At 37.0% G+C, this 72,089-nt stretch overlaps 1 protein-coding gene across 1 annotated transcript; it reads right to left on the reverse strand.

The window, feature by feature from the left end:
* Window positions 1-9,781: 9,781 nt before the first annotated feature.
* On the reverse strand, window positions 9,782-34,271 carry LOC149212885 (putative aldo-keto reductase 4). The gene is made up of 8 exons (XM_089391918.1): window positions 33,966-34,271; window positions 33,588-33,785; window positions 33,020-33,192; window positions 32,826-32,928; window positions 32,201-32,536; window positions 10,892-11,049; window positions 10,699-10,801; window positions 9,782-10,409 (listed from the first exon to the last, which is right to left on the reverse strand). The coding sequence occupies exons 1-8, from the start codon at window positions 34,185-34,187 to the stop codon at window positions 10,062-10,064; spliced, it is 1,641 nt and encodes a 546-aa protein (XP_089248044.1). The 5' UTR covers window positions 34,188-34,271; the 3' UTR covers window positions 9,782-10,061.
* Window positions 34,272-72,089: the final 37,818 nt, after the last annotated feature.

Here is a 72,089-nt window from a genome sequence, read left to right on the forward strand (position 1 = left end):
ATTTAGTTAGCAATTCTACAACGAATTTCGAATGAATAGATTTCAAACATAATTTCTTGAAGGCCAAAAAAATTATGATATAGTGACTCTTAAAAGATAAATTGTAGAGAAAATTATTTAGTCTGTAACAACACTTTTTTATAATAACATACTACTCCCTAGTAAAGAGGAAGTATGATTTAAACTAAAATTATATACAATGAATACCTACCCACTTGATATTGCATTCACATGAAATTCTAATTATAGTTATAATAAAAAATACGAATTAAATTACCATGTGTCCAAGTCTTGCCATCTAAAATAATGTGTAACCTAAAATATTTCTAAAAAGTGATGTAAGATTTTGTAATTTGATGCAGGAGCATCCGACACTCTTAATTGAACAAAGAATCCAAAGCAGAGCAAAGAGAGGACGTGGACCATCGAGCTGAATAAGGGGACTTTTTTGTTTAAAACAGAGGGAATGGTGGAATGGATAAATCTCTCGAAGACTTGTTATTAAATGTAATTTGCCATGTATGCGTTATGGAGTGGTTTGTTAGAGGATTGATCGGATCCTTTCAGTGATCCGATCCAATGTTTCTTAGAGATTGATGAACCTGCGTGTTATATATATATATATATATATATATATATATATATATATATATATATATATATATATATATCGTGAGACACACAGGGGCGGAATAGAGTGATAGGTAAAGCTTTGTAAACCTAGGTGTTAAAAATGTAGCTGAGAGGAGAACTTGTATCTAAGGCTTAAATGCCTTAACCTATATTCAATATTTTATAATGTATAGATTATGTGTTCTGTGAGTTCCGTGTGCCTTTGCTTATGCCTTTGTTCAGTTATGTTGTATATATGTGCAAAAGACATAAATTTTGTTTGTAGGTAATGTTGATCGACCATCGACCACTTAAGGATCGATGGCGATCCATTGATAAATGAGTTAACTTTGTGTCGTGTGTCTAAAGCGGAGTATGGCAGAAACTGTGGATTTAACGCATAAATCTATCAATTGAAAGATATTAAGTCTAAGAGGAGGTTGGAGGAATGATACACAGGAGTCATTGGATCAATATGATCAATGGTCCAAATGATGTTGATGAGGAACAAAGCTTTATCGCATCAGCGGAACCATTATAATGATATCGGAATCGGCCTTTTCAATATAGTGATAGTGATATGCAATTTAAATTGCAACCGTCGGATCGATGGTCCAGATCGACGATTTATATGAAATCGACGATCACATATCGGGGAGGTCAAGGGATGGTGGTTTGTGGAACAGCGATATGCTGATAGCCTATATTGCAACATCGCCAATAAGCTGATCGGGGTTCAGAGACTGAGCCGATCGAAGGTCGGAGGATTAGTGCAGCGAAAAGAGATAAGGAACGAACCCGACGACAATTTTGAGTGCGGGTTTATAATATTTGAGATCCGCTTATATGTTCGGGAGCGGAATTTTCCCGTGTTTCTATGTATTGCGATTAATTTTTGATGCTTCGGGCTTTAAAGGAAATCCTGATAATTAATGGCCTACGAAAGTTATATGGTCTCAGTTTCATGTAAAAGCACCATTTAAAGACTTAGGGTTAAAGGTATGCTTCTGATAAGGTTTTTGGGCCCATAACCCACAAGCCTCATGATCAAATTATTGTGAAGAAAAGGGGTTTTGGCCTTACCCCAAAATCTCTTTTCATCAAGTGGTATCAGAGTAGGGAAAGTTTTCCTATAAGAAGGAAGAAGAGTGCAATCATAAGGGAAAAGAGGTACAGTTGTGTTAAAGCTGGAGAGTTTGTGGTCTTACTGTCATGCAGAGAATGGCAACAGAAGGTGAGAAGATTTGTAGCAACCTAGAGCAAGGTGTGCTCAATTGGTTCCAGAGAAAAGAACCAGAAGGATGCCAAAAGACCGAGTGAGGAGGGCTTGGTGAGGTACCGTGTAGTAGGGAGAAGACTGTTATTGCAGAGGTTGGTTGCACCTCACAGAAGATCATGAAGGCGGTTCCACTAAAATAGTGGGTAAAATTGCTAAGGATAAGTAGAAGCATATGACGAGGAGCTCATAAAATTTTGTGCCTCGGGAGTCTGATGCAGGAGCATCCGGCACTCTTAATTGAACGAAGAATCCAAAGCGGAGAAAAGAGAGGATGTGGACCATCGAGTTGAATAAGGGGACTTTTCTGTTTAAAATAGAGCGAATGATGGAATGGATGAATCTCTCAAAGACTTGTTATTAAATGTAATCTACCATGTATGCATTATGGAGTGGTTTGTTAGAGGATTGATCAGATCCTTTCAGTGATCCGATCTAATGTTTCTTAGAGATTGATGAACCTGCGTGTTATATATATATCATGAGACAGACAGGGGGAGGAATAGAGTGATAGGTAAAGATTTGTAAACCTGAGTGTTAAAAATGTAGCTCAGAGGAGAACTTGTATCTAAGGCTGAAATGCCTTAACCTGTATTCAATATTGTATAATGTATAGATTGTGTGTTCTGTGAGTTCTGTGTGCCTGTGTTTATGCCTTTGTTCAGTTATGCTGTATATATGTGCGAATGACTTAAATTCCGTCTGTAGGTAATGTTGATCGACCATCGATCACTTAAGGATCGATGGCGATCCATTGATAAATGAGTTAATTGTGTGTCGTGTGTCTAAAGCAGAGTATGGCAGAAACTATGGATTTAACGCAGAAATCTATCAATCAAAAGATATTAAGTCCAATAGGAGGTTGGAGGAATGATACTTAGGAGCCGTTGGATTAATATGATCAACGGTCTAGATGATGTCGCTAAGGGATAGAACTTTATCGCATCGGTGGAACCATTATAATGATATCGGAACTGGCCTTTTCAATATAGCGATAGTGATATGCGATTTAAATCGCAATCGTTGGATCAAGGGTCTAGATCGATGGTTTAGCTGAAATCGGCAATCACATATCGGGGAGTTCAAGGAACGATAATACGCTGATGGCCGATATTGCAATATTACCGATAAGCCGATCGCCGATCGGAGATCGGGCCAATTGGAGGTCGAAGGATTAGTGCAGCGAAAAGAGATAAGGAGTGGACTTGACAACAATTCTAAGCACGGGTTTATAGTATTTGAGATCCGCCTATATGTTCGGGAGCGGAATTTTCCGGTGTTTCTGTGTATTGTGGTTAAGTTTTGATGCTCTGGGCTTTAAAGAAAATCTTGATAATTAATGGCCTATGAAAGTTATATGGTCTCGGTTTAATGTAAAAGCGCCATTTAAAGGGTTAGGGTTAAAGGAATGCTTCCGATAAGGTTTGTGGGCCCATAACCCACAGGCCTCAGGATCAAATTATTGTGAAGAAAAGGGGTTTTGGTCTTACCCCAAAATCTCTTTTCATCAAGTTATGTTTAAAAGGAATCTCTTAACATTTGGATTTTGTTTCAACGGATCATTTTTCAATGCTTTTGGAGGGCATTCATTTTGTACTACTTCGCATTCATCTTGTACTACTTGACAAGTATATCATTGGATGAGTTGGAACCAACTTTGAAAAAGAATGGAATATATTACGACAAAAAAAATAAGAAAAATATTACCAATGTGGACACTCACCATGTAAGTAGATCTTTGTAGTGTTTCATATATACATGTACCACTTTTTGTGAAAAAACGGAAAGACAAACTAGAATGAAACTTACACAATGAAACTAGCAGCTCATAGATGAGCAAGCTACACATGGAGACTCCCCAAGCAGTACCGCTCTATATAGCATTAATCATCAAATAAAAAATATATAAGTTTACATTCAATTTAGGGAGATCAAAACTATCTTTTAAAAAATACGAAATAAGTATGAACTAAGACACACACGCAACCGTGAAACAAACTTTCTCCATTAATTTCAACTCTTCCCCTTAAGGGAGAAAGGATTCACTTGCACACCTAACATCTCCCTAGACAGTTCAAATTTGATCTTCCCAAGAGGCTTGGTGAAGATATCAACCGCATTTTCATAGGTGTTACAATATTCAATAAAAAATTCTTTGGACTAAACCCTTTCTCTAACAAAATGAAATTGAGTATCTATATGTTTTGTGCTTTTATGAAAAACATGATTATTTTCCAGCTTGATTAAACTTTGGTTGTCACATTTCATCACCGTAACATCCTCTTTTTCTTCTCCTACATCATGAATAAGTCTTCTCAACCAAATTTCTTCGCAAGTGGCTCCACATACGACTTGATACTCTACTTTTGTTGATGATAAAGATACAATACTCTGCTTTTTATTTCTCCAAGAAATGACTCCAGAACTAGTATTGAAATAATACCTAGTTATAGATCTTATATCATCCAGATCTCCAGCCCAATCTGAATCTGAATAGCCTATCAGTTAACATCAAAAGAATCAATATATTTAATGCCACATTTTATGGTTCCTTGAAGATACCTTAGGACACCTTTTGCTACCACTCAATGATTTTCAAGATGTTTTGTCATGAATTGAATCAACACACTGACTAGATATGCTAAGTCAGATCTGGTTGCAGTCAAGTAAATAAAACTTCCAACCAGTTGTCTGCACAATGTAGCATCAATCTTTTTAGAGCCATCACCACTTTGAAATTTAACATTCTGTTGTATAAGTACTAAAATGCCTTTACACTGATCCATTATGAATTTCTTCAACAAGTCCTTGACATACTTTCCTTGAGTAACAAAATTCTAGCTAGAGCCCTTTGAAACTTCAAGACCCACACAATAACGCAGCTCTCTGAGGTCCTTCATTTCAAATACCCGTGACATCTGCACTTTAATTTATTCAACCAATTCATCATAATTTCCAATGACAATCAAATCATCAACATATAATGAAATCAACACAATCTTCCCCTTTGAATAAAATCTAGTATACAAATTTGGATCATTTTACTTATCTTATAACCATGTTGTAAGAAGAAAGAGTCTATGTTTCCATACCAAGATTTAGGAGCTCGTTTCAATCCATACAATGTATTCTTTAATTTACAGACCAAGTGTTCTTGCCCTTTTTTAATAAACTCTTTTGGTTGTGTTAAACAAACTTTTTCCTTCAATTCCCCATTTAGAAAAGCAGATTTCACATCTAGCTAGTGTAAGCTCCAATGGTGCTTTATAGCTAGATCTATTAACATCCTAATATTATTTAAATTAGCTACAGGAGAAAAAGTCTCCTCATAATCAATCCCTTCTTTCTGTGAGTACCCTTTGGCCACCAACCTATATTTATACTTGTCTACACTACCATTTGCTTTGAACTTAGGTTTATATAGCCATTTACAGCCTATGGGCTCTTTTCCTCTTGGCAGTTAAACTATTTCCCAAGTTTTATTTTTTATGGACTCATACTCTTCTTTCATAGTTGACCTACATTCATCATACTGGTTTGCTTCATTACAATTCATGGGCTCAACAACATTTAAAATACTAGTCATAAAAGCATAATATTTGTACCTTGCAGGTAAGTGAGTTTGTTGTCTTGATCTCCTTGGTAGTGGACTTGCCTCAATTTTGTCCCATGTGATTTCTTTCTCTCCTCTTAATAGATTTTGATTGCTGAAAGTATCCACATCACTAGGTTCCTCTTTTTGCTACTGCTGCTGTTGTAAATGACTATCTTTGGCTTCATCATTGTTGTCATCAATTAGTAAAGGCATGTGGGACTCCTCATAACTTCTGTCCGTATTCCCTTCATCAACCCGTTCATGGAAGATATCATCTCTACTAGCAAATACCTTGTGAGTAGATGGATTAAACATCTTATATGCTTTGAAATTAGAACAATACCCTAAAAATATGCATTTTATGGCTTTAGCATCAAATTTATTTCTATCTTCCTTAGGAAATGTGTTCAAAATATTTAGAAACAAATACTCTCAAGTGATTGACAGTAGGTTTAAAAACACACAAAGCCTCAAATGGAAGCTTGAGATCAAGACACCTAGTTGGACTTGTTTTCTTTAGTGAATTGCAATACTAATAGCTTCTGCCCAAAAACCATTAGATAGGTTCTTACCTTTCATCATGTTCTGTGTACACTCAACCAGAGTTCTGTTCTTTCTCTCTACAACCCCATTTTCTTTTGGAGCGTGGGGTATTATAAACTATTGTAGTATTCCAAGATCTTTGCAATATTTGATGAAGTTTCCAAGCTTGTATTCTCCCCCTTGATCTGAGTGGAGAATTTTGATGACTTTCCCTGTTTGCTTTTCAACCATATTTCTAAATTCTTTAAAATACTCGAAAGCATCTCTTTTCCTTCTAAGAAATTATATCCATGTATATCTTGTGTAGTCATCAATAAATAGAAAAAAATAATAAGCTCAACCTAAGGACCTTGTCTGCATAAGTCCACAAATATCAATATGCACAAGTTCAAGTATATCTTTCTTTCTCTAATTTAAGCTAGAAGGAAATTCATCCCTATGCATTTTTCCAAGTGTACAACCTTCACAATCAATATGCTCATGTCTTAAAATAGGAATTCCATCAACCATACCTTGTTTCTGCAGCAATAATAAGTCATGAAGGTTGATGTGACCAAACCTTTGATGCCAAATATTATCTGTTGCCAAAAATTATCTGTTGTCATAGTCATTGAAGTTAAAGCTTGATGTGGCATGCTTGTAACATTCAACTTATACAAGCCTCCAACTCATACTCCTGATGCGGCCGTCTTCTGATGATCTAGAAAATCCTTTATAACACAGTAAGTTTTGAAAAAATCTACCTTTAAATTATAATCCGCAATCATGGAGATAGAGATCAAATTCCTTTTAATACCAGGTACATACATGACATTCTTGATGCGCCTGATATTACCATTAGGCAATATCACATGAATATCTCCATACCCTTTAATATGATATTGTCTTTCATCTCCAAGGTAGATGTTATCACTATTATTGGTATCCTTAAAATTTCCATACCATTTTTTATTACCTGTCATATGAGTAGATGCTCCAGAATCCACAAACCAAGTCTTAGCCTCAACAACCTCAACAGAAAGAGCAACATCAGACATGAATAATTTAAGCTCATGATTCTGATCTTCACCAGCAAAATGTCTTGTATGCCTCTTCTATTTATGTCTAGTTTCATCAATCTTATTTTTGTAACAATCTCTAGCAATATGACCAATTCTGCCACAATAAAAACATTTAATTCCTCAATCATTTTAGTAGATGACATAGCTTTAAATGGCTTTTTTTGGGATGGACCACCTCTTTTATGTCCTCCTCCTAGTTTCCCCCACCAATGCTAGATTTGCATTCTGGGGCTTCAGATTCATACACCTCTCTTCTTCCTGCATCAAAATCCCTGTCAACTCTTCAAAGGTGGGAGCTTTCTCCCTCACCACGAGCCCTGTAATGAACATTTGATAATCCTTTATCATGCCAATTAATTTAAGCACGATGAGATCTGTTTTGGACACTTTCTCCCCTATGTCGCCCAACTTGTCTATTAGTTCTTTAATATGTGAGATGAACGCACCAACAGATTCATTCTCCTACATTCTAATGGAGAGAATCTTACTCTTCAGAAACAATAGACAATTTCTATTTTTTGTTTCTTACAAATTCTTGAGTGTCACCCAAATGTCAATAGCAGTTTTGCATTCTCGGATATGAGGGATTATGTTGTCTTTTATCGACATCTTCAACAACACATTCACTTTATTTCCCCTCTTTTCCTAAATTTTGAATTGATGCGACTGTGGCACCACTGACTGCAGTCAGCTTTGCTTCGTCTCTATTTGTAATTGTCCATGCACTTGAACCCTCAACCAATGTCTGCAACTTGAACTTTCAGTTGGCATAATTTGACCCATCGATTTTATTTCTCTCATTAAGGTATGTCTCTGCAGTGTAATTATTCATTGTGACAGAACCATGACTCCAATAACATATCCATTGGTCCAATCTATAGATCTAGTAATCCAACAAATGATCTACAGATGCAATGGCAGATCCTCCACCAATCGATCTACTTATCTAACTCCAGATCCTCCAACAGTCGATCTATGGATCGAACTTCAAATCCTCCAATAGTCAATCTACAGATTGAACTTCAGATCCTCCAACAATTGATCTGTGGATCGAACCTAGATCCTCCAACAACCGATCTGCAGATCAAACTCGAGATCCTTCAATAGCTCCAAATTCAGGTGCTACAGATCCAACTCCAGATATATAGCCTTAAAAAAAACGTTGGACAAGACCACCAACACAGGTACAATTGGTCTCGGGCCACCAATGCTGATCTAAACCCTTTCATTGTGTACCACCATCACTGTTCAACATGGCTTCTCCTTTTTCGTGGTCGCATTGATGAGGCTTATTCAAAATATCAGTACTCTGTCACAAAAAAAGTTGTACCAACCACTAAGGCTCTCAACAACCAAGGCTTACACGCTCTCCAATCTCAGCCACAAGGGCTCTCAACCACTAAGGCTCACCACAAAACCAGCTCAGCCACAAAGTTATCAATCTAGCCACCAAATGTTAAAAAATGGAAAAACAAACTAGAATGGAACTTACTAGCAGCTCACAGGTGAGCAAGCTACACCTAGAGACTGCTCAAGTAGTACCGCTCTATATACTATTAATCATCAAATCAGAAATATAAATTTACATTCAAGTTAGGGAGATAAAAACTATCTCATGAAAAATAGGAACTAAGTCTAAACTAAGACACACACAACAGTGAAACAAAATTTCTCCATTAATTTCAACTCTTTTCATATATACATGTACAACTCTTAGCCTACAACTAATTCATTGATTAATTATATCTTCAAGATGGACAAATAATCTATAATTAGTTTGCAAGGAGGATGAGAAAAAGGAAACCCAGACCGAAATCCCAAAAAGAGACATTGAGATATTTATATGATTTGACTCCAAGGCATAAATGATTTATGAGTAAATGGTTGGTATAAAGTTTCTTATTTTTCCAGTGATGAGTTCTTTTTTGTTTTGTGATCGCAATGTGATAAGTTACAACTTGAATCCATTACATAAACGTTTCCATGGATAACAAATTAGAAAGAATTTATGAAACAAATGATTCCCTCTTTTGTATAGGGTGTTCTAGGGAGCATTTGCAAAAGCTGTTACAGGCAACCTCTCCTCTAGGATCATTGATATTGTTAATTTCAGCCTCAATGTTTGACTTTTCTGAATAATGTTATTTGAACTTTTTGCAGCAACATTCAAGAGTCATACAATATTCAGTAATTTTCTTCTGCTGGTCGTTCTTCATATTCTTATTGTCTTGATATTTGATCAACATTTCACGCAGCCCACCTCAACCTATTCAACTAACTTTAAAAGGGTACTGTGATAAAACCTATTCAACTAACTTTAAAATGGTATTGTGATAACTTTAAAATGGTTATGTGATTACCGACATACAACTTTTCTTTGTAAACATGGACACATTCTGGTGTCTGCTTATGAATTGCGTTCAAGAGTCAAGTAGCTAGATGCCTGGAGCAGATTAGCAATAAATGAATTTTCTGAATACTGTCCTTTTTTAATCTCTCTTTTGCTACCAATAAATAAATTTTCTGAATACTGTCCTCTTTTAATCTCTTTTTTGTTTTGGACATACTATGCTGGTATTGCAAATATATCAGTTGTTGATATTCTGAATGCTCTTGGATTATATGGAATTAATCCCAAGCTTAGTTATTCGGTGTCAATTAATCACGGGCTTAGAAACAAAATAACTCTGCGGCTTACATTTAAAAACCAATTCTTGTTTATTAAGTCTTGCAGTTCTTGTTTTTAAGTCAATGGGTTGAAGACCCTGACAGTAAGCACACAACATTAACATTATTGTATGTATGGGATACCACGCTTACAATACTCTCAACTTAATAAAATACTCGCAACAGAATATGCATAACCAACTAACTGAACATGCGTTGTCTCTTCATATATCCGAACATATGCCTTTTAAAACAAAGGGGAAAATGATAATTTTGCTGTGTTTGCAGAGAAAGATGTTAGAAATCATCAAATGGAATCCTTCCATGAAGAGAGAGGAGGTGTTTCTGAGTTGATCCAGGTGAATTGTTCATGCTGCTTACCAAGTCGATTTCCAGAGAAACTATAGGTTGATAAGATATTTTCTATTTCCTTCATCTCATCGGGTGTGATCTTAACAGATAGAGAACCAATATTTTCTTCTAAATTCTCCACTTTAGTGGTTCCAGGAATGGGTGAAATATCATTTCCCTGATGAAAAATCCAACCAAGTGAAAGTTGACCCGGAGAACATCCCTTCCTGGAAGCTATTTCAGCTATCTTTGCAAAAGTCGCCTTATTCTTTTCAAGATTCTCTACTGTAAGCCTTGGCATTGTCTGTACAAAACATCAATACTTTATAAAATTGTAAAAATCCTTCAACAAAACAATCAAATGCAGTAATTTATCAATGCATTACTAGTAACTCAATATAATTTTGAGAAAATGAACTCAGTAATTTCGGGGAACGGGTATTAAAATGAAATGTTTCGGATAAATATCAAATAAGATTAAGAATGTTAATTTTTAAAGGAATACTTATATTTATAATACAACTCTTTTTATATATCAATATTCTTTTTTTAAATACTAAACTCAAATAAAGTATAGATAAACGCAGATATACCTTTCTAACATCATTATTCGTTAAATTTTCAACTAACTTTGCTCCAGATGAAAGAAAACCTCCCCCTAGAGGGCTGTATGGCACAATTCCAATACCGAGTTCTCTGCCATTAGAATGTTAATATGTTAGTTAGTAATTCATAATACAAAGCTAATAACAATATGGAAAATGCCAACTCCAACATCTGATATACCTGCAAGTGGGAATAATTTCGTCCTCTACATCCCTAGTCCACAAAGACCACTCTAATTGAACTGCTGTTATAGGATGGACAGCATGAGCCCTTCTAATTGTCGATGGGGACGCCTCCGAAAGTCCGATGTACTTTATTTTCCCTTCTTCAACTAATTTCTTCAGCTCTCCAATCTGTCACAGATGGACACAAAGCACCACATCAAACAGCTGTATTTAAAACGACATGAAAGTCATAGAGACATCTTGCTTCTCTCATATGGATGTTTTATGGTGGAGGTTTCCAGCCATTGAGTGTGGTTCATCTCTGTCTGGAAGATAAGATGACTATCTCTGTGCTGAAGATGAAGATGAGTCATACTTGATGGCCAGACACTTTTGACCATAAAAACTTCAATATGAGCAATTCCTAAATGCTAAAACAGAATTGCTTTTTTCCAGAATCATTCCAGGAGTAAACCTGAAATCCATTCTGAAATCCAGAATCATTCGAGAAGTAAACCAGAGCTATTGCAACAGCACATACCGTAACTTCAATGGGGACTTTAGTGTCAATACGATGTTGATAATAAAGATCGATAAAATCCACTTCAAGTCTCTTCAAGCTTGCTTCACAGGCGGCACGAACATATGCGGGATCTCCTCGAATCCCGGGTTTTCCATGATGTGTTACCCCAAACTTTGTGGCTAATTGGACTTTTTCCCTAATTCCTTTAATGGCCTGCAAACAACATACCGTGGGTAGGCTCTAGATAATTGCAATTACAAGGAAAGAGAAAACCCCATACAACAGTCGTACCTTTCCAACGAGGATCTCGTTGGTCAAAGGGCCATAAATATCCGAAGTATCAAGAAAAGTGACACCTCTGGAGACGGCATGGCGGATGAGAGATATCATTTCTTGGTCGGGCTTTGGAGGGCCATAGAAGGCCGACATGCCCATGCAACCTAACCCCAGTGCTGATACTTCTAATCCTTGTGACCCCAAACGTAATCTGCCCACTGATGGTAATCCCGCCATTGCTCTGCTCTCTGCGCGGCACTGAAACAATCAATCCGGTAATATAGAACCGTTCCTTCTCCTTCGCCCTCAGCGAGTTCACCACACATATATATAGATGGAGATATTAAAAAAAAATAGTAATCTGGTTTTTTAATGTTTTTTAGAGAGTGACCGCCACAGCAGGTTTAGGGTACAATATTCCGGCACATTGCAAGTTATAAATATAAATAAGCTGATTGTAGTTAGGATAATTTCTTCGAAAGTCGAAATTTATTAAAATATATAAAACCACATATTATCACATAGATTTTATATTTACTATTTTTTTATGCCGTTTTTCTGGATAAATTGATCTTGATGATGAATCTACTTCTAAATTTAAAAGATTTATCAATGATATGGACACTTTCGGTCATTTTTAGATTGGGCTTTATGACAACACCGAGTACAAAAAAATCTTCACACATATTATCACAAATTTATTTTAATATATAAAATATCTTTTTATTTAGTATTTAAATGTAATTTTTATTTATATAAAATAAATATAGGTTTATCTTATTCTATATTTTTAATATTAAAAAATAAAATTTATTAAAAAAAATACTTAAAATCCAGTAAGAATTTTTCGTTATCACAGATTTGATTTGAAAATTCTCTACCGTAGTGCCTCAAAGTTCTTAAAAGGTTAAAACCATATATACCATTAAAAAAAACCAATTTTAAATAAAAAAAAATAAGATAATTTATCTACTAATTAATTTACTTAAAAAAGGATAAAAACAAAATTACAATGTCATTTAACTGTGAGCTAACTTTTACAAAATAATAACAGATACTAAATATGTCAACAATATAGTGTAGTTTAGGAAAATGATTTTTTATTGTAGAAATTTTTAAATCATGTATTTTATAATGGAAATAGATTCAGCACCATCAAAAATTTGGCCGCCTAAAATCTTGAAGTTCGACAGTTATAACTTGAATTTACAAAAATCCCTGTCTGATTTTTTCAAAATATAACTGTCATTACAAAAACACAATCTCAATAAGCTACGTCTACTAATTAATTTACTTAAAAAAAGATGAAAACAAAATTAGTGTCATTTCAGTGTGAGTTAACTCTTACAAAAAAATAACAGATACCAAATATGTCAACAATATGGCGTAGTTTAAGAAAATGACTTTTTACAATGGAAATTTTTGGAAATTTGGATTACCACTGTTAAACTTTATGATTTTGGGTGAGCCAGAAATTTTTAATGACGCTGAATCTATTTCCAATATTAAAAAACGAGTAGTATGGAGGCCGAGGCTGGCAGGGAAAAAAGTTTCAAAAATTCTTGTAAAGACAGTGTTTGAATCATGTTTTTTATAGTGGAAATAGATTCAACACCATTCAAAAACTTCTGAGGCACTTAGAATTTTGAAGTTTGATAATTATAACTTGGATTTACAAAAATCCCTACTCGATTTTTTCAAAATATAACAGTGATTACAAAAACATAATCTCAATAAACTACGGCATTAAAAAAAAAATTAAAAAATCCCAAAATAAAATTAAATTATTTAAAAATAAAAATAACCAAACGTCAAAATTGTCCCCTCGCTACCATTGTTTATTCACTGGACGGCAGTGCGCTACAATTGTCGGATTTTGTCGTTTGGAAGAAAATTATTTTTAATTGGAAGATATGAACTTTCGACGAACGTTGCTTAAAATAAACTTATAATAAAAGTGACATCTCAACAAGGGCGGCTGAAAGTTTTGTAGAACGCTAGTGTGAACAGAATATATGGTTTCATAAAGGTGACATTTCAGGCAAGGCGGCTGAAAAATTTCTAGAACACTAGTGTGTGAACATCAAAATATATTGGATACCGTAGTTTTAAATTTTTTTAAATAACGAGCGAAGAGGTCAAAAAGTCAAAGCTAACTCGCACGTTTACGTTTTTTCTATTTAATACTTTCACCCAGTAAATATCAATGGTTACCATCTATGATATGATTTCCAACGAAATTTGCATATTACAATATTTGAAATTATTATATGTGAAAAGGTTCAATCCTACTTAATTTGACATGTCTACAAATATATATAAACTGAGGCTTTGATAGTATTTAGAGGTTATTGTATTCAATATTACAGGCCCATTATTATTGATGTGAGAGGGGCCTTTTTATTGACAAATTATCTAACCTAAGGTGGGACTTTATTGTTAAAAGTGATATATGTAGTTTTGTCTCTGCTCATTTAAGCCACCACTATGGCTTCCTTACAGCTGCATTAACTCTCAGCTTATATGACGGCCTAGGTGGTGAGGTGGCTCATCGGAAAACTTTAATGTGGTATGTTCTATAGACGACCTTGGGATTCACCTTGCCTTTGTGATCTCCAACTGTTGTAGTGATCGGACGGTGGGCGCAGGTTCTGAATTTCTATGCATCCAGTATAATCTCCATCTCATTCTCATTGTTCTTCCCTGGAGGAGGATTTATGTCTGCTCTGTATGGAGTCTTCCAAGTGTAGGTGACTTCCTCCGCCTTCTGCTTGTAGTTTACTTGTAGTTTTGTTTTATGCTTGCTCATTGCTACCATGAATGCTCTGCTAAACTATTATGGCTCCTTCAACAGTTACCATGGGCTCTCTAACTCCGTCGTTCGACAACAAGCGTGAAGGAGGGTTTTCATTAATCTAGGTACTAGTCTATGGCATCCATGACAATGAGGTACTAATCTAGGGCATCCATGTACAAGGTATCTCTATCACTAATTTATAATGTGCAAAGAGTGATGGGTTAATATCGCAACTTGATAGGGTCATACATAAGATGCAATGAAGATGGCGATGATGGTCAACAATGTAATAAAGATGGAAGTGAGAGACCCAACCCACCCAACCCTCTATTACAGGTTCAGGAGAAACACACCTAAGGTCGAGTGCATGTTACAATAAAAACACCACCTTATCTTGAAAAAACCATCTAGAAAGACTAGACCATGGTTAAATCACATAATGAAAGAAATAAAACATGGGTAAGGTAAAAAAAATCATATTTTTTCTATTTTTTGAGTTCTATAATTAATTTTAAAAGAATTATGATATATATGTTATGTTTATGATGGTGTTTTTTTTACATTTTTTCTCATGATGTTGTCATTAATGCTTTTAATGATTATATGTTATGCATGGTTTATAAACTCAATGTGAAAAATGTCAATTCATGACATAGTTAGCCAATGAATAATAATAATAATAACAAAGGATATACAATAGCTAGTGTTTGTCGCTTAGTTTAATTGTAATTAAATCAAAATAAAAATATTAAATTCAAGTTAGTTTTAAGATTTAGAATCGGATCAATTCAAATTCTAGTGATTGGTAAATTGGGGTATTTGGTTATTTGTAATTCAACATTATTGACCTATTACCAAATGGCTAATACCTTCCACACCACACCATACATAACGATAATAACAAAAGTAATGTTCAACACTTTGTTTTTTTGTGATACGCTCATAGGCTTTAAAATCAAATAGGAAATGTTTTCTATAATGTGATCACACAACTTACAAAAATAATGTACACGCCTTTTTTTAATGAAATTTTTTTTCCAATACGACCATAAGCTTTAAAATCTTATCAAAAATGTTTTCTAGAATGTGATCATGGAATTTTGTTTTACACAATGTTGTATAACCTTTTCTCATTTTGAAAAAAGTTGTGTTCCATTTTATTTTATTTTATTTAATGATATAAATTTTGATATAATAAATAACAAAATAATCTATATAATTCAAAATTTAATAAATAAATAATTATAAAATATTTGAAATATTTTTTTATTAATAAAAATTAAATAAGTTAAATAATCTAAAATAATATTGTCAATAAAATTAAATCAATTAAAATAATGTTAATTGAAGATAAGAAAATATAATTAAAGCTCTTTGGTCCTTGATGATGAATAGAGTTACTATCCAAAACTTTGGGCAGATCACAAATATTAATTTCAATATTCAAATCATAATTTCCAATGAAAGTTAGTTATTATTTGATTTGCATTATTTTTCTCTTTACAAATTGCAGTTTGTTAATGATTAGTTATTTATTATTTTTGTTTTGATGTCATTTATTATTTAATAAAAAAATAAATGTTGATTTTATTATTTAATAAAAAAATAAATACAAAATTAATTTGTAATTAAAAAAAAAAACCAAAAACAAAAACAAACAAACCTTTATCAACGTAATAATAATTATCTATTTTAAATTTAATCTTTTATAATTATTTTAAATTACTTAATTTTAAAACATTTAAATATTTTTTTTTTCAATTTTCGTTTCAATTAAATACAATATCAAGTTGAATTAACATTATCTAATTGATTTAATTTCATTAATAAAAAACATTTTAAATTATTCAATTATTATTATTTTTAAAATTATATTAATTAATTTGATATCTATTATATTAATTAATTTAATATGTATTCTATTAATTTTTTTTATACTATTAGAATTTATATGGTTAAATAAAATAAAATACATGATATAACTTTTTCAAAATGAAAAAAATGTCATAATCATTATATAAATAAGCTAGATTGTATGGTTAATTTTTACACAATATTTCCAATTTGCTTTTAAAGCTTTCACAATTTATTTCATTTCCATATATTTTCAACTTTCTAATAAAGTTTCATTATATTATAAGTGATTGGACACTTCCATAGTCGTACATATTGTTGTTGGAGATTTATGGGATAGAACTGTGTATTATTTGTGATAGGTCTAATGTGTCTAATGTTTTTGATGGTAACTCCATCCATCATCAAACCTTCATTATATTTTCAACATTCTCTTCAACTAAGTACAATATTATCTTGAATAAAGATTATTTAATTTAATTTAATTATTATCCTAGATTATTTAATTTATTTAAATTTTATTAATAAAAAATATTTTATGTTATTTATAATTAATTATTTTTTAATTTTTTTAAATTATATAAATTAATTTATTATTTATTATATTAAAATTTTATAAAATTAAAATTTACATCATTAAATAAAATAAAATAAAACTGAACTTTTTTCAAAATGCCAAAAAGTCAATCGACTCTACACCGCCCTCTCTCACAGGCCGCCTCCACCCTCCCTCTTTCCACTCAAGCTATGGAAAGCCAAATGCCCTCTCAAATCAATTCTGTTCGGCTGGCTACTTTTTCACGACAGGAATTTAGTATGGGATGTTCTTCAACACAGAGGGTGGCATGGTCCAAGCCAGTGCTGCCTTTGTCGTTCTCAATTGGAAACGAACATCCACGTGTTCTTTCAATGTTCTGTCTCCACTGCCATTTGGAGTGATCTATCTTCGACCTATGGTTTTCCTGTCCTTTCTTTCCCCTCGGTCAAGGAGGCGTTCTCTTGGTGGTCTACACAGCGGCCCTTCTGGCACGCCATCTTCCTCCTCACGCTCTGGCATGTTTGGAAATGGCGTTGTTGCTGTGTTTTTCAGGATCAACTTTCTCCTCCTGCGATCATCATATCCTCTATTACTGGCTCTCTGCCTCCGGATTAGTTTTCATCTCTCTTCGGCCCCTCTCTTCTGACGGCCTTCCACTGCCGGATCGTCCTCCTCCTGCTTCCTTTATCATCGACTTCCGGCTCATGCTATCTTCTTAGCGAATATTGGTTTCTATGAATGTTAGCCACAGTTCTCCATTTTGGTCGGCCGATGATCAAGGACATGAATGTATATATCTGTATCTTTGATTTCTGAACACTTATTTCCCCATTTTGCTATCTTTCTCATTAGATCGACCATGAAGGAATTGATATATGATCGATGGTACATTCCGATCCATTCTACCATGTAATCATCAAATGCTTATATGACCTTAATACAACATATATAGATTTTTCTTCTGGAAAAAAAAAGTCATATAACATAGTGTAAAACAAACTTACATAATAACATTCTAAAATTAAATAAGGGTAAAAAATTAAATTTAAAATAGATAATTATTATTATATTAATAAAAAATTTTATTAAATGTCAAAAATTACAAATTAAATTTTTATTTTTAACTTATATTTTTTTTTTTTATTAAATAACAAAATCTACATTTATCTTTTTATTAAAAAACAAATGACTCTAACCAGAGCTTCCGCCAAAATCACATGAGGAAAGACATTTGTCTACGCTTTTCAAACCAACCAGTGTGGTTCATCGTCACGACAAGTTGAAGAAGTTGAAGAAATAGATCCAGCTTAGCATGTTAAATAGTCTGAGCAGAGACTCCAATGGCTAAATCTACCAACGGCTAATTTTGACCTACGGACCCAAGTCAAATTACTATTCATTAATTTGACACCCAGGTCAAATTACTATTCATTAATTTGACCTGGGTCCGTAGGTCAAAATTAGCCGTTGGTCGATTTAGCCATTGGAGTCTCTGCTGAGACTATTTAACATGCTAACCTGGATCTATTTCTTCAACTTGTCATGACGATGAACCACACTGATTGGATGAACCACACTGGTTGGTTCGAAACGCGTCGACAAATGTCTTTCCTCATGTAATTTTGGCTGAAGCTCTGCTTACAACTATTATGAATCACAGAAGCCTCAATTCAATAAAACAAATGACATCAAAATAAAATAATAAATAATCTATTGTAAAGATAATACACATCAAATAATAATTAATATTGATGGGAAATTATGATTCTATGTCCATTCACAGAGTTACACGGGAATTGTTGCAAACACATAACTAATGTGGGACTTTGAAAATCAGACCATCGAATTTCAGGAACAAATTGTAATGATATCAGATGTACTTGATAGGTTATTTCAACTTTCGGTCTTTCAGTTAATAAATTCAGTGCAGTAAATACAATGCACTAAAAAATTACCTAAATAGAGAATATTCTTACTGGCATCGGGTCATTCATGTATTACAGACCTTAGGAAAAATACGCCTAACATATCAAAATTTGCCAAGAGACCACAAAAGTACCAGCGACAAAGCAGACTCACCCATCAACATAAAAGCCTTAAATACATAACACAAATCCCCATACAATAAGTAATAACGTATTAAATTAGATAACCAATTAAATAAATGATATTATTTTTAAGAATAATAAATTTTCATTTTCAAAATAAATTGTAAAAATAATTCATTAAATTGTTGGTCGAAACCAAACTAATATATTTGCACGAAAAGCCCCATGCATAATAACTACCGCATGTATAATAAATCACACATAATAATAATATCGCTTAGGCCACCGGCGGAGTTGGCATTTCACTGCCAGGCGGCAATTATTTTATTAACTGGTTGATTTATTCTTTTGGCAGAAAATTAATTTTCATTGATTTTCCAGGCGGCTGAAAAGATTTTTTTTTCACAAAAACGAGGCGGCTGAAACTTTATTAAAAAACTAATGTGTAGAGGTCAAAATATATATCTCGTATAGTTTAAAATAATAAGGTAATTTGAAAAAGCGAAAAAACCAGAAAGAAAAGGCTAAAGATTTTTTCACAAAAACGAGGCGGCTGAAAATTTATTAAAAAACTAATGCGTAAAGGTCAAAATATATATCTCGTATAGTTTAAAATAATAAGGTAATTTGAAAAAGCGAAAAACCCTGAAGAGGCTAATGGGTAGACTTACATATACTTGTATTACTTGCTGGGCAAGCTATTTTGATGTGTGTTTCTAGTTTTCCAACGCAATGATGGTCAAAGTGGCTATAGACTTTGATTATTACTTGCTCTCCAAGAGAGCGTTTTTGCAGGAACAAAGTGAAAGAGAAACAACTTTAAATCCATAATAAACCTTTTTTTGAAATAATTTGTATACAAAATGATTTATAGTTTTTGATGAGAACGCAAACTAAATATCTCACTTCATAGTTGCATGGGCACATTCAATCAAACTTAACAAATTGTATAGTTTGTGATCATACGTGGAATAATATATTGTAAATGTTATTGAGATCCAGAATTTAATAACACTTTAACAAAAGTGTGGAACGAGATGTCGTCTTCAAAATCTTTACCTACTTTAATGACTTTTAGAGATAAGATGGAATCAATCCGAAAGGTTGTAAAAGAGTGGCAGTTCCAAAAAATGCAAGCGAATAAAAAAGATCTCCGGGAAATTCAAATGGAGCTAGACAGTGTCGCGTATTCCATGGCTTATGATTCCTTATCATTTGAAATGAGATGTCGAATAAAGGGTTTTCAAAAGAAAAAATTGATGATATTGAAACAAGAAGAAACTTTAAGTTAAAAAGTACAGCGATATGGATGAAAGAAGGAGACAGAAATTCAAATTTTTTCCATAATTACGCCAATTCCAGAAGGGAAAAAAATTCAATATGGAAAATCACTGACGGAAATGGGGGCTTCCTTTATTCCCAACAAGATATTACAAATGAGGCGGTGGCATATTTCAAAAATCAGTATAAAAGATCGAATAAATGCAAAATCCAGGATATTTTATGGGGAATTGATCTGTTCCCATGGATGTTTGATGATGATTTAAAGGATCAAATCTTCCAACCAGTTTCAGAGGAAGAGCTGCTTGCTATTATGAAATCCTTCAAAAGGGACAAGAGTCCTGGTCTAGATGGCTGGACGATAGAGTTCCTCATTCATTTCTTCGAAATCATCAAATCTGATTTGTTGCGGATGGTAGAGGGCACCAGGATGGCGGGCAGTATTAATCAAAAAATCTCCTCCACTAACATAGTGCTTATTCCCAAAAAGGGGGATGCTCAATCTTTTAAGGATTTTAGGCCGATTTCCCTATGTAACATCTCTTTCAAGATTGTTTCGAAGATCATAGCTAAGAGAATCAAAGGAGTTTTTTCAGAGTTCCTAACAAAGGAGCAGCACGGTTTTCTGAAAGGAAGAAATATTCATGATGCTATTGCAAGTACTCAAGAGGGTCTGTAAGCTATTCATTCAAAAAAATGTGATGGGGTTATTCTCAAAATCGACCTCTGGAAGGCATACGCCTGCCTAGATTGGGGCTTCATCAGGTGTTTGCTCGCAAAAATTGGTTTGAGAACCAATATGATCAACTGGATCATGGCCTGCGTTGAGCCAGTGGACTATGCAATCATCATCAATTGGATTCCATCCCCTTTCTTCCGTGCGGAAAGGGGTCTTCGTCACGGATGTTCCCTCTCCCTGCTTCTATTTATTCTGGCAATGAACTCTCTTAGCCTTCATATCAATAAGGCTGTCAAGGAAAACATGTGTCGTCCCCTAAAAATATGAAGAAATATCTCAATCTCACACAATTTATTTGTAGATGATATCATCTTATTCGGCTTGTTTTGCAGGGTCACTTGGATATGTTTATATGAAATCATTAAAAACTTCCAAAAGGCTACGGGTTTGCAAGTTAACAATGAGAAGTCAGCAATCTATCACAATGATATAAATCAAGAAGTTGTTGCATGGTTATCTGAACTTTTTGGAATAAATGCGCAATCTATGAGTTGTGGTATTAAGTACTTGGGTTTTCAGATTAAAGCTTATGGTTACTCAAAAACTGATTGGAATTGGATCTTGGATAGATTCTACAGGAGGATTTCAGCTTGGGAATTCAGATGTCTATCCTTGGCGGGAAGAGTGATTCTGGTGCAATCTGTATTAAATCAACTCGCGGTTTACTGGGCGCATTTATTTTCTCTCCCTGCGAGTATTATCAAAAGCATGAATAGATTATCAGCTAACTTCATTTGGGGTGGTCAAGTAGATAGGAGGAAATACCATCTCACAAAACTAGCCAGTATCTCTTTACCAAAAAGCATGGGGGGTTGGGGTTTGATCGATATGCATTCATTCGGAAAGGCCCTGTTATGCAAGTCGCTGTGGAGAGTTGTTCATGGTGAAGGTCCATGGAGTAACATGATTCAGACGAAATACTTAAGAAGGAAGAGCTTACCTATCTGGTAGAGAAAAGGAATGATCAGTGCCTCATATGGTTCTTCAATTTGGCTTAGCTTCCGTAAGATTGAAGCTTATTTTTTGAAGAATTTAATCTGGCATTTTCAATCTGGTAGTAAGATTCTTATTGGTAAGGATCAGTTCAAGAGTGGCACTGGGGAGATTAATATTCCAGAATCTTTATTGAATTTCTTTCATAGAAGAGGTTTTTCCTATTGGGATAGTTTGATAGCTAGCTGGCAGGGTCCCATTCCTCTGTGGAAAGATGCAGACGCTCTACAAATGCCTCAGGAGATCGCACTTTAATGGGATTGCATTAGGGCGGGCCTTAGAAACTATGGCATTTTTCGCACTGTGGATTCTGATTACCTTATATGGAATCTCTCAAAAGAGATGAACGTTGTAAGAGTCAAAGCTGTATATCAGCATATAGTTGACTCGAAGCGACCTTCGCGCAATCCTATTTTCCCTCAAATTTTTTGGAAGGATGGCTGCCCTTTGAAAATGATCCTATTTGCTTGGCTTACCTTTGACAACAAAAATTTAACCTGGGATAATTTAATGAAAAGAGGATGGCATGGGCCTGGTTTATGTCCATTATGCAGGTCAGAAGGGGAAGTAATGTTCACTTGTTTATAAATTGCAAAAAATCGCAACAAATATGGCAGGCTCTCGAGATCAGTTATGGAGTTCAGCATATGGCGCATGCTTCAATTTATGAAATGATCCTATGATGTAGCGAGCAGAAGGAAACATGGAGAATGATCTTCATCCTTTCCCTATGGAGCATTTGGAAGTGGCGTAACAGCAATATCTTCAATGGCATTAAAATTACCTGCTCAGAAATCATCTTTAAAATTGTCGTTGCTTTTGATGCCCTCCCGCAGAAGCCTATCAATCAAAAAAAGGTCGACTACTCTGGTCAATCAAAGGAGTTCTCATCTTTCCCTAAGGCGTTTTTTGACGGAGCTGAATAGCTTGGCTCATGTGGTTGTGGTATCCTCATCATGATAAATGAAAACACTCATTTCTCCATTCACTGGAATGGGGGGAAAGGCTCCAATAGTAAAGCGGAGGTTATGGCTCTTGCTAGGTTATTAAAATTTTGCCTCTTTCTTGATATTCAACATGTCTCGGTATTTGGAGATTCGAAGGTTATGATAGATTTCGTCACAAGGAAAAATCATATTTCAGTGCCTCATCTGATTGGTTGGATGGATAGGATCAATCTCTTCTGGGACTGTTTGGTCGGAGGCTCTATTCACCATATCTGTAGGGAAAAAAATATGCAGGCCGATTCTCTGTCTAAAATGGGCCTTCATTCTGCTCCAGGATTATGGTTTCTGTAGATTTTCTCTGATGGGGAAATCTTTCATATCCAAGAGTTTACTCTCCCGGATTTTTAGGTTGCATATTTTTATTTCACAAGTTTTACTTGGATTGTTTTGATCATATGCTGCTGCTTATGTATATATTGTGTTTCTGGTTGGCATTTTCTGTTTTTGATTTCCATACTCTATGATCTTTGGAACATTATACAATGGGGAACCCCTAGATATATATACCATATATAGAACCTGTTATTATTATCCGGGTATGCTTCCATGCTGATCCTTTTTTGACCAAATGTTTTGGGTCAATTAGAGATGTAAATATATGAAATCTTATATCTCTCATATAATATAATATCTAGCTTTTTCTTCCTAAAAAAAGAAATGCATATTAGACATGGCTAATAGAATTCAATCTTGTTTCGTGCATGGAATGGAGGAAAGCTAGATTTGAGGATATATATGTTTAGAAAAAACTTATCCCAATCCTTTAACAATTACTTTAAATTTAAATTAACAATAATGCATTTCTTATTCATAGAGCTCAATTATCATTCACAACATTCAAATTCTAATTTCAGTGACCAAATAATGAGAAACATTTTGTTATTTATGACTAAATAGTTTTATTTAGTGCCATGGTTACTAACTATGTATTGAATTAGATTGGTTCGTCTAAATTTTTTAAATTGAATGCAAAATAAATAATGTAGTGACCTCACATATTAATGCCTAAAAAAATTAATTAGATTTTGTTTTCGATAATCACGTTGCTAACCATACACTGCAAATCCATGACATGAAATGCTAGTACATGACCATGAGACACACACAATAGATCTATGTGAAAAACCAAAAGATCATAGCCACCAGTAAAAACAATGTGATCAATGTCACAGTGTAATGCTAGTGCATGGCTACGAGACATACATAATGGATCTATGTGACAAACCAAAAGATCATAGCCACTAGTAAAAAAAATGTGATCAATGTCACATTTTATGTTAGCAGGGCTATTGAGGCATATAGAACATGTGTCCAAGAGTAGCCCTCAAAGTACATATAATGATATGCAACTCAAACACAACTTGGGAAGGGTTCCATATAAGAGTGAGATGCCCATATCCTAAGGTCTTCTACTCAACCTTGATGGTATGAATCTACAAAATATGAATAAATGAGCTAATGTCAAACATGGTCGAAATATTCTAACTTTTGATCATTAGTATATACCACTAACAAACGTGAGGGGACCCATCAATGATGAAAATGGACCCCAAGGTACCTAACATAGTCCACAAAGCGTGAATAAATGAGTTAAAATCAAACAGTCATAGACTCATTAAATCAAGATTCAACGAGGTAAACCCACTATCGATCACGAGGAGGCTTGTCATTGAGGTTTGCAAGCTCTAAGTTCCTACTGGTTCTAGATAAATCTTCTAAATAATGAGGTAAAGTCACCATGGGAATTTTTTTTAAAGGAGGGCCTTATAGTATCCCCCATGAATCGACATAGAATAGACCAAGATATTATGTGAATGGATGAAGTCATGAGGTATAACTCACACAAGGATGGTTGACGCAAAAGGTCAACGAGGACCACAGATGAATGACTGAGGCTTAGACATCCCTTGAACATGTAACAACATAATAGAAAAGTGACTTGGCTACAATCTCCACAAGGTTTAGGGCCTTTTCCTCCTCTCTAAATTCACCATAGCGCACTTAGCAAATGAATCCAAATTGGAGGGAAAACATCCTTTCATAGAAAAATCCACAATTTTTCTATTGCCCATTGCGACTAGACCATTTCTCAGTTTGACAAATTGTCAATACTGTTGGAAATCTCTCACTGAGCTATATAATGGGTCTTCCTCATTTTTTGATGATTTGGCACTTCACTAAGAAGCTTTTTTTCGAAGAAAGGTCACTTTGTCGCCTCTCAAAATCAAATTTCATCATAAAGCGACATTTTTACTTTGAGGTCCACCTCCTCTTAATACTTTTCATACCATATGTCGATTTTCATCATGAGTAACCATCATTTACTCATGTTTTCAGGGTCCCCACTAAGCCTAGTCTGTGTGGTAGTGTCATCGAGTCACCCTTGTTAAGAGCATATGCGATGAGTCACCCTTGCATTCTTGGATTCTATGTCATGTCCCATCATATCATGTCATTGTATTGCATCCATATTTGTATACCGCCCATCCTGTGTCGCCCATTTTGGCTTCTAGTCCTACTGTCCCCATCTCCTCAGGAGTTGAGTTAGTTGTTGCCAGGTCAACCATGCACTTTATGCTCTGACAAGGGAAGCTGTCTGTTGGCCCCTCAGTCCCACTTTTCCCCATTATCCCTGGTGTCATTCCATCAACCACATTAATAGTTTCCCTCGTGCTTTAGTTGAGGATCCTCATTGCCTCCCTTATCACTGGCCCTATTTTGTCAACATCAGCTCATTTATTCCAGAAGAATAGCCTAGAGGGAGTTGTATCTTGGTTCCAGCTCCCATTCTTGTTCGGCGCCTTGGATCGAGCAAAGGGATTCATTATTTCCCTTTGACTTGGTTGTTTCATGTTTGTGATCCATACACTTGATGGTCCAGTGATGCAGTAGATTGTACCAGTGATTCCCGGGTGAGTGTAAAATGTTTCAGACGTCATGAGGGGGTGACCCTTCAAGTAGCCCCCCACATGCCCAGATGCATACCTATTATGCTACAACCTCAATTGCAATTCCATAGAGTTGATGAGTTCGGTTCCCACCAATCGCAGTGTTCATAGCATGTACGTCTCTTCTAGATGATCCATTTAGTTTTGCAGAGCCCTTCCTTGTTTAGCAGGGATTCTCTAGTTGTTCTACCCTCCCTCCCACCCATTTTTTGAGGGAAGGGGATTTGTATCTCATGTACTTAGATATTATTGTATTCAGTCCTGGCTCATGTTTTTTCCAAGTACATTATGTATATGGGAAACATTGTATTATTTTCTGGCTCTATTATGCCAACATGTCATGTACCATTTAGCATGTACTTCATTGCTTAGTTTGATATTTCTGGGTGAACCATTATTTTTGTACTAAGTTATCTTGGCGGGTATGGGTATGCCTCCCCTGCCTCAGTGAGGTTTGGTACCACAACATAAAAGGAGACTTGCATTAGTCTCGCCCCCTTTGTCCCTATCCTCTCTCAAATTTAGCTTCATTGGTCTCTCTCTCTCTTTGACTCCCCTGTGTTGTCTAGTGATTGTGTCTTTACAACATACTTCAATCATATGTTTTTCTCCTAACACTCGTATGTTGGGGTGTAATCTGTTATCACCAAAAAATTGATCATCTAGCCTAATTTACTAGATGAATCAAAGTACAACATGTAAAGCCAATTTTACCATAGTAAAATTGCTTTCACTGTGAGAAATTACTTAATAAACCACCCTTTTTAAGTAATTTATAGTCAAACCCATGAAGAATACTTAAATAAATCATTATTTGTTTATTATTCCTTAACTAAGTCCTTGAGATGATAAATAAGTCATTTATTTATTTATTAGTTCTAAATAAAAGTTTAAATACCTTTTCCCTCCTAAACAAATATAATAAAATATTCCAAGAATGGGATCAACAATATTTTATTATTGCTCATTATTCGACGATAACTCAATATTTTGTTATAAATAGAAGGGTTTTCCATTCATTATTCACTTTTGATTATTTTCATTGTTACACTCATTATTGTAACTCTGATTATTTTCATTATCGCACACCATATTTGAGGATAGCCAAGAACCCATCTCATAGAGGGGGACTAGTAACATTTATCTGATCTTTTGACATGCGTTATAATAAAATTATTCTTTACATATCTAGTTTCCATTGGATGATTGGAGTTATTGCTCTTTCTTTTTTCTGTTTAACTATGATTGTGGCATAGATTCGGACTTTGGTAGGTTTTATTTCTATCAGTTACTACAGATCTACAATGTTTAGTAGCCATTTATAGTTTTGGGATTATTTTTCATCCACAATCTTAAGTGGATTCTTTTCATACATCTTTGAGAAGAAAAAACTATAAAAAGAACTTCAGAGAATGCGAAGATCATTCCTATGGGGTGAAGCTCCATTAGAAAGGGAGTGGCTACTAGTATCGTAGGATAAGCTATTTTGACTAAATCTCAAGGGTGGATAGGGCTTCCAAGGCCCATCTATAATGGTAACTATATTGGGTGTGAATATTTGATGGAGGTGGATACAGGTGGGGAAAGATCTTTGAAAAATAATGTAGAGTAGCAAGTATGCCCCCGATACTTCTCAACAAAAATTAATCAAATTGAATACACTTTTCCTGGTTCAATAATATGGAATCTATCAAGGAAAGGAATGAATTTGATTTAGAAACATTGCTTTTAGGAGATCAAAAATGGACAAACAACATTATTTTGAGATGATGCCTCGCAAAAACTGTTGAAACCAGGGGAGCAAGATGATCTTAAGTGGCTAAGAAAAAAAATGATAGCTCAATGGTGATTGGCAATGACTAGTTATTGGATTGAGGGGGATTGAGACTTGAGTTAGCGCTAATGGATCATGCTGGAAAACCAACATCCTAAACTTGATAGGGTGTTTTGGAAACAATTTTGGGGTAATTTACAAAAGCGAAGGATACTTGTTTCCCATCAAGAGCATAAACTCCAAGAGGGTATAAACCCAAAGGTATCTTCTTAGTAAGTGAAGAATATCAAGTGGAAGTGGGACATCAAGATATAAAATGGGAGGAGGTATGGGCTAAAATATGGAAACAAAAGGTATAGCCAATAATATATATTTTCCTCTCACTCTTGCTATAGAATAAACTACTAAGTCGGGAAAATATCCAAAAAATAGATTATGAGAGACCCTATATATGTCAAATATGTTTGATGTACTCATAAGATCTACAGAACTTATTCAACTATTACATTTTTTCTATGGGACTATGGAATACAATATCTGACTTCTTTCTAAGAATAGATAGAGATCGCTTGAGTATACATAATACTATAGTTAGATGGGGTTATCAAGCTTTCTCCAATCCGGTTCTTAACCATATTTGGATCATATTGCTTAGATTCATCCTTTTGGGATTTTGGAAAGAATGTAAGGAAATAATATTCAAAGGGAAGTATATTTCTATGGACTCCACCTAATAATCCATAGTTAGAAAAATCAAGAAATCTATTTTAGCTCTATCATGGTCTCCTTATGATTGGCTAGCATCTCTCAATGAAGCAAGGATTTTGAAGGGGTGGTTCCCCTTTCCTCCTAAGGGGATGTAGCCTTCCTATTTCCCCTGTAACCAGGCTTTGATCCTTGTTAAATTGCAATCACCTCACCATAGTTTTTTAAGTTGAACTTTGATGGTGCAACTAAGGGAAATCTAAGACCTACAAGATATGGAGGTACAATTTCAGACAACAATGGTTTTCTTGTGTTCATTTATTCTGGTACGATTCGTATTAGAAAAAATAATTCCACATAACTAATTGGTCTTTATATGGGGTTAGAATATGCCCATATGCAAGGTTTTTCTAAGATTTTGGTTGAAGTTGACTCCCTAATCATTATAAGTACACTATAGAAACTCCAGAAGGGATCCCACATTCATAAGAATTCATTAAGATGGAAATTGGAATCCCTTTTGGAACATGTATCCTTCATCTCTTGTATTATTGCTCTAATTCTGGCCATGCCTAGGGAACTAGGAACAAAATTGCATACCTACAAGTGAACCATGGATGTCTAGAAGCCTCTTCCAAGTTGGCTTCAAATTGGAATCTCCTAAAAGATTTTCATTTTAAGGTGGTTTATTGGTAATTATCTCAAAAGGACTATAGATTCATGAATGGGGTGACAAACATTGTATAGTTGGTGGCGAAAGGGGGGTGGGGGGCGCGGGTGAAACCACTGCCCCACTTGGAAAATAAGTTGGGAGACATGGAACCCATCCCTAGTGAATTTTAATGCACCCATCATATGTGTATAATGGATATAGATTGAGATTTATTATCCTTTAGGCGAAGGTGAAGACAACATGCTACGAATGGTGAGAGAAGATGGTGCATTCATGAGATGGAAGGAGATGTAATAATTTCTCTGGTTATTAAATTTTTAGAAGTGGAATGTTGGAGGCTTGGCTACATACAAAGGGAAGTAAGTGGTGGAGGTTGCATCCACCTCGCTAGCAATTAGGGTGTTTAAAATGGCAGCAAGTGAGGGCATTTAAAATGATATTTTTTTGCATACATCTAGCATCCTCTTCCAATTAGTTCAGTTGCGTTGACTACCTAGTATTGATATGTTTCTCCCTTGCTTTCCTTTTTTAAAGTTAATATAGAATTACTTTAGGGGCCTTTGTGTGGCGTCTAAATGAGAGTGGTGGTTGTTTCCTTTTCTATCCTTGCTTTCTCATGCTAGTTATTCCAAGTTGAGCTTACATCTTTCACTATTTGACAAATCCCTAAGTAATTTTCTATGCCCATTCCCCCAGTTTTGGTCTAAGATTTTCACCCTCGTCTTCCACCCTATCAGACCCATGTTGTTTTACTTCTTTCCTAGAGTTTATCCCATACTCAGTCACACACTTGCCTTTTGGTGTTCTTATATTGGTGATGGGTTGTTTTGGATGGTGAACTCATGACTAGTAAGTCGCTCTGTTGTTGTTCATTTTCAAGGCCTTCTATTTCTATCTTTGAGAAATTATTGGCGTAGTTCTCTCAGCTTCCTATCACATTTGTTGTTTTATTTTGGTGCTATTGACTCACCCTCTCTCTAACTAGAGTTGAATACTTGTTGGCATGAAGGATTTTCTTTTGTCAAAAGGTGGCTTTGTAGGTGTGTTACTGTTTTTATGAGTGGTGTAAGCTCGACTATAATTCTGGGGGTGGTGGGATTGTATATTACCTTTCTCAATCCGAGGAAATTTGGAGGTTTGGTTCATGGGTGGAGTTGTTTTGGGGTTGTACCTTTGCAACTCTCATAAATAAGGCTAAGATTGGCCATTTTTGAATTCCTTTTTCTGACATGCCCAACAACCATGCCATGCTAGCATGCTCAGGCCCGAAGAGGGGCCACTTATTCTCAAGAGCTAGCCCATAGATGCCACACTCATATGCACCATCTATCAGTGGCTTGCTCAAGAGAAAGTTCAAGAAGGACTCTTTTAATCTAAGGGAGAAGCATCCTCTCATAGGACTGCTCTCTCAAACATGAAGTTGTTGATTGAATGGACTGCTTGGACACACAAGGGGAATGCTCAATAAATACATGTAGACTATAGACTTATATTGGAATTTGGTAGATGGAATTTTTATTGTGTTGGACACTCTTGGACTGGAACAAGAAATGTATGGATATCATGCATTCTCTTGAACACTTGCACAAGCATCAGAGGCATATGGACGCGAGAATGTAAAGGATTCAATGGCACCTTGGTATTCCTCCAAGAGCTAGTGGCACTCCAGAGAACTAAAATGGACCCATTCATATGCCAACATTAGATACAAATCATTCGGTTTAGATATGTTATGATATTGGAGATGGATTTCATAATATTTTTTTTTTAGTCAACTTTGTAAATGGTTATTTAGGCCAATTTCTCCATCTTAGTCATTTTCTTTTTGTCTATGTTAAAACTGATGTATCTCTCTCCTCTTTATTGAGAGTGTACTTTTATTCTCCACAATAAGAGCTAACTTGAGGATATATGCTACACTGTGTAAATTTTTGTTTCTAATGATAATAGTATTCACCCAAAAAAAATCAATCTTTTTATTGTTATTTTGCAAAAATAATTATTCATTTTAAAAAAGTTTGTCTAAAAAAATATTTATTAATATTGTAACATATTAGTTTCTTAACCTTTAAATATTCCTTGTCATATGATACACAATCTAAAAAAACATTGTAAAAAAATCAGCATACATATTACCAAAATATATATATATATATATATATATATATATATATATATATAATTATTCAACTTTTTTTCCAACTGCAAAAAAAAATAACAATTTATTTTAAAAAATAAACTAAAAATTAATTATATAAAAAATTATCAATACTAACTTAACATCATCTTACCCATAATTAACTATGAAACACCTCATAAAGCTATCAACAACATCAATTAACGATAAATTATATTATATATATCAACTAAAGATATCTTATCTATAACACATTTTAATCCCATCTTAAAAACTAAATTATTTGATAATAATAAAAAAAAAAAAACATACCGATCCAATCTTATACTCTTCATCTTATTTTCAAAATAAAAATATTTATCAAATATTAATTCTCAATCTTACCCGTCCATCTTTTTTTTTCAAAATAAAAAAGTCTATTAAAGTATAAGTACCAAAACTTGCAAGAAACTTCTTTTCATTGTGTCTACTACCAACAGTTGCAAGAAACGTTTGTACATTATGTCTAATAACAATATTGACGAGAAGCTTGTTTCGATGATGCTTCCATCCAAATCAATATTGTTTTTTTTTTAAACCATATAGTGAATGGGTAACTGTCGAGGCTTAATTTATGGGAGACCCAGGATCAATCTTCGTAGCTGCCTCTATAATACGAGGAGTACATCCAACCACCTGCAAGTCAGGTATACTAAGATCCTATGATTTTAGCAAGAGCAGACTCAAGTGCCGCCAAAACAGACTTGAAAAATCTACCCTTCAGCTTCAAATCTCATTCAGTACAATGACCCACTATGATAGAATAGAAATCAATATTGTTACCAATACTTATTTATTAAATAAATGGGACAAAAGACCTTACAGTAAGGTTGTCTCCCGCACATACAACACACAACGCCGCTATTATAGGAATGGGATAGGACGGTTACAATACACTCAACTTCTTAAGATATTTGCAACATAATATATATAACCATATGACGATTTTGCTTTGTTCGCAGAAAACAATGTTAAAAACTATGAGACGGCAACCTTCCATGCAGAGAAAGGAGGTGTTTCTGAGTTCATCCACATGAAATCCTGGTGATCATCAGGATATCGATTTCCTGAGAATCCATAATTGGATAATATATTTTCTATTTCCTTCATCTCATCAGGTGTGATCTTCACAGAAAGAGCACCAATATTTTCTTCTAAATTCTTCACTTTGGTGGTTCCAGGAATGGGTGAAATATCATTTCCCTGATGAAAAATCCAAGCAAGTGAAAGTTGACCCGGAGAACATCCCTTGCTGGAAGCTATTTCAGCTATCTTTGCAAAAGTCACCTTATTCTTTTCAAGATTCTCTTCTGTAAGCCTTGGCATTGTCTGTACAAAACATTAATACTTACTAAAATTGTAAAAAACCTTCGACAAAACAATAAAATGCAGAAATTTATCAATGCATTACTAGTAATTCAATATAATCCTGAGAAAATGAACTCAGTAATTTCGGGGAACGGGTATTAAAATGAAATGTTTCGGATAAATATCAAATAAGATTAAGAATGTTAACTTTTAAAGGAATACTTATATTTATAATACAACTCCTTTTATATATCAATATTCTTTTTTTAAATACTAAACTCAAATAAAGTATAGATAAACGCAGATATACCTTTCTAAGATCATTATTCGTTAAATTTTCAACTAACTTTGCTCCAGATGAAAGAAAACCTAACCCTAGAGGGCTGTATGGCACAATTCCAATACCGAGTTCTCTGCCATTAGAATGTTAATATGTTAGTTAGTAATTCATAATAAAAAGCTAATAACAATATGGAAAATGCCAACTCCAACATCTGATGATACCTGCAAGTGGGAATAATTTCGTCCTCTACATCCCTAGTGCACAAAGACCACTCTAATTGAACTGCTGTTATAGGATGGACAGCATGAGCCCTTCTAATTGTCGATGGGGACGCCTCCGAAAGTCCGATGTACTTTATTTTCCCTTCTTCAACTAATTTCTTCAGCTCTCCAATCTGTCACAGATGGACACAAAGAGCACCACATCAAACAGCTGTATTTAAAAGGACAAGAAAGTTACAGAGAGATCTTGCTTCTCTCATATAGATGTTTTATGGTGGACATTTCGATATGTTTTATGGTGTACATTTCGAGCTATTGAGCGTGGTTTATTTCTGTCTAGAAGATGAGATAACTATCTGTGCTGAACATGAAGATGAGTCATACTTATAGCCAAAAACTTTGACCATAAAAACTTCTATGAGGAATTCCTAAATGCTAAAACAGAATTGCTTTTTTAACATAAGCCTCCATTCTAAAATCCAGAATCATTCCAGAAGTAAACTTGAAATCCATTCTGAAATCCAGAATCATTCGAGAAGTAAACCAGAGCTATTGCAACAGCACATACCGTAACTTCAATGGGGACTTTAGTGTCAATACGATGTTGGTAATAAAGATCAATGCAATCCACTTCAAGTCGCTTCAAGCTTGCTTCGCAGCAGGCGCGGACATATGCAGGGTCTCCTCGAATCTTCAGTTTTCCATCGACAAAACTAGCTCCAAACTTTGTGGCTAATTGGACTTTCTCTCTAATTCCTTTAATGGCCTGCAAACCGTTATATTACAGTATATTAGAAATTGCAGATGAAAACTGGTAATAATAATTATAAGGTGTTTGTTTACTGGTTTGGTTTTGGATATAAAGTGATTAAACATAGCCATGATATAGCCCCAAAAAATAATAACAATTACCAGATAAAAAGAGAACCACATGCATCAACATTACCTTTCCAACGAGGATTTCGTTGGTGAAAGGGCCATAAACGTCCGAAGTGTCCAGGAAAGTAACACCCCTGGAGACGGCATGTCGGATAAGAGATATCATTTCTTGCTCGGGCTTTGGAGGGCCATAGAACGCCGACATGCCCATGCAACCTAACCCCTGTGCTGATACTTCTAATCCTTGTGACCCCAAACTTAACCTGCCCACTGATGGTAATCCCGCCATTGCTCCGCTCTCTGCGCGGCACTCAATCAATCGATCGTACTTCTTCTTCTCGTTGGTCCTTAGCCTCGTAGATGTAGATGGAGGCAGGAGAGTTCATCAATATATATATATAGAGTTGTATATGTGGGGTAATAATAATTCATTTGTAATCAGTCCGTCACGGCGTTCGTCATCTGACAGTGGTCTAAAGTTAAACGGACCAAGTTCAATTCATCACGCCTTTCAATCCATCTGGTGTAAGATCAATTGTTTTTTGCGGACTGAATGCAGGATCAATCGCCATGGCGCTCGTCATGCGTGTTAAATCAACATGGGGTTCGTTAGGAAGTCTGAATCATTAGGATTATTTTTGGAGATGGTAGGTCTAAATTAGTATAATTATATTGATATAGGTAGATATTACATTTTCTAATATAATTAGTATAAGGACATAGACTTATATCAATCACATTAATAATTTTATGTATTTTTTTTTAAACACCAATTATTTATGATTATTAATAACTATATAAATAATAACAATCATATTCTTATATATTTTTATATGATTATTATACTAATATTATAATAATAATATTAACTCATAATAACGTTAGTAATATTAATTAATAATAATAATAATTCATAATAATATTAGATTATCATTATATTATTATAATAATATAATAATAATCCCGATTGAGATGCGGGCCGATAGCTTGGAGCACATGGGTGTAAGTATGTTGGGTACCCTCGCACTTAATACTGCCGCTCCCACATGCTCGATGTTGACCTGCGGTCTGTACGATGGGCAGGGCGACTCCACCGTGTCAAGGACGTGTGAAATATGAAACGAAACGAACCTTGGACGAGTTTATAAGGCGTTGGGCGAGCGAAGGGGGGGCGGTCCTACGAGTTGGGCGGGCCGACCTACCTCATGGGCGAGAGTTCGCATTATGAATGAGTCAGCTGGGTGTTTGGTGTGGGTCGGCTGGGTGACACAATCCGCCACCCGCCCATATATATTGGAGGGCGTTTGGAGGCAAACGACCATCATTCGATCAACACGAGTTCGAACAAGGAGTTCTGCAGTGCGTGGATGAGCCGGCACGACGGGCGGGACTTGGGTGTAAAACTTGTTCAAGAAAGTTGTTCGAGAAGTCGTTCAAGAAAGTCGTTCGAGAAGTCGTTCGAGAAAGTTGTTCAAGAAAGTCGTTCAGGAAAGTCGTTCAAGAAATTCGTTCAGGAAACTAGGGCGAGGTCATTCGGGCAAACTGGGCGAGGTCGTTCGGGCGACCTGGGTGAGGTTGTTCGGGCGAGCCGGGTGAAGTAGTGCGGCAACTCGGGTGAACGAGTTCGGGTGGACATGCGGCCGGGCGAGGGTGCGCTGTGCATGCCGAAACGAAGAATCGTGCAGACAGGCGACCAGGTGAGGGCGTGTCGTGCATGATGAAATGGTGGAAACAGTGAAGTGTTGAGATTGTGAACAGAGGTGTGACTCGTGCAGAGGCACCCATGTGTGGTGACTTGGTGATGACGAGGCGTGTCCAAGTTGGGAAAACAACACGATCATGTGACGAGGTGAACGAAGGGTTGGTGAGTCGTGCGGAGGTGCCGACGAGCTGGGCAACCAAGTTTTCCGAAGTTTGAAAATTGGCTAAGTGTAAATTTGGGGTTTTCCAAGATTTAACTTGTACTTGTAAAAGAAGATTATATATATTGACTCGGACAGACTCATATTGTAGGGAGTTGCCCCTTCCTTTATACTGTTGTGCATTTCTCTTGTATAACGTTGTTTATGTGAATGTTATGGGCTTTTACTTGTATAAAGGATAAAAATAATACTTGGTAATGAAAATAAAACTAAGTATCGAATGTTAGGCGTAGTCTACAATCATAAGTATTAGTGAAAATAAAACGATTGGTAGTGCCGCACCTCGCTATGAGCGGTTGAAAGACTACGCATTGTATAGGGGCGTGACAGGTGGTATCAGAGCTAGTGCTGGGGAGCTAGTACTGGTGTTGAAGCATTTAAGCTGATACACACCTGCACTTTGTGACAGGTGGTATTAGAGCTGGTGAACTGAATCAAGGAGCTGATTCTACGAAGACCGAAGACTTGGCAGGGAGTTCAAGTTTTGCAGGTGATAGGTGGAATATCAGGGTGATTCAGGTGAATGGTGAAACAGGTTTGGCAGAGGTGAAGCTTAGTGCTTGGACCAAGTTCAACGACAAGGCATGGCAGGCTTGGAAGAATGCGAAGGGAGGCTCTTGCTTACCTTATACAGGTTGAAGCGGATGAAAGAAGGGAACCCTCAGATTCGAGATAAGCTTGAGGTGTTGGAAAATAATGTTGAAGACGAACTTCTTCAACTTGGTTGGACAATGGAGCAAGACGAAGTTGCAGATTGTCCTGACAAGGGAAAGGAAGTCGTGATGTTTAAAGATGTTGCGGATGTGACAACAATGGAGGATGAACTTCAGATTGATCAAGTTGGACCAGGATCGTGCAGTTTGCAGACATGGATGGATGAGGATACTCACATGGAGGAACCTCATGATGATGATGTAAGTACTATTGATACTTGTGTTTCACTTGAGCATTTGGTAGATGGACTATATGCAGAGAAGAGCAAAGTAAGTTTTCCTATGGTAGAAGGTACAAAGGCCCATGACTAGGGAGGAACATGATGATCATTGTGAAGGATTGAGTCATGCTTTACCCACATGGAGAATTGGCTAAGTGCCCAGCATGACTCATGGACAGATAGCAGGAGGGCACACACTGGATGTATGATGATATTTGGGTGGACTTCTCATGGCCGAGAACAAGAGAGAAAGTCTTGGTGGAACCTTTAGTGGGGGAGCTATGATGGAAGGGACTTGTGATGTGATGATGATATGGTTGGGTGACCGAGTTCACTAGATCAAAGATTGCAGACTTGGATGAGGATGACCGATTGTTGTGATGGGTCTACCTGGTTGGAAAACATGGGCAACTTAGTCATGGACATCAGGTTGGAGGCATGGAGCATGGAAGTCTTATGCAGGGACATTGTGCAGCAGCACTTGAAGAGGTGTCATTTATGGGCATCCAATGAGGAGTGCCAGGGCAGGAATGTTGTGCAGGTGGATTTGCTGGTGTGACATGGAGACTTATTATTTATGAGCCGATGGAGAGGTTGTGCACTTATGTAAAACAAGGCCATGGACTTGGATGGAGTTGTGAGCATACTATGGAGCATTCCTACTACATGGAGAGCTGAGGCATCTTGCAGAGACCTTTGGGCCGGGACTTGTATGCTTGCTGAGATGTTGGTTGGAGATGACTCATGGAGCTCATGATGACATGAGGTTGTGACTTTTGGGGACTTCATAAATGGTGGACTTGGAGGGTCTGATGCATTGAGGAGCTGAGGTCAGAGACTTTGATGCAAGATGGGGTGCATACTTTCAAGTACATGTATGGGAATGGCTTGGAAGAGTGACTTGATGTGGAGGATCGATATGAGACACTTTAGAGTGATGGAGTTATGATAATGATGATGCCTTGGTGGCAACACTTGGGCATGGGTTGAGCCGAGACTTAACCATTTGACACATGGGAGTTGATTGATCTATGATCATGGGCAGCACATGGATAGATGAGACGAGTGTATACTTGTTTCTATGGCAGACTTGAGGGATGGCACATTGCAGATATGATGGAGGTTGCTTCATGGACCTGGATGTGGCACATCGAGAGTCGGGTTCGATGAGATGATCTCTTCACTTTCAGAAGATGGATGTTTTACAGATGGATGATGTGGGGGTAGATGTGGCTGATTTCATGCAGCACATTACTACCAGACATCATGGGCAGCATGTTGTAGATGAGATGAGGACTACTTCATGGACCTGAGCATGGATTACACTTATATGGAGATGGATTCTTGATCGAATTGAGGATGTGACAGGATGTTCTGAGAAACAACTGATGGTGGCATGAGGATGTACATTCTCATGGTTTGGGCATGACGGTTGGATTAGCTACCCAACTAGTTCAAACATGGGGCTGCAGCATGTACAGAGATGTGTTAGCATTTGTTGGTGTATCATGGCAGCAGTTCACATGATGACGACACATGATGAGGTCGGCATGAGATGTGTCAGGAAGCATGTAGCTTGAGATGGAAGGGCCAGCCTTCCACAATGGGGAGCAGCATGTGGAGATTGCGACGAGATGGTCGATGGTCATGGATTGAGATGATGAGGTGTATACCTTGGTATGGTGATCTTGGTGACAGATGGTTGCCGGGATGAGATATTGTTGAGGATGATAATGAATTCCAGTGGGGGAGGATGTTAGGACCTGTGGTCCGTGCGATGGGCAGGGCGACTCCACCGTGCGAAGGACGTGCGAAATATGAAACGAAACAAATCTTCGACGAGTTTATAAGGCGTTGGGCAAGCGATGAGTGGGTGGTCCCATGATTTGGGCGGTCCGACCTACGTCATGGGTGAGAGTTTGCATTATGAACGAGTCGGCTGGGCGTTTGGTGTTGGTCGGCCAGGTGACAGAACCTGCCACACGCTCGTATATATTGGAGGGCGTTTGGAGGCAAACGACCATCATTCGATCAACACGAGTTCGAACAAGGAGTTTTATAGTGCATGGATGAGCCCACACGATGGGCGGGCTTGGGTGTAAAATTCGTTCAAGAAAGTCATTCGAGAAAGTCGTTCGAGAAGTCATTCGAGAAAGTCGTTCGAGAAGTTGTTCGAGAAAGTCGTTCGAGAAGTCGTTCGAGAAAGTCGTTCGAGAAAGTCGTTCGAGATATCGTTCAAGAAAGTCGTTCAGGAAAGTTTTTCAGGAAACTCGGGCGAGGTCGTTTGGGAGAACTGGGTGAGGTCGTCACGCGACCTGGGTGAGGTCGTTCGGGCGACTCGGGTGAGGTCATTCGAGCGAGCCGGGTGAAGTTGTGTGGCGACTTGGGTGAACGAGTTCAGGTGGACGAGTTGGGTGACCGGGTGGAGGGGCATCCGAGCGAGGATGCGCCGTGCACGCCGAAACGAAGAATCGTGCGGACGGGCGACCGGGTGAGGGCGCACCGTGCACGACGAAACGGTGGAAACAGTGAAGTGTTGAGATTGTGAACGGAGGTGTGACTCGTGTAGAGGCGCTCGTGTGTGGCAACTTGGTTACGATGAGGCGCACCCAAGTTGGGCAAAGAACATGATCGTGCGACGAGGTAAACGAAGGGTTGGTGAGTCGTGCGATGACCGTGCGGAGGTGCCGACGAGGTGGGCAACCGAGTTTGCCGAAGTTTGAAAATTGGCTAAGTGTAAATTTGGGGTTTCCCAAGATTTAACTTGTACTTGCAAAAGAAGATTATATATATTGACTCGGGCATACTCATATTGCAAGGAGTTGCCCCTCCCTTTATATTTTTGTGCATTTCTCTTGTATAATGCTGTTTATGTGAATGTTATGGGCTTTCACTTGTATAAAGGATAAAAATAATACTTGGTAACGAAAATAAAACTAAGTATGGAATGTTAGGCATAGTCTACAATCGTAAGTATTGGTGAAAAGAAAATGATTGGTAGTGCCGCACCTCGCTATGAGCGGTTGAAAGACTACCGCAGGTGTAGGGGCGTGACACTCGAGGTGGGGGGTGCATTTTCCTTCGACATGATGGCAAGCTAGGGAAGTGGGCAAGGTGGTGGGACTCGAGGAATGACAAGGTATATCAAACAGAGGGGCATTTCGACATGTAGTCTTAGTGAGATAGTCTGTGGAGAAGAGTGGTGGCTTAGAGCTGGTGTCGAGCGTTGGAATGTGAAGAACCAGGGCCATCATTGTCAAACAACTATGAACTCCGGGTATGTTATTCAGCTCCACCTCAAACTTGTAATTATGGTATCTCTGTGGTTAAGTTAGGATGTAAGGGGGTCTCTCTGGGGGATAGGAAATTGCTGGTGGGAATAGAGTAGGTAACTTCCCATCATGGCTTGGTTTTGCATCTTTTCCCTATGTCAAATGGGTAAAACCCATGCCGGTTGGAGGGGAAATTGTCCACAATTAGGTTGGGATGTGTTGCGCTCTGCCATCAAGGGGAGGGTGAAGCTTGTTAGTCGCAAGGTAATGTAGGAAGGGCAGTGGAGTATAGATGAGGGCAGGAGAACATGGGTGGTAGGCGTCCTAGGATGCAGCCATGCCTATAATTCACATAGTAAGCACTGGGTTACCAAAAATTATGGGTGGAGACCTAGCTGGGGGAAACGAGTGGCAAGATCTCTATGATAAAGGCAATGGGGGATAGGAACCTGAGCCATAGCTAGTATATTGCAGATTGAAAGGGGGGGAATGAGAGCTTGGCATGGGTATGGGACAGTAAACCTGCATATGTCCACAAGAATTAGAGAGGGGGAAATGCTGCTTCAAGGGGTTGGGGCCAGGGCCTTCCCCACACGGGGCTATGGGCTCCAACCCACCCTAGAAAGACTGTGGCGAGAATGGGTGGTGAAGAGAAACAAGGCAAGACATGGTGTATTGTTTCAAACTAACTTATTGTGGATGTCATCAGTGCTCAGGATATCAAGGTATGACCCGTGCTCCGTGAGGCCATGGATGTGGCAGAAGAGGCTTGACTCCCAAGAAAGATAAGGGGATAAACACGTCGGAGCCATGAAAGGGAAGAAAATCTGTTGAACACCTCATAACAGAGGCATTAGAAGCTTATCGTGAGGGGACAGATGAGCGCACCCAGAAGCTGCTGAAAGAATGGGAAGAAGAAGTGAAATAAGGTAGTGTGTCAGAGGAGGAGATGGACAACTGGAGGACCTTAGTCCCGGATCCAGGAAACACCCACGAAAGAATCACTCAGTTTAAGCAAACTCTATACCTTTATTGGCTTTTGAAGAGCCTATTAAGCAAGGCTATGGAGAAAATCTCAGTTGGGATGGTAGTGACACTACAAGGATTGTTGAATTACAAGAAAGATATGGAGAAAATCCTCTTTCAGGTTCACAAACATGACATTCGGTTGGACATAATAGACCACTATATCCCTTGCATCATGGAGCTGTATGATATGCCTGGTGACTTTTCCTAGGACCTGTCACCCATTGAATCTATCTCAGAGGAGAAGAAGGATTAGAACGAAACCCATGCATAATTTTGTCTTATGCGGATAGCTTTTAAATTCTATGTTGCAGTTATTAGTTTCTTTAGTTATGTAGTGTTTGGTCATGAAGTAGAGACATGTCTAGCTTGGCTAAAAAGACTAAGACAATTTTATTTTTGGATGGCTTATACGAATGATCAGTGGCCAACAGACTTGGTTTCCCTTTGGGGCAAGTTGAGGCCACTCGTTTTATCTGTGTGGTGTAAACTTGTTTATATTTAATAGAAAATGGAATGGTCCTGCCAAGCTTAAAAAATAATAATAATAATAATAATAATATTGTATTATTATTATAATAATATAATTATTATTATATTATTATAATATATAATAATAATATAATAGTTATTATATTATTAATAATAATAATTATATTATATTTTTTTTTTCTCAGTAAAAACTAATTCTATTAAGAGAACGTATGGTACAATACGAGATTACAAACAAGAGAAGCAAGAACATAGGCAGCCGGAAAGGATTGGCTATCCACCTCGGCTCCTAAGAGAGAAAGAGAAGAGAACAGAGTTGAGCAAGAAGAAAGAGGAGGAACAAAGGAGCAAGATCTGAACAGAGGATTCTACCCAACATGTGCAGAATCCACTATTCGACATTTTTTCCCTTTATTTTTACCAACTTTGACCCACTCAAGAGGACTTTGCTGAGCTGGCATGATTTGCAAACTGAGATGAGCTGACGGAGAGGTCTCCTTGTCTGAGTCCGAGGTGGAGGATTCATGGTTCCTTTTCTATGAGACTGGTAGGACAGACGAATCCACAGGACCTGCCGAGGACAGATCCGGTTCCGACGCTGCTGCCACACCTTCCTTATTCTCTTCCTCTTCATCGGAGCTGAAATCAAAATCGTCCATGGGAGGAGGATCATGAGGCTTCCAGCTTTTGGATTTCTGCTTAGGATTGGCTTTCTTCTTTTGGGCTGGCATCATGGAACAAGAGCTCTGAAGGTGACCTATATGATGGTAGTTGCGGCAACGAAAGGATGTGTTCTCGTAATCCAAAGTTTGAGTCCAATGGAAGTCTCTAATTTTGAGATTGATCTGGTCCGGGAGACCTTTGCTCATGTCTATTTCTGCACAGATCCTGGCAAAAGTGTATAAGCCCTTTTCCCCTCTAGAGATGTCTGTGTCTAAAAAGCTGCCTAGAGAGTTGCCAATCCCTTGGAATACAACAAAGTGCCATAGATGCGCTGGGAGGTTTGGAAGTCTGATCCAGATGGGGAGTTTGGTGATGAATGTTGTAGAGGGATCGAATTCTGGGAACCAAGGGGTGAGGAATAAACCAGCTGCACCCCAGAACCATGGGCCACCAGTTAAGGCTTTTTGATAGTCCTCAGCGAAGGCAAACACTACGATGAAGAATCCCTTTGAGCATAACAGAACCTTGCAGTTTTTGGTCCAGTTAGAGTGAATCCATTGATAGAGATCTGCTGTGCGTGGCCATAACCCATTAAACCTGCAGATAATGCCATGTTATGAAAAATGTTGGGTTTGCTCATCCAGCATTGGATGCTTTATTTATATTGAGGGGGTTTCCTCCAGTTTATCCACCAGGAAAGGCTTGGGAGCTTGAGCAGGTGGAGCTGTTCTCTTAGGCAGCTTAGCATGGACAGCGTCCTTGTATGAAAACACCTCAGCTGAGGATGACTGTCCTACAGCTCCCCCTCGCAAACGAAGGGTAAGAGCAATGGAGGTATTTCTCTTAATGTTGTAAAAAGACAGGGGGAAAAGATCCTCGAGTTGTTTACCTTCGTGGGAAATTCGCTGTGCTGCAGAGGGAATCCCCAGCTTGAGTTCCAGAGCCTGCTTGAGGTCTTGCACTTGATCCGATGCTCTCACCCATTGTAGCAGAGTTTTTCCAGATATAAGCTTGATCAGGATCTGGAATGAGGCAGAGAGACCAGAGTTCTGCTTGCCTCTGTAGATCTGAGACAACAGGCGGCTGGAACTTTGAAGGGCCTTCTTTTCCTGCATTTTCCGCAGGGGATTGAGAGGAGAAGAGGAGGGAGTCCTAGGGTCGCCGAATCTGACATTGCGTTCCGCCCAAAAGAGCATCCAGATGCTCCATCCGGGCTGATCCAGGATGGTTGAAGATTTCTGAAGGTCAAATACAGAGTATTGGATGTTCTGGGGGGATAGAGAAGAAGTTAATAGAAGTGAGCGACCTTCCAGGGTAAAGAATTTATTTCCAAGAGCCGCCACCTAGGGAAAACTGAGGGCATGTTCTGCGAATTCACTCTTGACCAATGCGTCTACAATCTGATGGGGGAAGTTATAGCGAGATGCAGCGGTAGAGGGTTGAGAGCTGGCGGCCCCAAAGTCCAGAGCGGAGTAGCACAGAGGGCAGGGAGCTTTCATGGACATCTATTCCGTTACTATCCGCTTAATGTCAAGCCCTCCCCCAATACCGCCTCTGAGCATACAGATCAAGAAGGTTTTACTAAAGTAAACCCTGGGAAAAGAACCCATAAAAAATCTGCCTCTTAGCCTAATCATGCCCCTGCTAGCAACTCAATCCCCTCAACGAGTAATAGCTTCGATATCTTAGCCTACTCTGATCCTTCCACCCCGGATCCCCCCTTCCCATCCTTTGCCCCGGATATCCCTATTCCACCCTCTGAGAACCCCTTGCAGGACATGTCTCTGTCCCAACACCTAGAGCAACCCCAATCTTCCCTCCCCTCAGCCCCCAACAAAGTTTCGATCTGCAAACCTAATAGCATGAAAATTGACAACCAGCTGCTCATCCCTAATCTGTCTATGAACATCCCTTCCGATAGTGGTGATCTCAAGCAAATGGATGAAGAACTGGAAAGCATAGATCTAGGAGACTCGGACATTTTCAGCCTTGAATAGGCATTCAAGCAAAAACAATATGATAAGATTCCAGCAAGACAGCTAGAAAGTCTAAAAGTCATACTATCAAGAGCATATCAACAAATATCCCTCGGAATCCAACCTGGAAGTCACTGGGATGGGAAGAACTTATTCAAGGATACTAAGAAAAGAGGGAGAAAGATAGATTTACAGCAAACCATCCTCATTAGGGAAATGTTGGTGGAATCTGGTAGATATTCAAAACTCACCAAGTACTACAGGCCTCTCCCCAACTCTGAACCATGAAGCTCATCTCACGAAATGTAAGAGGGTTGAATGGCCCAGAGAAATACAGAATGATAAAAAATCTGATTCAGAAGGAGAAACCCCACATCTTCTTCATGCAACTAAATGCTATAGTACTCTTTTCAATTCCATTCTCTCAAAAGCTTGGAGCAGCTGCCACACTTCGGCAGTGGATGCCATAGGGGCCTCGGGCGGTTTAGCAATCGCTTGGAATGCTCAAGCCATTGAACTCACAGATATTCCTGCTAATCACGACTTCATACAAGCTAAATTCCATATCATAGGAACCAATGTGCATGGTCATCTCACCAATGTATACTTCCTGCAAACTGCTGAAAACAAAATCTCTATCTTGGACACGCTATCTCTACTCAACACCAATGGATCCCTTCCACTCTGGATCGTGGGAGGCGATTTCAACATGATCACCAAATTAGAAGAAAAAACAGGAGGAAGAATCAGACTGGAAACTGAAAGTGACCACTTCAAACAGTTTATACAGAGCAACTAGTTAATCGACTTCCCCAGCAACAACGAAATATTTACATGGAACAACAAAAGGTCAAGTACTCATCAGATAACCTCTCCGCTTAATAGATTTTTGATAACTGATAATGCCATTCATCTCAGAGGAGACCTCTCTACCTCCATCTTACCATATGTAGGATCAGACCATTAGCCAATCTCGCTTCAATGGCAAAGGCCGGGGGCCTCCTCCAAACGACCTTTCCACTTTGAATCTTTCTGGCTGACCCATCCTCAGTTTAAATATCTAGTACAACAAACTTGGAAAAGCTTGACCCCCCTTGTTGGATCCAAAATGTTCCAATTTCAACAAAAGTTGCAACTCCTAAAAATGCAAATCAAACAATGGAACAAGGAAACCTTCGGAAACATTTTCCAAGCTCAACAAGATTTATCCCAGGAGATGGAGAAGCTCCAGCAAACTATAATCAATGAAGGCATAATTGAAACCAACAATGAACAGGAAAAGCATATACAGACTCAGATCAATGAAAGGGAGAGATAGGAGGAAATATTATGGAAACAGAAATCTCGAATAAAATGGCTAAAGGAAGGGGAAAGGAACACAAAATTCTTCCATCGCTCTACAATCCAAAGAAGAATGCAAAACAACATCACAGACATTCTCAATCAACAGGGAGAAAGACTGGAAAACCATGGGGACATAGAAACAGAACTAATCAGGCACTTCAAATCAGTACACCAAGAACCCTCCATCAACAGGAAGCCTACGATTCACAAGATTCCCTCGCACATCCCTAAGCTGATCACAAATGAACACAATAATTTGCTTCTCCGCCCATTTACTCTCTAAGAGGTGGACTCTGCTATGAAACAGCTATAGGAAGGAAAAGCCCCAGGTTTAGATGGCTTCACCTCCACTTTTTTCCACCAATTCTAGGAAAATATCCAAGAGGAAGTCTGACAAGTGGTCAAAGAGTCTAGAATGCTTCATTGGATGCTCCCCTCCCTGAATGCCACTTTTATCACCCTCATTCCTAGGGAGAAGCACTCAAACTCACCCGATAAATTCAGGTCAATCGCCCTATGCAATGTCATCTACAAAATTATCTCCAAAGTAATAGCCTCTCGCTTGAAGCCGTTGCTTCCCCTGCTCATCTTTCCAGAACAATCACGCTACGTGGAAGGAAGGAAAATCATAGATGGGATCATACTCACCCACGAGATCATTCACTCTCTAAAGCATCATAAAAAATGAGGTATGCTCCTTAAAATCGATCTCTCCAAAGCCTTTGATAAGCTGAGTTGGACTTACATTCAGTCTATGTTAATAGCATTTGGATTCTCACCTGTATGGGTTAGATGGATCATGAGCTTAATCTCCTCAGCTTTCTTCTCTATCCTGGTTAATGGTATTCCCTCCTCCCCCTTTCAACCTTCCAGAGGCATATGCCAAGGGGATCCCCTCTCCCCTTTTCTCTTTGTTCTTATGGTTGAAGGATTGGGCAGATCCATTAAGCATGCGCTATAAGAAAACCAGTTTAAAGGCATATCCCTGCACAACTCCCCGGCTATAACCCATCAACAATTTGTGGACGATAATATGTTATTTGGAAACCCCTCGGTCCAGGAAGCCAGAAAATACAAAGCCCTCCTTGATGATTTATCCACTACTTCTGGAGCAAGTATTAATACTGCTAAATCCCAGATTTTCTTTTTCTACACTCCCACAGAAACTCAATCCTCCATAATCTGCATTTTGGGCTTTTCGCTTGCCGTTCTCCCCTCCAAGTACCTTGGTGCCCCCCTTACTGATTCAGCCCTCAAATAGTCTTCTTGGCAACTCCTGCTCGACAAGCTAGAATCCCATCTCACTTCTTAGACTTTCAGAGCCCTAAATATGGTTAGCAGGCTCATCCTCATTAAATCCATTATGCAATCTATGCCTCTATATTTGTTTTCTATCTTAGCAGTGCCTAAAAGGGTCCTCAAAAAAATCAAAAATCTCCAAAGGAATTTTTTATGGGGTTCTACGGGGCAGAATCGCAAATGGGCTTTAGTCAAGTGGAACACTGCTTGCCTCCAAAAAAACTTTGGTAGAATCAGTCTTCGGGACCCTTAGCATAGCAACGCAGTCATGGGCGCTCGAATCTGGTGGAAGTGGCTTACATCCCCAAGCACACCTTGGGCAATCCTCTGGAGAAAAAAGTACACCGATAATAGATCGAATGATGACCTAATCAGGCTAACAAGCACGGAGAAGGGTTATCTAATCTAGGACTCGGCTAGATTGCACAAAAACTTGATTCACAAGCACAGTTTTTGGGAGATAAGAAATGGCAATCATGCGCGCTTCTGGATAGAATCCTGGCAGCAACGACCCAATCTCCACAGCTCAATCTCTCCACCTCCAATAGAGGGCGAGGAAGCACACAGATGGGAAACGGTCAGCTAGTACTGGCTTCCCACCCTAGATCAGGAGTACAAACAATGGTGCAGAGCAGAAGATATTATAAGGAATGGAACAGAAATAATGCACAGGGAGCTGAACACAAAATTAACCAATAGACGGATCAGATATTCTGAAGAAAAGGACATTCTTTGATGGGGATACAAACCTCATGGCACCTTTACCACACAAGAGGCATACAATCTAATAATCAACTCTCCAGCTAATAAGGACCCTCTTTGGGATAAAGTGTGGCATCCCAAAATTTGGCCTAAAATTTCAACCTTTCTCTGGCTACTTTGCCACAAAAGAATTCTCACCTGGGACAACCTTAGAAAAAGAAACTTTGACGGCTCATCAAGATGTCCCAATTGTGAGCAGCAGGAGGAAACTATACTGCACCTCTTGCATTCTTGCACACTAGCTAGCAAACTGTGGGAGAAAACTATTTTTAGATGTCAAAAAGATGGGAGAGATAGAGAAGACATCACCAACACCATTCGACACTGGCCCAAAAACCTATACAAAAGTCCCCTGCTCAATGCTCTTTGGAAAATACTTCTAGGACACATCATGTGGACAATTTGGAAGGAAAGGAATCGGCGTATATTCCGAAATCAAACCACTCCCATAGAAATAATTTGGAACACTTTGTGCATCAACCTGCAGGAAACCCTGGCACTACAGTCTTGGAGCAAGGAGGACTTTACCACTGAACCATAAGAATGAAATATCTGGATGAATTGGAATCTCAAGCCCATCCAAACTCAAGACCTACCTACCATGTCCATCTCCGCCCAGCAACCTCCCAGCAGGCGGTACCCTCCACCCTTTGGGCTTACACAACTCAACTTTGATGGCGCTCCAAAGGAAATCCAGGTCAGGCAGGGTTCGGAGGAATCCTTAGTGATCATTCAGGAAATCCTCTATTATTATATCTGGGCAATATAGGATCGGACACCAACAACTCAGCGGAATTGGAGGGATTATGGTAAGGACTTATCCTCGCACAACAACACAGATTTTTTCCCCTAATCATTGAGGGAGATTCCCAAATACTCATCAACATGGCTCAACAAATCATTTAGGGAACCCCTGCTGACAAACTTTCTTGCAGCTGGCACCTTGCAGCTCGTCTGCAAAACATTGAGCAAATGCTAGTAAGAAATAAAGCCATCACATTCAAACACATTAAGAGGAATGGCAACAAAGTGGCCGACCACTTAACCAACCTTGGTGTAATCGATGATAGACCCATCCACAAAGGTCTGGTAGAAATCATAAAAGATGCTTCACACCAACAGGAGTTCACCAAGCTGGTGCAAATGGATGCAACATCCCTGGATGCGGGTGGTAGATAATCATTTATGGTGTATGAGCAGGCGGGCAAATAGGCGGCCCATCCGTATAGCCACTTGTGCCTCCGCATGTGTGTTCTCAAGGCAAATTATGGCTCTCAGGCTGGCAACATTAACTACCTGGGAATTTCAAGACATTCCCTGCAACTCCCAAAATATGGCACAGGAGACTCCTCTTCACTTCATTCAGCCCCTTAATTGTTCTTGTCCTCCTTTTGTCTCTGAACCGAGCCTCTGCACATCTACTAGAAGACGTTGCAGATTATTATGCTGCGTAGACCTTGGCAATGGTATCCATCACTCCCAGTCCCTTCTTTGCCATCTATAGTCTAAGATCCTAACTCCTTCCTCTGCTTCGTCTGTAAATTCAGTGGATCCCCGACTTTTCCCTCCCGTGGAGCTTGGTTTGATTTTTGCTCAGTCCTCCTACCACTCTCAGCAACCTCACTCCATCAGACCCATGAGATATCATCACAGAATGAGTAGCAGGCACGGAGGAAATCGTGGTGGTGCTCTGCGTTCCGGATATCGTCCCCCCTCTGCCTCTTCTTCCCCTTCAGTTTCCTAGTCCCTTTCCCTCTCCAATCCCCGCTCCCAAGGCAGGTCTCCGAACACGAGAAGCGAATGTGGAGGAATGAGCTCCAGTGGGGCTCATCACTCTGGAAGCATCCCTCTGCATGCAACAACCAACGCCACCTCCCAGCAAGCACACTTCTAGTTTCAAACCTCCCTGAACAAGCTGTTCATTATGATCACCATCACCGTGGACTTCATGGAAATCCCTACCTCCAATTCAAAACCTTCGCTCAGTAGGGATTTCAGCCAAGACCCTCCTTTCAATTTCGATCAAGGGGATCCAAGCTCCAGATATCAGCCAACAAATAAGGATATCCCCTCAAGTAGCAATTCGCAAACGCTAGAAAGCGAAATCCACTGTAAGGATAAGGGCATCCAATTTGAGGACAATGCAGGTGGCGGTCATGCAGAGTACAAGAGTTTTGACATCTACGGGTGGTGTCTGATAGTGGAGGAGGAACCTACAGAGGAAACTAAGAAACAGCTTCCCAGGTCACGTGGCGAGCCTTAATCTGGTTCTGTTCAGCTTTGGCACTTGTCTTTTTGTTTCATGCATCATGTCCAATCGTTTACTGTCTTATTTTCCTTCTCGGGCGTCAAAATTTTGGAATTTTTCTCCCACTGGTCAACTTATAATGGACAAGTCTGAGTCAAGTTTTGATTTTCCCAATCTTTACTCTTATTTTTTGTATTTTGGAACTATAGCCCCTGCATGGGCAGCTGAAACTTTCTTAATTTTGGTCTTGGAATGGTTTCCCCTTCTGGGGTAGTCTCGATTTCAACGATTGGAAGATTAGAATGGTCATTCCACTAACCCAGTACTTTGTAACATTGCAACGTTGGACCATTGCTGACCATGCTTGTCACAATGTGATATTGGACCATGAGACAATCTGTGACACAATGTGGCCATGGTTAGTAACCATGGTTGACCATGATAATAAACTGAGGGAATTTTTTTTTAACCCAAGGATTAATATTATAAACCCTATGAATAATATTATACACTAGGACTATGAACCCTTCGATTAATAAACCCAATGGATTGATATTATAAACCCAAGGGATTATAATAAACCCAAGGGGTTAATACTAAAACCCCAAGGGATTGCAAACCCAAGAGAATAATATTAAACCCAAGGAATTAATATTATAAACCCAAAGTATATAAACCCTAAGGTAAATATTATAAATTCTAAAATAAACACAGTTGACCATGGTTGATTTTCTTGTTGAGACAATTTTGTCGCAATGCGATGTTGGGTCATGGTCGACCATGGTTGATTTTCATATTGAGACAATCTTTGTCATAATGTGACATTAGACAATGGTTGACCATGGCTCACCATGGTTGACAATGCTTGACCATGGTTCATTTTCATAGTGAGACAATATTTGTCACAATGCAATATTGAACCATACTTGACCATGACTGATTTTCATATCGAGACAATCTTTGTCACAATGCAACGTTGGATCATGACTGATTTTCATACTGAAAAATATCTATCACAATGTCCCATTAAACCATGGTTAGTCATGATTATAAACCCAAGAGATTAATATTGAACCTAAGGATTAATATTTTTTTTCTAAGTAATATTGTTCTATTAATATGATACAAAAGAGATGTTACAGAAAAGCTTGACCTCAAAATTTCTAAGCATCAATCATCACCAAAAATGAAACTATCTGTTTTTGACTGCCCCAACATAGGGGAAACCAGTCCATGAAGCTAGAAAGAACCCACACATGGGTAAACAGTGTTTGTCCAAAAATACAGAGAGAGATAATGCATGTCTAGAACCAAAAATGGTTAACCAGGAAAAAGACTATTCAAACTAAGACATATCCACCTAGCAAAAAGGGAATATCTGGTAGCCACGCATTAAGGCTAGAGATTCTCCAGGGCTGGTTCCTCTTCGATCCGACACGGGAATTGGTACCAATCATCATCTTCATTAGGCACACCACTACCCTGAGCTGGAGGAGCCTCCTCAGCACCACCTATGCCTATTTGCATTTTAGATGTGTCATTATGTCTACTTCCCGATGCCCTTGTGTCACCATGTTTGCTATCTCCAGTTGGTTCACTGCTAGCTACAGCTTTTCCATGCAGGGCTGCTTTGCCTTCGTCATGCTGCTGATTACCAGGAATGCTAATACCATGGTTGCTTGGAGCCGCTCTGCTCTGCTTGTCCTTGTGCCCAGGCGGAGGAGCTTGCGGTTCAATCTCTTCCAAGAAAGAAGTGGTCACAGTAGCAGTGATTACAGGCCGATTTAAGGAGATGCGGAAATAGAACTGAGTGATATGGGGAGCTGGATACAATGGAAGGGGGAAATCCGCTGAGTGAATAGCAATGTTCCTTCCTTCAGTGCTTTGGAGCTTGGCACGACCCCTTCCACTTCTGGTTTTTGGGTAGCGGCGATAGGGAGAGCTGAGAGGATTAGGATTATCAGTGGAGGAGTCAGGCGAAACAGTGGCAGAGCTAGTCGAAGCCAGTGTGCAGATGATGCCTCCGTGAGTTCCGCCACGCCTGTTTGGCAGACGATGCCTGATGCGTGCCATAGTAGGATTAAGAGTTTGGTTTACAGCAAAGGGATTGATGGAGTTTCGATGCAAAGAATGAACAGGGGAGGTCTGGGCCTAGTCTAAGATGCAAAGGCTGGAGTGAGAGTAATGAAATCCATTGCCGAGATCAAAGAAAGGAAGCAACCAGCATCTGCTACTTGTCATAGTGCGAGTGCAGGGTTCTGCTGCCTGCGGAGGGCACACGCAATGGAGCAAGGGAGGAATTGCATACCGCTCTGTAGGTGCCATGTCTATGAGGGTGGTGGATGTGTGTCGCCCTTCAGAGTCATCTAATGTCCTCTTCAAGGTCATATGAATTAGCTTAAAGTTGGCATTGGGGATGACGCTAGCAGCCATATGGCCATCCTATCCATCGACCGACCATCTAATCATATTAATTACCAGAGTAGTCACCCGCATCTAGGTAACCTAAGGATTAATATTATAAACCCTATAAATAATATTATACCCTCATAATATGAACCCTTATATTAATAAACCCAAGGGATTAATACTAAAAATCCAAGGGAATAATATTAAACCCAAGGGATTAATATTACAAACCCAATGTATATAATCCTTAAAATAAACATGGTTTACCATGGTTTATGATTGTTGATTTTCATATTGAGACAAGATTTGTCACAATGTGACGTTGGACCATGGTTGAACATGGTTGGCCATCATTATAAACCCAAGGGATTTATATGAAACCTAAGAATCAATATTATAAACCCTACCAATAATATTATACCCTACGAATATGAACACTTAGATTAATAAACCCAAGGGATTAATATTAAACTCAAGAATGTGATGTTGGACCATGGCTTATTTTCATATCGAGAAAATTCTTTGTCACAATGTGACTTTGGACCATGGTTGACTATTATTATAAACCCAAGGGATTTATATTGAACCCAGAGATTAATATTATAAACCCCATGAATAATTATACCTTAAGAATATGAACCCTTACATTAATAAATGCAAGGTATTGATATTATATATCGAATGGATTAATACTAAAAACCCAAGAGATTATAAAACCCACAGATCGATATTAATGAATGCTTAGATTAATAAACACAAGGGATCGATATTATAAATCCAGACTAGGGAACAATACAACTAAGGGATTAATACTAAAAACCCAAGGGATTATAAGCCCAGGGGAACAATATTAAAACCTACCATTACTCGCTCTTTGCGCGACACTCAATCAATCGACCTAGTAATATAGTACTGCTTCTTCTCGTCGGTCCTTAGCTTGGTAGATGTAGATGGAGGCAGGCAAGTTCATCAATATATAGAGTTGTATATGTGGCATAAGAATAATTCATTTATAATGAGTGTGTCGCAACATTCATCATCCAAAAGTGGTCTAAAGTTAAATAGACCAATTTCAATTCATCACAATGTTCAATCCATCAAGTCTAAGATCAACTAGTTTTTGCTGACTGAGTGTAGGATCAATTGTCATGGCATTCGTCATCCGGCCAAGTGAACATTGAATAGTCATTAAATCAACATGGTGTTTATCATAAAGTATCACTCATTAGGTTTTCAAGTGAGTGACTGCAAAAGTAGGTTCATAGTATAATATATTGGGAGATTGGTAGTTATAAATAATAATCATTATAAATTAGCAATTGTTTCTAAAGATGAAAAGATACACTAAAATAATTGAACATGTTTATGATGTTACTGCAAAAATATTGTAGCAAAGAGAAGTTAACAATCTAAATGGTGGAGTATGGAGGGGAGAAAATGTGTTTAGGCTTGAAATAGTCTCACATTTGTGTAGATGTGAGTCTCACACATGTTGCTCAGACCACTTGGCTAAATCATTTTTTCCCAATCATACCACTATGTCAAAATATTATATAGATATTATATCCAAGCTATAACGTGAAAGGTAACGAGGAGAAACATTACCATAGGTCCTTGTGGTCAATGGAGCACACAAAATGTAATTGCACGGAGGAGGAAATGACTAAAGTCAGTGTGTGTTGATAATGTTGTTAATGAGTTTAAATAAAGAGCATTTTCACCTGAATGACTATGAGATTCCAGGATATTTTGCAATCAACACAAAGAAGGGGGTTTGTTTTAGGATTTTAGTTATCTCCTTTTAAAAATTTTGAATTAATTTGGAGCCATTTTCCCGGTGCCATTAATTCCAGTTTTAAAATTAAATTTAAATTTTGTCTAGCAAAGGTTTGTTGGAATTTCAAATTTATGTGGTTTACACAATCCAAGTGTCCAAATAAATTTTCAAGGTGTTGTATCCATTTATGCATTCAAAAATATGGTTTTAAAAATGAAAAGTTACAGATGTTGTATAAGCATAAATACATATGCACTTATTTCTATATGTAAACTTATCCATTCATCACTGAAATCTTTATCAAGAGTTGTAGTGTATTACAAAGTTTGTTAGGTTGCATAGTCTTTTAATAAATCTAAAAAATTAGATTTGTGCCCACTAATTTGATTTGAGATTATTCCAATTCTAATAAGTTCCTCATCATAATTTATAACATTCATTTATATATAAGCAAAATTTATTTAGCAAAATGGTCAATTACTTTTAATAAATTTAAAAAATTATATTCCTTTCAAGTGGCTCCCCACCCACCAATTTCCTAGGGATTTGAAATTATTCCAATTCTAATAGGTTCCTCCATGATAATTTCTACATCATTATTTATAACGTTCATTTATATATAAGAAAATTTTATTTAACAAAATGATCCATTTTACAATAAGATGTGTAATTTTTTTTTTTCTTAAGTTAAAGTTGACCCATGTCAAAACAAATGCGACTTATAATGTCTTGATGGTTCGCCGTGAAAATTCCATTTGGAAAGTTGTCATGGCTCATTACTTTGAGAATATTTTAAGTTTAAATTTGATAGAAGATATTTATTTAGTACAACTATAATATAAATTTGATTTACTTCTACTTTATTAATTATATTTATTATCAATATTAATTTTTTTTAAGGAATAGTTTTTTAATAATTAAAGAAAGACTTGAATAAATTTAATTCCTCTTTATATATAATAAATTCAATATCAATCCTTGATTGGGTGTTATGGTAGATGTGATAGAGTTTAAGGTGTCATGTCCTCCATTTAATGTTGTTGGTACATGGTGGGTACTTCACATGCAAATATACTTTTCTTTGAGGTTTTTTGTAATGATTTGAAGAGTTGGTGAGTTTTTTTGTGAAGAGAGAGCGAGAGTGAGGGTAAGACCTCGGCCTCTTGGAGCTTCTTGTCTGAGAAGGTGAAGTGGGAAACAACCCTAGTGTGGAAAGATTTGGCGTTTCACACAAGGTGGAGAGGAATTCTGGTGTTTATTGCTCTCTCGTGAGCAGAGGTAGTGGTGGCTTTTGCATTTGGGTCACACTGGGTGGCGAACTTCGAACCATCTCACTTTAGGTTGCAGCGTTCGAACTGTAAGTTAATTTCATTTTCTCTGGCATTTTTCCTCGTCTTGGTTGATGTCCTGTTCGTTCTATATGGTAAATTGAGTTGTAAAGGGTGTGTGTCTCAACCGTGGCATGTCAATTACCTCTTGAAGTCGTATATTTTTATTTAGTTTTCTAGGGTTATTTTATGTCTAGGTTTGTATCAGCATAGCAATGTTGGTGGTGGCTTCAATTGGATTTTGTGGCAGGGACTACCACGGGCAATTTTATTTTCTTATCGAGTCTAGGTTTGTGAGTGGGGTTTGAAGTTGGGTCTTTATTCGTTGGGTCCATGTAGGTCCACAGTCTTGGGGTGGTGTTTTTCTATCCAATGGTGGAGGGAATTGAGTTTTTGGATGACTTTGAGTCACCTTCTTCTTTTTTTGGTGGATTTTCGTCCAAGTTTTAGGGCTTTGTTTTGTGTTATTGTGATGAGATTGTGTGCTAGTGTTCAGACTTGGTTTAGGGAGGTTTGTTTCAATTTGTGTGTCCTTTTGCATGTAGGGGAAATCTCCATGGGAATCTAGAATTGTCTCTTCATGACTCAAAGATGTTGAAAAGACAAAGATAGAGAAGTAGGAGTGGTTATGATAGAACTCATTCGAGACAGAGGGGGTGAGGCTCTTCGCTCACGACTCTATGGGGACAAATTTCAAAGAAATTCCACAAGAAAAGCGCGAGGAGAGAAGGGATTTAGAGATAGAAGTTAGGGAGGAGAGACACTCTATGTCTGACTCTAAATTGCTAAATGACCTGGTAGGGTGGGTGCTAGACCCTAAGCACATGAGGGGTAGAAAGAAGTACTTGAATTAAATTTCACTTCATAGGAAAATGAAGGCACTGTTGGGTTTTGTACTGAGAGAAAAACAAGTAGAGAATTACAAACTCTTCTCCTCCGTGGACGATGCCAAAAAGATGTTGAGAAACTTGTGGTTCTGTTTGGATAAAATTGATGCTCACCCCATTTCTTCTATTTTAATTAAATTATTTGATTTGAATGTTGAAATTGATATTTACGATCCCTCCAATGTTTCCGAAGATAACTCCATCCATCATCAAAGACCAAAGATCTTTCACTATATTTTCAACATTCTCTTCAATTAACTACAATATTATCTTGAATTAAAATTAATTTAATTAATTTAATTTATTGACAATATTATCTTAGATTATTTAACTTATTTAAATTTTATTAATAAAAAAATATTTTATATTATTTAAAATGATTTATCTATTATTTTTTTAATTATAAATTAATTTATTATTTATTATATTAAAATTTTATAAAATTTATATTTATATCATTAAATAAAATTAAATAAAACCCAACTTTTTCCAAAATGAAGAAAAATCATACAACATAGTGTAAAACAAAACTACATAATTATATTCTATAAAATATTTCTAAAATTAAATAATTATAAAATAGATAATTATTATTATATTGATAATTTTTTTTATCAAAGGTCAAAAATACAATTAAATTTATATTTTTAAATTTACATTTAATTTTTATTAAATAACAAAAATCTATACAAAAATCTATATTTAACTTTTTATTAATAAGAGATAACATCAAAATAAAATGATAAATAGCAAATCATGTAGTTTGTAAGGAGAAAAAAAATACAAATCAAATAATAATTAACATTGATTAGGAATTACGATTTTATATTCATTTTACAGGGTTATATCTGAATTGGTGCAAACACATAACTATTATGGGTGTCTTGAAATGGAGTTGTCTATAATGCGACTTTTTGAAGATTCCGATGACGGAATCCGGCGGAAGAAATTGAGGTCAAATCTTGATTTCTTGCAGTTAAAATGGTTTTTTAACTGCATATTTGGATTCACCACCCTGAAAAACCCATGGGACGCTTTCATTGTGCAGAAACTAACTATCAAACTTGCGATTCCAATAAATTCCTGCGGGATTTCGACCGGGAAAATCCGCCGGAAAAACTTTCAAAAAGTCGCATTATAGACTATTTCCTTTTGAAATCACAACATCGAATTTCAGGAACAAATTGTAATGATATCAAATGTACGTGAGTGGTTGGTTGTTTCACTTAATGAATTCGATGCAGTAAATACAATGCATTAAAAATTTACCTAAATAAATAGTATTGGATTTAAATAAACCATTATTCATGTGTTACATGTTTCATTATAATAAACAATAGCATCTCATCAAATTAAATATATCAAATCAAACCTTAAAGAAAAATGGCAAATTAAAATAATCAAAATTTAAAGGAAAATTAAAATAATCAAAATTTAAAGGCAAATGCATTCAGCCCACTACCTCCACGGGACCACCAAAATACCAACGATCCACCAAAGTTCAGTAAAATAAACAATACCATTTCATCAAATTAAATATATCAAATCAAACCTAAGGAAAAATAAACCTAGATTATCAAAATTTAAGAGAAATGCAGGGGACCACCAAAGTACAAGTGATAGAACAGACTCACAGAAATACATAACACAAATCCCAATACAATAAATAATAACCTATTAAATTATATAATGGAATGAAAGAAAAAATTAAAATAAAAAATTCAATTTTCAAAATTAAATTATTAAAATAACTCTTAAATTTTTAGTTAAAACCAAACTAATACAGTTGACCAAAAACCTAATGCATAATAGTGGCGGTAGGCATAATAAATCACACATAATAATAATATCCATTACATAATACTTGCGGCAGGCATAATAATAATATGGCCGAGTTGGCATTTCACTGTCAGGTGGCAATTGTTTTATAAACTGCTTGATTTATTCTTTTGGTAAATTAGTTTTCATTGATTTTCCAGGCAGCCGAAAATAATTTCTTCACAAAAACGAGGCGGCTGAAACTTTATTAAAAAACTAATGTGTAGAGGTCAAAATATATATCTCGGATAGTTTAAAATAATAAGGTAATTTGAAAAAGCGAAAAAACCAGAAAGAAAAGGCTAATTGGGCAAGCGATTTCGATGTGTATTTCTTTTATTATTACGTGCTCTCCAAGACATCGTTTTATGATTACTTTAATTATTACGTGCTCTCCAAGACAACGTTTTATTATTACTTTTATTATTTCGTGCTTTCCAAGACAGCGTTTTATTATTACTTGCTCTCCAAGACAGCTTTTTTGCAAGAAACAACTTTAAATCCATAATAAACATTTGTTTGAAATAATTTGTACACAAAATGATTTATAGTTTTTGGACGAGAACGTAAAGTAAATATCTCAATTCATAGTTGCATGGGCACGTTCAATCAAACTTTACAAATTTTCCATTCAATCAAACTTTACAAATTTTTGAGTATGTTATCATACCTGGAATAATATATTGCAAATGTTATTGAGGAAACAATCAAGAGATAGAACTCGCTAATAGAGTTCAATCTTGTTTCCGCTAATGAAGAAAACTTAGATGTGAGCATATATATGTTTAGAAGAAACTTATCCCAAACCTTTAACTATCGTCTTAAATTTAAACTAACAATAATGCATTTCTCATTCATAAAGACAGTTGTTTTTCACAACACTCAAATTCTAGTTAAAATATGAGAGTTGAGTTGCTTTTCACAACATTCAAATTCTAGCTAAAATAACCAAACAATGAAAAATATTTCGTTATTTATAACTAAATAATTTCATTTAGTGCCATGGTTACTAACCATGGATTGAACTTGATTGGATCGTCTAAATTTTTAAAATTGATGCAAACTAAATAATCTAGCGACGTAACATGTTAATGTCTAGGAAAATTAATTAGATTTAGTTTTTGATAATCATGTTGCTAACTATACTACGGATCCATGACATGAAATGTTAGTACATGGCCATGAGACATACACATATATCTATGTGACAAACCAAAAGATCCATGACATGAAATGTTAGTACATGGCCATGAGACATAGACAATATATCTATGTGACAAACTAAAAGATCATAGCCACCAGTGAAAGCATTGTGATCAATGTTTGTGATCAATGTCACAGTTTAATGCTAGTACATGGCCACGAGACATATTGTTGGCATTATGATGAACGTTTTATACTTGATGGCAACCCACTTGTACATGGTAACTAAATGAATTTACAGAAGAGATATCAGATGTGACAGAATGCATGACAGTAGTATTTATAGATGTCATGAAATCTAGGGCAACTTCAAGGAATCAGTTCAGAAGGCAACTCTCTCAGATGAAAGATCACAGTATAGCAGGTAAACAACAAGAATGAAGGAATAAAGATATATGCAGGTTCACTATATACCAAGCCGCGTATACACGCATGTTCACTATATACAAAGGCGCGTATATCGTACACACGCACTTTCACAGAAGGAGAGGCGCGTACACGTTGGAAAACTAAGTTTTGGTCCATGGTATTTGGTCCAAGGTCTTTTGGTATTGGTCCGAGGTATTGACCCCAGGTATTGGGTCCAAGGTATTGGTCCTACGTGGTTTTGGACCATGGTATTGAGAAAGGCCTAAGACTATAAAAGGAGGAGAAGATCATTAGGCCAAGAAGGAAGTCTTGAATATCTGATGTAGTGTGAGATCCGGTATGCATGTTATGGTTTTATGATGCTTTTCTTAATATGAGCCAAGGAGGAATCTCAGCGGTTGATGGAGAACACGGTCTAAAGATGGATTGGGATCTTATGGCTTGGAATTAATCATCTCTATATGGTTTGATCATGCTTATTCTAGATCTGTATACTGACGCATGTGATGTTCTGTAAATATGATGATCTGGGTATAACTGAAGTCTAGAATATCTGCAAAATTATGAATGAATATTTACATATGTATACGCTGGTTGACTTTGATAAAAGCGCGTATACACGCAGGTTAGACACATATAAGTAGCATATACCATATGAATTATGATGTTTTAAGTTACAAATGGTTCTGGTTGTTGATGCAAAGTTTTGAGTTCTGGTGACTGTTTACTGGTGACAGTATTCTGCATATTCAGATTGGTTGATTGTGATTAACTTCAGTGTTGATGGATGAGATATAATAATGGATCGGGATCATAATGACTTGTCTTTGATGGACTAGATCTGGTTGCTAACCCACGTATTTTTGTATGTAATGATCTGCGTATGTGTGAGGTCGGGAAGTGCAACGAAGTTATAAGTAAGTATTTGATGACATATACGTTGGTTCGCTGCGGTGAAGTTGCGTATACACGCTGGTTTGGCTCTTCCAAGTAGCGTATGCACTCTGATACATGGTTTTTGATGATACAGTTGGCTCTGAATTTTGTTGTAGAGTTGTGGGTTCTGCTATGTGTTCTAGTGACTATGTTTTGCTGACAGGGTTTCAGTGATTAAGTTGTTGGGTGATTCAGAGAGTAATGATTGAGTATTCAATAAATGGGTAATGCAATAGTTGTATTACAGTGGTGATTGATGTTGAACTTCAATGTTGTTGATGGGTCCAGTATGAAAATTGGATGAAACATAGCCTTCAGATTATGGTGTTGTGTTCCAAGAGTATCTAGTCTGAAAATTTATGAAACGTGGTCCCTGGAGGAAGAAAGAAAGTCGTAGCCTTCTGTAGGTCGGCACCTACATACTAGTAAACACATCGGCTAGTACAAGAGCTAGGGGGTTGTAGCTCCCTTCCAGTAGAAGCTGGAGAATGAAAGAAGGTTGTAGCCTGCTGCAGGTAGAAGCCTACGTACTGGTATGAGTCTGCACTAGTACATTGTTGTAAACAAATTTTCTTATTATTAAAAGAAGACAAAGACGACAACAGTAGGTGGTTTCTACCCACATTGGGTTTCCACCTTACATTTTGGTGTTCATGTGTGATGCTTATGTGTGATGGATCTTTCTGTTATTAATGCACATGGTTACTGTTTAATGTTTAATAAAGTACCGATACTCAGATTAAAGATCAACATATAATGAATTAACAGAATCATTAGTTTTTTCGATATACACTTGTTTCCTTAAACATAGTTGCATACACACGCGGGTTGCCTTCATTGAAGTAGCGTATATGAAATTGAGTAAGAAGAAAAAATTATTATTGACTAGACTAATACTGATTCACCCCCCGCTCTCAGTATTATTTCCAACAATTGGTATCAGAGCAGGTCCTTTGGTAGAAGCTTGATTGCTTGAAGGAGATCTATAGAACAATGGGAAAGAAGCTAAAGAAGAAACCGCCTCAGAAGAAGAAGACATTTGAGAGGAACTATGACAGTGGGAGAATCGATTGGGGAATATGTGGAAGAAACACTTCAGATTCAGAATCACCTCAGAATGAAGATGAACAAGAAAAGAACTATCAGGTATGAATTTGTTATCCTCTCGTGATACATTTCTCCATCCATTTGAAGATGATGAAAGTGATAGTGAAACAACTAAATTTTCTCTTATGGGTGAGGAAGAAAGATATCAAATAGAGGTAGAATTTAAAAGGCTTATGGACAAAATTAGAGATCAACAAGATCTATTGAACAAAAGGGAATGTGCCTCCAAAGAGGAAGCTACCAAATTAAAAGCTCAACTAGAGGAAGGAAACAAGGTAAGGAAGCAATTCAAGGAAAAGGAAGATCAATGTCAAAAGCTACAGGATGAAGTGACATCATTAAGAAATGAAGTAAATGAAAGGAGCACAGCAATCAAGAAACTCATAGATAGATCCAGTTACTATGAAAGTCTTGAAGCTAAGATCCTCTCGCTAAAAGAAGATCTTGAAGAATCAAATAAGCAGAATAAAAAACTACTCCAAGCTCTTTAAAAACAAGAAAATGAAGTTCTTGAATTAAGACATAAGTTGGAAGAAGGAAGAAAAGCTGAAGGAATCATGAAGAAGCAGTATCTTGAAAAGGAAGAGCAACATCAGGTTGAGGTAAATATTCTAAAAGATAAATTAGAAGAAAAGGATAAGATCTTACGATTTCAAGATAGCACTAAGATCTTGGATTATATTCTTTGTAGTCAAAGGTCTGTTGCTATCAAAACTGGTCTTGGTTTTCATGAATCTGTTGAAAGTGAATCTAGTTCACAAAGTAAGACAAGGAACTCTAATGCAAAATATGAAATGCTCAACAAGGGGATGAGAGGTCAATCCCATCAACAACCAAGGAAAGAAATTCTTCAAAGAAAATCTTTTACTGCTAACTATGGAAGTGATAGTCGGTTATTTTCTCAAATGATTAATGTTGAATGTTATAATTCTGGACATGGTGCAACCAGATGCAGAAGAAGAATGGTTCACGACCATCACAGAGAAAGATAATCATGTTCTAGGTACTTTAAGGGATATTGTTTTGCTTGCAATAGGTTTGGTCACAAAGCCATTGACTTCTATAGAAGGAATATGAAACATATGAGATGTTATGCATGTAACAAGCTTGGAAATATAGCAAAGGAATGCAGGAACAAAGTATGGGCACCATACCAAAAGGAGAAAACATCATCACACTTGAAGATATGGAAGAAGAAGGAAGTACAGTCAGAAAGATGTGGCACAGCACAATGCACAGACATGACAGACTCAAAGGGAGATGAAAGTGTGAAACTTTAGTGTTCTAAATCTCATATGCAAGATTCATCAAGAGAAGTCGCGTATATATGCGAGTTAGACACTGCACAATTGCATATATGTTAATTTTAGGAAAAGCAATGGGATAGACTCAGGAAAAAGGGTCTGATATAGTTCAGTCAATTATTTTCTTTGTTTGATAATGTGAGGAAATGTATTGATACTCATAAGATGTTGTTTTTTATCCTCACATGTTAACTTGATGTATATTTGATTGATGATGATGCCTTGATACTTCTTGCTGATATATGCATGATCAGACATGACAGTGAACAGATCAAACAAGTTCAGGGGGAGAACATGCTATGCTTCTAATAAAGCATTGTTGGCATTATGTTTAGAAGTCTTTAGTACCTAATCAACGATGATGATGCTTATATGGCTAAATGATACATCTTGCTATGATGTCGTTATGAGTTTCCCATGACAAAATCTCATATGAATCTTGGTGTCACATAGTTGGTGTTCAGATTAGATTTATGGATGATTATCTAATGATGCATATATACACAACTTCATTATTTGATGATGAGTTACTCATTTCTTTATGATGCTGTCGTCATGCCTTCAAAGATGCATAAAGATCATATAGTACAATTGTCATGCAGGATTCCTATAGTTCTTGGCTCTCACATGGTTGATGATTGTTGTTGTTGATGATATCAATAAATGGGCAATGCAATAGTTGTATTACAGTGGTGATTGATGTTGATCTTCAATGTTGTTGATGGGTCTAGTATGAAAATTGGATGAAACATGGCCTTCAAATTATGGTGTTGTGTTCCAAGAGTATCCAGTCTGAAAATTTATGAAACGTGGTACCTCGAGGAAGAAATAAGGTCGTAGCCTTCTATAGGTCAGCACCTACGTACTAGTAAACGCATTGGCTAGTACAAGAGCTAGGGGGTTGTAGCTCCCTTCCAGTAGAAGTTGGAGAATGAAAGAAGGTTGTAGCCTTCTGCAGGTAGAAGCCTACGTACTGGTATGAGTCTGCACCAGTACATTGTTGTAAACAGATTTTCTTAATATTAAAAGAAGACAGAGACGACAACAGCAGGTGGTTTTTACCCACATTGGGTTTCCACCTTACATCTTGGTGTTCATGTGTGATGGATATTTCTGCTATTAACTGCACATGGTTACTATTTAATGTTTAATAAAGTACTAATACTAGGATTAAAGATCAACATATGATGAATTAACAGAATCATTAGTTTGATGGATATATGCTTGTTTCCTTAAACACAATTGCGTACACACGTGGGTTGCCTTCATTGAAGTAGCATATATGAAATTGGGTAAGAAGACAAAAAGATTATTGACTTGACTAATACTGATTCACACCCCCCCTAGTATTATTTCCAACACATACACCATGGATCTATGTGACAAACCAAAAGATCATAACCACTAGTAACAAAGGTAGATAATCTTGGTGGAATGAGTAGTATAAATTGTAGAAACTAGGTTTTAGCCAACGATGTTGAGTTATTTATTTGCATAAACCTCAGACATTTATTATCAACCTAGGTCTTGTATACTTATAAGGTACAAACACAATTTGTGTAGGAGTAAAGCCTAAGATATCTTGAGAGCATGACAATAGAAAGCATTGGAAATCACACATACATTACATTTGAAAGAAGGCACCACTTCTTCTCAAACTTGAATATAAATGGGGCTCAATAGGTTCAGGTGAGAGAAATGTAATCATGACTCTTAAGTTATATTTCCCTCATGGTATTATGTTTTCCTTGTACATTCAACTGAGATGAATAACTCACTAAGTTGTCTCATACCATATGTTGGCATACGAATGTGTCACCTACAAATGTAGAATTTATTCCTCAGAAGGGGTTCATGCCTTCTTGGAAAGTAGGCTACATAAAGACAATCAATAACACATCAACAACAAAACCACAGGATGATAGAACTCAAAGTATCGTCGTATTAAGAAAAGACTATGACATATAAACATTGCTATATCTCAACTCCTCTCCCACATATCACATTACAAGGTCTAATATATATTTACAATAATATCCTTCATCTACGAATAATATCAATGTCTTTGATCTCATAGATTAGAGATCAAATAATTACATACATTTTAAGGTTCCAATCGTGATCTTCATCCCTATAGAATAGAAAGAGAATCTTTGGCTCAAATTGAAATGATGAGATGTGTCTTCATTAAAAAAACTAGCATGAACCACATGACTCCACACAATATACCATCAAATATGAATCCTTTGTCTCACGATATCTAGCATATCTTGGCCCATAGAACAAAGGCACCAAATATGTTTCGATACTTAGGTCTAAATATCATGTTGGCTAACAAATTATAGAATTCTCAAACATAACTCGTTCGATATCATTTAGGAATGAGATTAAATACTTTAAACTACTAACGAAGTAGTAAAAGGAGTTTTTGATGAGCTGGAAAGATCATTATTATTTACTGCATATGAGGATTTGGTGCATATAGAGGGAAGTTTGACCATATCTTTGATCGTGGCTTCATGCTTCTTCCTAAGATCCTGGGCACAAACGAAACAACGTAAAACCATCTTAGGCCCCTGCTATGCAACAATCATGATCTAAATTCTCACCATGATAGCTGTACATATGACAGATGATGATAGGAATAAGAACATTATTTTGTGAACAAGAACTGAAATGAGTGAATAAGAACCCTTGATGCATCACATTAATCGATCTTCCACATTGACCATCATTAGTAAAATCTTATGTAAACTTCCTTAAAACATTGAAAATAAAAGAAATGTACTAAACAATTAACAATTTACCTTATCATGCTCAAGGTTAAGGTAATAATTCAAGGATGTGCATATTGGAGATGATAACGATAAGAACTAGGCAAAAGTATAGGTAATCATAGGGAAAAATATGTATGAAACAATATTAAAATGGAGACCCGATAGATATAACCACCTTAAATAGACAAGAGCAAATAGGTTTGCAAGAAAAACCACTCATCATAGTGGTCCCTCCATGAAAGATAGAACACCAAGCGAAAGAAAGCGAAAGGGCTAATGTCAACAATGATATGAGACCAATGCATATCAACATGCATAAGAGAGAATAAATATAGCAACAATCATGAGGCAAAATTTGTAATGGAATCCGTCTAGGGTATAGGAAGAAGAGGAAGATGACGCTCAAATTTTGAGTCATGGCAGTTTAAAAGGATGGATTATGTGCTGATAAAATAACGTCACATCGACACCAACACAACAATGATGTACTAATCTAGGGAATCCATATACATGATATCTCTATCACCAATTTATAATGTGTAAAGAGTGATGGGTTAATATCGTAAGTTGATAGGGTCAGGCCTAAGATGCAATGAAGATCGTGATGACGGTCAACAATGTAATGAAGATGGAAGTGAGAAACCCAACCCTCTATTACAGTTTCAAGAGTAACAAACTTAAGTTCCAGTGCATGTTACAATAAAAACACCACCTTATCTTGTGAAAACCATCTAGAAAGACTAGACCCATGGTTAAATCACATAATGAAAGAAATATAACATGGCTAAGGTAAAAGAAGGACCATATATTTTCTATTTTTTTAATTCGATAATTAATTTAAAAAATTTTATGATATATATATATATATATATATATATATATTATGGTTATGATGGTGTTTTCTTGTACATTTTTTCTCATGATGTTGTCATTAATTCTTTTATTGATTATATGCTATGCATGGTTTATAAACTCAATGCGAAAAATGTCAATTCAAGACATAGTTAGCCAATGAATAAGCCAACATATCATAGTCTCAAGGAATATGAATGTAGGTAATGCTAAGAAAATGTCATTCCAAGAGATGTACCCTCAAATAATAATGAAGTAATGAAGGATTCCTCACAAAATAAACATTGTTTAGCTGAGAAACTATGAGTTGCGAGTCAGTTTGACAATCATGTGATTTATTCCAAGGGAAACAACCTCAAAAAATAGCTAAATAACCAACTATATTCCATAACATTATTGGTCGTAGGGCCAAGCAAAATGACCCCTAAACTCAGGAGCTCATCGCTGGTTTAGAAGAGGACCCAACTAGTGGAAGTGATGTTTTGAGTACTATGGCTAGCACCATCAATGAAGCCTATGGACATTGTAGAGGGACTTGAAATTTTCCAATGACGCACAATGTATAAGTAAATGAACAAAGTTAGCATCAATACAAAATAAAAAGAGAAAAGGAACACCCCACTCAAACCTATATACAATATGTACAATCACCCTATAGCTAGAAGACTTACGTATTGTAATTTTGAGGTAGAACCCATTATGTGGCTCCAATAAAGGTTCTCCATCATAATCTACCAGTTCATATGACCCTTTTCTATGAACATGTTTAACAATATAGGGGCCGTGCCAAAGTGGTTCCATCTTAGCTACACCTAACTTATCATGATCCTAATCATAGACCAAAACTAGGCCACCTTCCAAAAAGACATAATATTGGATATATTCATCATATTAAGCCTTGACATGCTTTGTATGAGTCTCATTGGCTATTATAGCATAGTATTGTTATTCGTCAAGATGGTCCAAATGTAAGAGACACTCTTCCTCTGTGGTAGTATCAAGCAATAGTTCAATGACAAGTTTCATTGATGGAATCTCATACTCGACTGTAATTCAAACCTCCACTCCATAAAGAAACTCAAAATAAGTGAAACCTGTGCGATTTTTAATTAAGGTTTGATACACGCATAATGCAAAAAAAGCATAAGAAGCCAATTTGACTTATGATTCCCTATCATTCTTCAGGGAATGGTTTCAAGACATGATTAATGGCCTCTACTTGTCAATTAGCCTAGGGGTAGTAGGGGGTTGAGTGTTCTTATACCCAACTTCCCTATTGATTTCATCATCATATGACTGCAAAAATCTGAACCATGATTAGTCATGATCATTTTGGGTACCCTAAACCTAGTAACAATATGGTTGAATATGAATAATGCCATAGTGGTTCCATAGTTAGAGAAGGTAGGAATGGCCTTGGGTCACTTAGTAAAGTAGCCCATTGTTACAATGATATAGTGGTGTCCTCTGACCAAGGTTGGGTTACATTGCATAAAGTCAATGCCCCATTAGTAAAGGGTCTAACAATAATCATAGGGTGGAGTGGAGAAGTGTGAGCATGCATCTTCTCATAAAATATTTGACATGAATGACACTTTTGTGACTCACCTAACTTATCTTCATAAGGAAGGAAGGATAATGAATGATGTAGTTCTCTTCATGGATGATCAAATATTGACATGATTTTCATGATGTCTTTGTTAGTAGGAAGATTAGTATCCAAAATTTCGTGAGACATTTGATGGTACACCACCCATATGGGCATAAGATAGTCATCAAATTTCACACTAGAAATGTCACCTGACTTAGAAGTGTCATCTGAATCAGAAGTGTCAAATTCCAATTACATGCATTGGTAAGTGATCTTAGCCAAACTTAAAGGCATGTGCTTACTACCATATTAATCAACATCTAAAGGATAAGGCACTAGCCATTGGTCAAGAAGCCAATGGGATCCATTGGAGATGGAACATATCATATTCATAGGAGTGAAATAAGTATATGTAACATCAGGGTGGGGGCATAGGTAAAACACCTATAAGCAACATGATTTTAAAATAGTCCCACACTAATAGCCTCATATTCTCGAGGGTTATTAGCAATATATGGCACAATAGTTCGCATAACAATATAGCTAGTAAATTATACATAATACTCAAGTTGATCCATCGCCACAATTTTTCCTTTATGGGGAATGTGAAGCACTTGAAACACTGAAAACATGACAAAATTCACGGCATAAAACCAACTAAAACTAGGGAGAAATTAATAATCTAATGGGGCTTTGACAACTTCCACATCTATGGTGACGCTTTTTCCCCCTATCTCGATTGAAAATTAAGGAAGAATTCCCCGAGGCACAAAATAATGTCCATCGAAGACTTGAAGCATTGCACTTGAATTACAGCTTCTAGAGTAACAAGAGCTTTCCAACATGGCATGGCCATAATACAAGTGGAAAGTATTGTATCCACGAGTGTGTGGTGTACATCATGGTTGAATATTTGCATTAAGATCTGCAAGGTGACCTATAAGAGTCAAAGATTTACGTTGCATAAGATAGTTATACAAACCCTCTAGAGTAGAGATGCACAAGGTGATTGGGCTAAACTCTCAATGATATGATCTAGGAGGATCTCTACAAGAAAGAAAAATTGATGATATTAAATTTTGATCTAAATTCACCCATGTCGATTACTCATCGAGAGATTTCCAATGATGCTTAAATGAATTCAAATAGAAGTTGTCCAAATAGGAAAAAAGATGCTCAAGTGGGATGCGTGGATCACTAGGAGCTAACACGTGGTTATAGAGAAACTAACATTGATGATGACATGGAAGTATATACATGAAATATGGTAGTACTAATGTTGACTAGGCTATATGGATGTCAATGTGGGATTTTGATTGGTTTATACAAATGTTGACGTGGAGTTGATGTGGCATAGTTCATGTGGTTGGTGTGATGACATGGTAGGGTGATGTGGCACAGTTGTGATGACCGAGTGACATGGAAAAGGTGTTGACATGGAAGGCTGACCATGCAAGTGATGTGGCTTCCACACTGACCAATCAGAGGTTGTCACATGGCAACCCAAAAGAGGCCATTAGGGCTAAGTGTGAAAAAGTTGGTTTTGGGGGGGGGTGTTGAACCCTCAACCTTCTTGTCACTATTCCAAAATATTACCAAAATTCCATACGTTACTTATTAAGTATGAGTCAAAATGTTGAATCCCAAACAGGGACAATTTAAAGGATGGAAAATTATCCTAAAGTTTACAAACATTAGCGAATCTCACTAGTCCCTAATATGAAAACTATAAAATTTTTATTGATATATTTGTAAAATTATTCAAATTTAGAAATATTTTATATATAGTCTCTATATAAGGTTGGCGATTTCTAAGGTAAAATAATTTTATATTTTAAAATTTAGGCGAATAAGTTTTAGAAAAATGGAAATTGGCGAATTCCTTTTTGGGAAAAAATCACGGAAAATTAGCCCACTTGTGAATATTATCCCCTAAAATTTTCCATGATCCCAAAATTGTCTCTTTTTGACAACCTTCTTACACTCCGTCCTCCTTTTTTACTCTATCATTGACCCAAGTGTTCTCATTTCATTAGAAAAAAGTCTTCACGAGGAGGTAATCGTGAAAAATCTTCTTTGGATAACTCAGTGGTAAATGATAGAAGTGTTAGTTTTGAGTTTCAAGAACTATCTGTAGTTTTCCCTCGTATGATTCATGAGTGCGATAAGAGACATGACAATCTGGTTTCCATGTCATATGAAGATGATCAACAATGTAGTCAAATTTCAGAAGACCGGGGAATTGAGGACTATCATTCAGATTTTTCTTCTAATATTTCATGTTTTGAATTGTTATTTCCAGAAGACAATTATTGTTTTAGAAAAATAAAACAAGAGGTACTATCTCCTCTGTCTGAAGATGAGATAGTTCAACTCCTGAAAGGTCATGCCGCAGCCCAAGCTGATGCAAGTTTGTAGTGTTCGCATAGACAAGAAGGTGTTAGTGAAGCTTCTTCCAATTTTGAAAATGTGGATAGTCTTGAAATTAGATTTATAAATTAGCAAACATATATTGTTTTCTTTCATGAAGATGATAGGGTTGTCATGTTAGATAATCTTGAAAAATGTTTTCTATCTAAGGATGACTTAGACTATGAAATTGATGAGTATGAGCCCGAGAGAGACACTATGCTAGGAATCAAGTCAGAATTTGTCATGCTCGAGGAATTTACAGCCAACATTCAGATAGAGGAAGCTTATACTTCTCTATGCCTTCCTATCAATCAACCACCAACTGTTCTTTCATATCAGAATGAAGGGAGTACTTGTATTTTTGTTGTTGGATCCCAAGACAAGTTAGTGCTTTAGGAATTGCAATATCCCTTCGACATTCTTTTGCAAGCATTAGAGGAGATAAATGTTGCCTGGTTCATTAGCATAAGCCTTGGTTTCAATTGTTATTATGAGTTGCCTACATGTACATCGTTCTACTTTCTTGAGGAAAGTGAGAGAAGAATTTCAGTGGGTAGCCATCTGCTGGATTGGTCACATTGGAAAGTTCACTTCACATGATTGTACATACTTCTTCAGTAGGCAGGTGGTTGTCATTAGTATTTGAAGCTCTCAAATCTCGATGGTTTGCTGCCATTAATAAGTTTTGTAAGTAATTATGTCAACTAAGTAAGTCTTGAGTCATTTTTTCAGTCAATTTCCAGTCAGTTTCGAGTCAATATGTGTCTTTGAGTCATATTTTGTTTTTTTTAGTTTTCACCATATTGCCCAAGGGATGAGGCACTCGGTCTACGGTGTTCTTGACACCTCCAAGGACCTATCATCCGCAGTAAGGCCATGTTAATGTCATTATCTGCATACTTCCATCAGGGATCGAAACTCACTCTTTACATTTTCATAGTAGGGGTTTCATACCGAAAATTTTGCATCATTCCATTAGTTCATGATATGCTGATCCACTGATGGTTGTTTTCTCTTCAGAAAATCTTTCCCTCATAGAGTATACTCGTTGATCTTTCTTCAGATTGTTTTCAGTTATGGTTTCATAATTGGTTTGCACTTCATTTCATTAGGTCATAGGGCATGATTTCATTAGGTCTAGGGTTTCATCACCAAGGTCAAGAAACTGATTTCAAAGTGTAAATAAAGGTTCGCAAGGGTATGAGGATGATCAATAAATCAAGCATGATGGCTTGTAAGTCATAGCTACTAAAATTATTATCTTTTTAAACTAATGTAATTTTCACCTCAAAAACATGTTTTTGAGGTGAAAAGAGAGTATTTACTTTATTTGTATTTCGTATGTAATTTTAACTTCCTATATGTAATAATTGATCTCAACTACACTAGAGCATTTCTCCTTACTAGACATAGAAACAATGAAAAAATCAGGTCAAATTGACCATTTATCTCCGTGCAAAAACACAAGAAGGAAAAGGCATTA

The sequence above is a fragment of the Pinus tabuliformis genome, chromosome 1_1 (genome assembly GCF_031772625.1).
Source record: "Pinus tabuliformis cultivar Carrire ecotype Pingquan chromosome 1_1, CPIR1, whole genome shotgun sequence".
NCBI classification, from domain to species: domain Eukaryota; kingdom Viridiplantae; phylum Streptophyta; class Pinopsida; order Pinales; family Pinaceae; genus Pinus; species Pinus tabuliformis.

Coding starts and splice junctions, on each gene's coding strand:
- LOC149212885 (XM_089391918.1), bottom strand. CDS start 34,187: ATGGCGGGATTACCATCAGTGGGCAGGTTAAGTTTGGGGTCACAAGGA. Junction 33,786..33,965: donor ACGAAATCCTCGTTGGAAAG/GTAATGTTGATG, acceptor AACGGTTTGCAG/GCCATTAAAGGAATTAGAGA. Junction 32,537..32,825: donor CGAATAATGATCTTAGAAAG/GTATATCTGCGT, acceptor TGTTTTGTACAG/ACAATGCCAAGGCTTACAGA.